The sequence below is a fragment of the Coptis chinensis genome, chromosome 5 (genome assembly GCF_015680905.1).
Source record: "Coptis chinensis isolate HL-2020 chromosome 5, ASM1568090v1, whole genome shotgun sequence".
Classification (NCBI taxonomy): Eukaryota; Viridiplantae; Streptophyta; class Magnoliopsida; order Ranunculales; family Ranunculaceae; genus Coptis; species Coptis chinensis.
In genome coordinates, this window is record NC_141460.1 from 66,968,736 (window position 1) to 67,040,824 (window position 72,089).

The window sequence follows — 72,089 nt, forward strand, 5'->3', positions numbered from 1 at the left end:
TTCTATTCAATTTCTTTAGAGATCTATCAGTGGGGTTCATGAACAAGACGTACTATTGGAATGGAAAAGAGGAAATATTCAAAACCCCATTACATGTCTTAACTTGCTTCTAATGAAAAAGTTGAACGTATGAGACGGCTAATCGACAAAACTCCCAAATTGTAATTGACTAGCAAATTTTTTTTTTTTTTTTTTTTTTTTAAAATAGTAAGCTAGGGTTAGGCAGACCCTCACCTGTATTAAAATCTAGAACAACTTACATAGACATATCCACTGACATCCTCTTTAAGATTGGCTTACAAATTTATATCTAGAGGATGCCCAAACTGGACCAAACAAAAACTATTATCCTGCTTCTAGAAACATGTCCATGAACTAACAATCTACCCAAGCCCAACACCAAAAGACCAAAACTTCATGTGTCTACCGCCCAACCAAAGTCAGGGCCCAAGGAGAGCAAACGGATCTCAGGCGACCCGAACTCCTTCTTCTCAACCCGTGAAAATTCATCAAAGAAATCTATCATATCCACCCATAGAGAACTTGAGTGAAAAGCACACCCGTGAATCGCTATATCCTCCCTAGTTTCTCGCCAAACACTATTCAAGTTCCAAACTTGCGCAAAGTTCTCACACCGATTCAAACTAGTTCACCCTAAAACTCCGTGAACAACCCGCAAGAATGGAGCCATGGTTTCAAAACAAACCAAACTCGAAAGGATTTCTACAGATCAAGAGGGTTCAACAATCTTCTCAACCTATGAACGATGAACAATTGTACACCCTTTCAGATCTTCCGGCTACATCAAGATCCAACATGCTCGACCAAGTTTCGCTATCACCTCCCTAGTTTCTGCCAAACACCTCGTTGATTCAAGTTCCAAACTTCATGAAGTTCTCACTAGTTCATTTTACGTTAATGGAGCCATGGTTTCAAAACAAACCAAACTCGTAAGGATTTCTTTACAATCTTCTCAACCTATGAACGATGAACAATTGTACCGCCTTTTCGATCTGCGCGGCTACATCAAGATCCAACATGCTCACCAAGACTGAAATTTTGACATTTTTGAATCGCTAAACTTTTGGTAGCCTCCAAACACAAATTCACTTCGTGGATTAGATCTCGCAACAATTGCTTATGCTAAGAAAGCAAAAAAACAAAAATCGACTTCCGCTCCTCTTCAAAAACCAACCTCAACAAAAAACTATCGGCAAGAAATAAATTCGATCCCAAATGCCAATCCGCCCATAGAAAAAAATAGGGTTGTTTAAAAAACAGCTCCTACCTTGAACTCCTCGTTTGTTTCCGTCCAAGCACAGAATGAATCAAGTTCCAAACTTTACAAGTTCTCCCACCAGATCCAACCTCTACTCAACTCCAACCTCCAAGGACATCAATGATAATGGACCAATACTTTCACACAACACGAACTCAGTATGTCTTCTACGGATCTTGAGGAATCAGACCTATCTCTCCGACCCATGGCCAAACAACGGAAACCTTGACAAACATAAAAATTTTCCCATTCAGAATCAGTTCCAAAAAGAAGAAAAAGAAAAGAAGAAGAGAAGAAAAGAAGAAGAAGAAGAGTTCAAAGAGGCAACCCAAATGGGGTGGTTGATTGATAAATGGGTTTTGCCTTCAAGAGATAAGAGAGTGGTGTTGCGATAAGAGAGTCTCTAGCAAATATTTATGACTAGCAAAACTAGGTTTCATTTGTGGGTTTACATCAAAATATATTGGTAAGAATATACTATTAAATTGGAATACTGAACTTCAGAATTTTATTGGTTAGGTTGATCTTTTCTACACTACTATTATTTGTATTGAAATTATGCTTTTGTTCTTGATAATCTCTCTGTAATGTGAGAATGATTTTTTCAAGGACAATAATGAAAAAGAGGAAGACAACATAAACAAAATTGGCAAGAGTCAACTATAAGCGAACAAACGTGCACTGATCTTCAGAGCAGAGTGAAAAACTAAACATCGAACATGCGGCAAAAGGAACATATTGAAAGTTGAATCATGTCCTTATTACTAACACCATGACGACACCGAACCGTGTCTTCAAATTGAAAGAAAGCGCAACATTGCCTAAACTTGGCATTTCGTGGTTTTAAAATGAACCAAGATTCCATTAGATTCTTTGCTTACACGTAAGATCTCCTAATTTGATCTTCTGGTTCAACCAAAAATTTGATAAAGGTAAAGAGATGTTAAACAACTTAAATATACTAAAACCGAATAGCGAGTAGATAATATGAGAGACCTATGGGCTCAAATCCCAACTTTGCTTAGCTTTAAATTCATAGCCAATTATGTTTGTACTAGTGTAATATTTGGGTAGTAAGGAGGGTACATTGACCACTGCGTGTGGTAGTAGCAGCTAGTGCTGTCAAAACAACCCTCAAGCCCTCCGCTCGACTCGGCCCATGGGTTAAAAAAGCCCTCAAAACAAGGCCCGCATTAATTTGAGGGTAGGGCCGGCCCGACCCTCAAACATATGAGGGGAGGGTAAGGGCCTAGAGTTCAAACCTTAAGCCCGGCCCACAACCCGACCCTAATTAGGCCCTTATTCAGGCCCACAGTAAGCCCTCATCTATAATTACCTTATTACTATATCAAAGTTTTGTTTTACTTAAAATACCCTTAGGGTTATAGTATCTACCCTTTTAGAAATTGGGTAAAGCCCACAACCATATTTTCATTTCATTTTAATTATATAGATTCGTTCATTTTCCTGATCTTATCAGAAAAAGGATGTCTCAATTTTCATAAGATATATAACAAGTTTATATTGTCTTAGGTCGATCTATAGGTGGTTCAGGTTCTTCGTTATTGATAGAATGGGTTCCCACTGGCCAGTCATGACAGTGGATGGGCCATAAACCACTTGAGACTTAGAATTATGTATTTGTTCCTCATTTTGTATGGTTGGATCCTAAACATCAAACATGTATTTGTAACCAGAAATCAATACTTTATTTTGGGTCTAAGTGTTTGTATTGTAGTATGGGATAAAATTAGTATTTCAATATTGAATGAAGATTGCTAGCCTGCTCAAAAGATTACAATGAGGAAAAAAAGATCTCTAACCCGACCCTCAGCCCTCTATAATGGGCTGAAGGGCGGGCAAGGGCTTAATACATTTTCTATTAGCCCATTTTGGCCCGACCCATTTGACAGCACTAGCAGCAACCTCCCCGTCGAGGATCCTAGATCAGCCCCAGCCAGTGTCTTATATACTGCCAACTCATTGTAATTTTTTAACAAAAATTCCTTTTTCAATTTTCAAGTCGTCTTCCCAACTAGTCAAGGACTGGATTAGTTACTTTAATCAATGCAACATTTTCATGTCGTCTATAACCATCTTTCATGCAACTTTAATCCATTTTTTTCATTTTTCAAGTCGTCTATAACCATTGTAATGGTCAATTTAATTCAGGTTTCCTTTAATCTCAGACCTAACATCTCGGTGAAAAAACAAAAAGAAGACACAATCTCTTATTCTCTTGGAATTCTTGCACAGTCACTCCACGACCATTTTGCACACTTCCTTAATAATATACTTTCGTTCACGCTCCAACTGTTGCACTGCTCTTCTACTATGGTTACTTCATTTTTTTCTTAGCCCTTCCAACTATTAAGTGGTAACATTCTATCAAATTCAGTTCTTTAATTGTTTCGTTGGGTTCTAATATTTGGTTTTTTAATTTGGATATCACTTCCTAAACCTGCAATTAGGCTTCAATTAAGACGTTTTTTAAAATGCATATTTCAGATTGAAGAAAGTTTGAAGCAATTGCCTAAATTTCACGTGTCAAGAACTCCTGGAATAACATTAATGCTTTTGTTTACAACGATATATTGCTTTTGGGTTCTTGGCTAGCTTATTGCAATGTTCAAACTTACGACTAACGATCGAGATACCCAATCACTAATTGGGATTACATTGAATTAATTACATGTTTGAATTGAATTACATTGGAGTAAGTTCCTCAATTTAGATAAGGTTCTCCCATTAGAAGAAAGAAAGGTGTAATATGAAAAAGGAATTAGTTTTGTTGAAGTGTTTGGAGTGACTTGTCAAGAAGACTAGCACTTGCTCTTCTTTTATTGTTTGTTTGTTCCAAAACTTGTAGTGCTCGTATCTAATACCTCTGTATACATCAATGCCTCATGTGATATATTGTTAGTGAGGCGAGGAGGCTAGGACTACTGAGTATTAGTTTCGGAGCAGCAAGGGGAGGGGATGGGGATGGAGGTTTGTATATAATATATATCCACATCATTTAGACCTCATTTTGTTTTACAGTGAAGCCACCTTCATATCCAGACACTTCACATACAAAGGAATTGAAGTCTTTCTCAGTAATTTCTTTTACTTCAAACCAGATATATTATGGTCCTGGATAGCAAGCCAACAACTTATTTTCAAAGGTAGGAGGAAGCGAAGCTTCTCGTTTGTAGGCAGCATGGAGGTTACTGCTTCTAGAATGAATGAGGCAGGCCGAAAATACTACTACAACTACAATACAAGTCATGAGCGATAACACATCCAAGCCTATTGACTAAGGAAGGAAACCAAGCCGATACGATAGGTGGGCGAGGGTGATCTTTTGCTCATCCAACGCTATTGGGTCACTATACATTTTCTAATTGCTATCTATTTTTCTGTTCTCTTAATGCATTTTCCTACTTGATACGTGTAGATTTGAGATCTCTTAACATACTAGAATTTACAAGTGAACCAACCCGTTGTTTGAAATTCTTAGTATGTGTATTTTCTTGATATTCTAAATTTATTTTCTTGTATCGTATTGGAGATTGTTTTTTGATGATTATGTAGTTTATTTGAATGGTGATGGCACCTTGTTTTCAATGCTTGCATGTGTTATTGCCTTTGGCATGAGTGTTAGATTGTGGAATCCCAATCACGCATATTGACACTGAAAGTAATAAGAAATATCAGCGATCGAGGTATATAACCATTGCTTCTAACCTAGTGATGCCAAGGTAAATAAATTGTATGAGTAACATTCTACTATACCTTACCTGATGTGTTATGTTTTGAATGTCCAAATCGAGTTTTGCTTCTAAATGAATGTTTGTAGTCAACAAAGTATTAGACATTAGTATATCCATGTGGTGAACAATGACTACACTCACTAAGAGATATACACCATTGGTAGAAGTGCATCTAAAACCATCAACAGGCAAGGCAATAGATACCTTGGCCCAACCAATCCTTTGGCAGGAACTTGATTGGTGATCATTTATTAGAAGTAACGCCTCAGTTTCTTTGTTATGTATATCATATTGATTATTGAATGAAGTTTAGATGTAGCTTAGGCAAAGTAGTGTGCTGCCTAATTACAAAAATCTGCTCACGTGTCTTTTAAATTTTCAAGTGGGTCAGAATAAGAAGCTTTAAATCTATCAATTTGATATATCTTTAAAGTTGAGCTAGGTGGGTAGGACATATAAACAAATAACATGACAAATGCACTCTTTTTATGTTGTATATATATAATGTTTGTATTTTTTTTAGGCCACAAATGATGTTTTTGCTTTGGGGATCACTCTTGAGCTTCATCAAGTTTTCATGCTACACCTTGAGTTGTTGTGTTTATGACAACCATATGGATTCTCTGATGAATGGTACTTTTGGTTATTTTTTATGATTATACCTTGGACTAGCTTGTCTAAAGTTTTTCTTTTGGTTAGTGAGTTAATGAATTCATTGGATATATTTGTTTGTTTATATTATTTAATTTTTTTCGTTTTGGTTTTTGTAGGGTCTGGAGATTCTATTGGCTTTCGTGGATCTCGAGTTTCCTACTACTGTTTTCTTAGGAAAATGTTATATAAGTAACTTTATAGCTAGTTTCTTACTAGATGTAATTTTTACTTTTACTCATATTCGACTTATAAAATGACTTTTACATATTTAAGTAAAAAAAAGAGTTAACTAGTATTACCCCCCTACTAGATGAGTCAATTAGGATTTTCCCTAACTAGATGGGAAAATTAGGGTCTCCCCCCTGAGTACACACAAAAAAAAACACGGTCAACCCAAGTTGACTCTTTTTTTGTGTGTACTCAGGGGGGAAACCCTAATTTTCCCCATCTAGTTGGGGGAAATCCTAATTGGCTCATCTAGTAGGGTGGTAATACTAGTTAACCCTAAAAAAAATTGTACTCTTGAAATACTTGTGTATGCTATTAGATTTCTTTTGTTAATTAATATTGATTTTTATGGGATACGATGGTGATGCGATTGTTTGGGAGAGATAGTATTTGAATGTTATCATAATTAAATGGAAACAAAATAGGCATATTTTTTTAAATTTTGGGTACAAATAAATATGTCGCCCAATTGCAAAACAGAGATAAGAGATTGGACATGTGACACACTGTTTAAATCATTTTGCCATGGTTTTGTGCAATATTATGTCGGTTTGTTCAATATTATTTTCACTCTTCAATTTTACTCACAACTTCAAGATTTTTATTTATTTATTAAGTTATTATGATCGAATCTCAAGAAGGTTTTAATTTTGTTAATTATTGCTTTAGCAGCTAGTATTTGAAGCAAATCTAAAAATATTGAGGTTAGTTGTCAATATTTCTTTTTCCATATGATGTATGGTACTAGATAGTTTTTGGAGTATACTCGATCATTATGGGTATGAAGTACTTAAAACAAGCATGGAAAAAATAGTTATAATCGATCTATAACAGAAAAATATGTACTAATCTGTAAACGCTAACAACTAGATACTAGCCTGCCTACCAACATAAGGCAAACAAAAATAGTTGGTCAGGTAAAAATAATTATAACTTAAATAACTCCTTCCTAAATTTAGCAAATTCTAAACCAGCGTGTTCTAAGTTGAGTATTGAGGATCAATATAAATTGTTGTGACTTCATGATTGTACCATTTCATATATTCCCTCCAAACTCAATTTGAAGAAAAATGGCCTTGAGCAAGAACCGTGTATATGTAATATGGTTAACATGTTTGCTTGCTTACTCGCTAGCATTCACTTTGGCAAATGCAAGACATAATCCATCTCCTGCCCCAGAAGTTTATTCACCAACTACGGCTCCAGCCCCAAAAGTTGATTCACCAACTGCAACTCCAACTCCTACCGAAGATGGTTTGCTAGGAGCTTTTGACGTTACAAAGTATGGAGCTATGGCAGATGCCAAGACCGATAGTAAATCAGTGAGTTTTATAATATTTGAATAATAAGAGAGAATTTATCAAGGTCTTTTTTAGTAGAACTATATCTACGTTGGATAATAGTGCATTCTCTCAGAAGGTTGATCCTCAAAGTGCGTTCACATATATATTACCGAACTTTACAATTGTGCATGTGCTTGATAAAACGTTAAATTCACGTTTTGGTTTTATTCTTAAGTCCGAGGACCACAGTCCGAAGACCAAAGTCCAAAGTCCAAAGTCCATATAGTCGTCTGTTTAGTCAAGTTACCTTACTCACGTGGGTTAGGTAGGATAGGTCGAGTAAGGGATCGCCCAAACCTTAGGGCTCGGCAAGGTTTACAACTGGATTTACAATTTTTGGTGAGTAGGAATTAAGGTTATTTAGTTGGTTTAAGTAAATTAACGGTAATGCAAGTAATGTAAATAAATAATGGTGATTTCGACGTAAATAAACAAAGATAGAGAAATAGGGAGAGGATTTATCGTACTAATGCAAGAATCATTTTCAACAGTTTATACTACCACATCACTACAGTTCTAATCCGTCTCGAATTCAATGACAAACCCGAGACGACGTCGAGTATTGATCCCTAGCGAAATACACGCATATCTGAGCGCATCTTACTCGCATAAGGAGTTGAACTAATATTTCATCTCTAGAATAACATTTCAGCTTCTAGTTCGATTCAACATCAGCTAGACAAATTGGAGAGCTGTCTGACACCATAAAATCGCACGCGAGACATTTTGGGTCTCTCGTGAGATTGTTCTGGAGCATCAGCACTTCAAACTTGTAGAGTCTCAATCATTTTGGGAACGGATGTATAATCTACACCTAATTCCTAAGTAGTGATTCTAGACCATTAAAGTGTCAATCCGGATTCTCACACGAGCAACATAACCCTCCCCCTGAGGAGGGGGGGGGGGATTAGCTCATGGTCATTGGAGGAATAATTAAACTTGATGTATAAAATAAATAAGTAAATGCAGAATAGGAATTAAACTTGAAAAAAAATGACTTTTATTAAGAAGAAAGACTTACAATACTGAAGCTGCTGGAAGGGAAAATGACGGAATGTAAAGCTATAGACTATAAACTAAAACTAACTAACAAATGAGCTAAAGCTTGAACGTAAAAAATGAAGGAGAAATATTGAAGACCCCCTCACATATATATAGCTTGGTCCCTCTCGTGAAGCCATTTAATTTGGTTTCGTCATTTTCTCAAATTGAGACATTCAAAACTTTGAAATACAAAGTTTTGTCTCGAACTGTATTTTTACAACTTTTGTCTTTACGTAGAGTTAGTCACCCTGGTTGCTCTGGCAATTCACTAGCCAAAGTCGGCATCCAGGTTTGAAAGATGTGAGCTTCGGAAGTTTGCTGCTTCTTTATATGTGGACCCGTTCTGCACTCTTTTTGTTCCTTTGGAAAATTCGACTCTAGTCAGGCTTTGTTGGGCTTCACTGGGGCTGAGTGGGAAGACTTCAAGAATTCTAGTATTCCCGTACTTCAATGCATGTTTTATTATCATATTCATGTTAACTGCGGAAACCTGCAAAAGTACGAAAATATAATTATTACATGATTATTAAACACATAATTAACCAAAATGCTATGTCTCTTGGGGTTTAATATTACAGTTTTGGGTGCTTATCACACCACCCCCAAACAACACTTTGCTTGTCCTCAAGCAAAGAAGAGACATTAAAATGATTAGTGGCCAAAAATGTGTTGTCCTAAGCTAAGTATCATTTCCCAGAGTGCGGTTAGATTGACCATATGCAACAAGGCCTTGAACCACTAGGAATTCCCTAGTGGACGAGTTATAGCCTCATGAGAGTTTTCGAGAGAAGATACTCACAAAATTCATTTATACTACAATGACTCAGTAACAAAGGCCCGTTTCTTTAATTAATCTCAGGTAGATACATCTCACTAGCGGGGGAAACAAGAATTAATCCTTTCGAAATTTAAGTTAATATATATACAATAATCAAAGCATCTACATATGAGCATGCATGCAGTGATCTTTTACAATGAAATGTATGAGCAGGGCCCTTTCTAGATCCTTTGGATAGCGTCCTTAAGTAGGTTCTCACAAGTATACGTCAAAACCCAATTTCTCTCTTATTTTTCCACTCAAGTTTTGCTAACTCCAGTATGCAGTGATCAAGTAAGTAGACGTGTGAACTTCTCTATTCGGAAAAACTACTCCTCTGTGTCATTACTCACATATCACACATTTTGAGGCTTTTTGGTTAGATTCTTACAGGATATGGAAACTAAATTATCTAACCGTGGGTCTTAGAAACTTACTGCTGTGTATATTTAATGATAGTCAATGCATGAATGCTCATGAAAAGATGTAAAAACTATTGCATACGTATTAAATTAAGTTTCTAAGAACAAGTCCTAATTCTGATGCTAGGGTGAGATTTCTAAATATTTTTCATCACAGAAAAGGAAACAAGAATTTGTTACTAAATACGTTTATTTAGACATAAAATACAACTATGAATGTTTAATTTTTGCGAAAGGTTCTCGCCACCCCCAAACAGTTGGACGATGTGTCCTCAAAGTGTTAATAGGAAGAAAGAATATACCTGAGAGGCTTTGAGCAAAAAATATAGCTGACATCTTCCACATAAATTTATTGTAACACACTATATATTATATATCATAAAAGTGAAAGAACATTGTTAGGTTATTTATTTTCCATATCAAAACGTAAAACAAATATGTACATCAACTTATATTGCCCCAATTACGAACTGGGGGATGGTCCATCCTTGCTTTGTCTCTGTAGAAATGCCATTCCTTTGTGTCACGCCAATCTATCATAGCCTTCCAGACTTTGCTCCACTTCCTCTTCCTTGAAGTGTCCAGATGAGCTATCATTTTATCGCCATCAGGGAAGCAACGAACTTTCTTTAGAAACCTTGCAAGGCGCCGCCATACCCAAAATCGCAAAGAATGAATTATCTTGTTTGTTGGACACATAGAGTCTACCTTTACCAAGTCATGAAACATGGCCGCAAACTGTGGGAAGTATGTCCTCATTATCCTATATGCTGTAACTGGCAAAGTGATATAGTGCTGCCGAAAAGACCGAGCCCTCTTAAGGTTCTCAATTACTAGGTCTGTGATGTCGAAGGTGGTATATTGCTGGGCCAGGGCATGGAACGTCTTACAAGCTGATTTTGAGGTAGTGGAAAAATATCAATCCCCCATGATGTTCAGAAGAATAAATAACATGGCAGTTCCAACATTCATAGTCATACTGGCTAGTGGAATAGTGTTGTCCGCCATCGGCCAAATAGCTTCGCGACGCTCAATGACTGGCAAGGCCATCGCCATAACGGGCGGCAAAATTTTCCCAAGAATAGTCATTAAAGTTGTTTTCTATCATGTATTGAATGGGGATGTCTGACTGAAAAGGAGGAAGGTCCAAATCCATAGCAACTGTTGGCTCATAAAAAGGGTGGTGGTTGTTACCAATACAGATTGCAAATCCATTCGACACGAAACCATTAGCAGGTAGATCCTCCATATGATTGTAAAAATAAGTTGCCAAACCTGGAAAGTATGTTTGCTTACAGGGTGTAGTATCAAGGAGTTCCACCCAACTCGGGTGATGAAGTCTCTGAAAAGATGTCTATATGCAGGAGAATTTAGCAACGAATGGAAAGATTGTTCTGAAATAACCTTTGGAGATGCCATCGTAGAAGACGTGTGAAGAAAAATACCACCTGTAGACAAAGATAAACAAAAATGAGAATACGATGGAAATGACTAATTAAAACAAGTTACATTTATTTATCATAGAAAATTTGCACTATATTTAAAAACTAAAAAGAAAATGACAAAGAATATAAAATTGCAAAATTTAAATTATGTCATGGGCCCAAGTAACGACGAGGGTCCTTTTGTGAGAGAAATCCATTTATAAGATTCTCTATGCCGTCAATCCGTGCAACAGCCCATTGCAACATTTTGCTCTGTGTCTGGTAAATCTCGGCGAGGTTCTCCATTATGAGAGTGTGATTTGCTAAGAACTGGTTGTGGCTGTGCAAGAATTGTGCTTGTTCCTCTTCTTGTATTGTCCGCATGTCGTGAAATTCAAGAAGACTGGTGATGATAATGTTCTGATGTTTGTATAATGTCATCAGTCCTTAGTGACTTAAATGAAGGCCTTCCATATGATTAAATACATTGTATAATGCATTTTCAGTGAAGATGTTGTCAGCGGAACAAGCTTCGTCGGTTTCTGCACCGACATGGTTCTTTGCAACGTCGGGATTCCAGAAACCGTTCTTACAAACTGAGTGAATGGTGAGAATTTTAGCTGTTATGAGAGGTGTATTAGGAGCAGTAATAGAAAAACCCCAACACATCATGATAAGTGTCACAATGGTTGGCAAAGGAGCTGCCTTTTTCCTAGCATGTGCAATAGTGTTCCAGAGAAATTTAATAATGCAAAAATCATTACAGTTAGTCTGCAAGACCCAGAGTAGATGGAGGAGGGGTTTTGTTATTTCGGAAGTCTTAGATGTGCCGAGCACATTATGAGCAAGCCATTGGATCACAGATAATGGGTTTCTTTGCAAGGATCGCTGATAAACAATACGGTTTTCCGGTTGTATTCGCCGTGAAGGATAGTTGCAAACATCAGATGCCTGATATTGTCGAATGGTGAATCCTGAAGGTGTACCCCCTGGTTTGTAATGGGAATTTGAAGTACCTCAGAGATTATTTCCATAGTCAATTCACGCTCGCATCCGTTTGCACGGACAAAGAATTGCCCATTTTGGAAATAACCGTGTTTATAGAATAGCAGGACCAATTCTCTGGAATAAAATGCCTGTTTATGATGTAATAGAGGGAACCATCCTCGACGTAAAATTTCTGTGTTAAAAAATGGCTGAAAAAGACCGTTTTGGAAATTTTCCATAAAATTTTGCTCGGGCACGAAAATTCGAGTGAGGGCCATTAAAGATGGATTGGTGAATTGAAGAAAATTTAGTGGAAAGGGGAAGTTGAATTTTTAGAGGTGTATATCCTTGCTATAAATAAGCACCAATCTGAAGATGCAGAAAATACGAATCGAGGTGTCACAAGGTAGTTAGACCACGTGTATCTTCTGAAACATGACGCAAAAGTGGATGGAGTGTGGATGGGAAGAATGGGGTATGTGCCTACAAGGACTGCCTTTTTTTTTTAACGTAAATAGCGTAAGTAGAAGGACAAGGAAGATGTAGATATAATATCACAATAAGATGTAACAACGTACAGAGATGTGAAAACACACCATAATGACACGGGAAATAAAATACAAACTTAAATATTAGATAGGACTATATGCCACATTAACAACATTGCTATAATAAAACAACCGAGCATGAAAACTTGAGTAGCATATTCAATCTGCTGCTACTCAAACTTTTCTAGTGCATCCATGAAGCTTGAAATTTGTAGCGAACTAAAAAACGATTTTTAGAATAAGAAGTGTAGAGGGAAGAAGATGAAAGGAGTGAATGTGAAGGATATGTTAAACATTTTTATAGAAAGAAAATTGAGCCGTTTTCTGACCATTTTTGGATGTGATTTCTTGACTGTTTTCTGACCGTTTCCTAGTGCGTTTTCATGACCGTTTTGCAAAACGTTGGTTGACGGTAAAATTTGCCATTAAGTGTGACTTTAAATATATATATATATATATATATATTATTATTACTAATATTATTATAAATATTTCTACCTATATAATATAATATTAGAGATAACTAATATACTATTTGACAAGGCAGAAATTTTGGAACATGTAGGAAATAACAGACATCCAAGATTGGAAAATAAAAATGCAAACACATAAATAAAATATCCGACATAAATAATATACAAGACCGAAAAAATAAATTGTCTACTGAGAATCCTCGGGGGCTGCAGAAGAAGAACTAGGAGTCCTGCGACGGCGTGTAGGACGAACTCCCATGGAGGCTAACTGCTCCTGGATATCACCTAGAGTATCCATCACCTGAGCTTGAAACTGATGCTGGTTCGCCTTGAGCATTCACTGAAACTGGTTCTGGCGAGTAGTCATATGGTCCTGAAATGCATTCATGGAAGCTCGCATTTCCTGCTGAAAATCGCCCATGCTGTCTGTCAGCGATTCGTGGCGAGTGGTCATATCCATCCTTAACTCACCCAAGGTATGTTTCATCAATACCTGGCGAAGTGTACATGTCTCTCATGCCAATGTTCATAGCACGTAAGGCATCCATAGGATGGCTCATCTTACTCATAGCAATCTCATCAAAGAAGGGTGGGTGAGATGGGCCTACTTTAGCATGCTCAGCTGCCATTGGTGTTGTGGGTTCCCATGGGGCCAGTATGCATTTCTTGAAAACAAGCATATTCTCATATAGTGGCATAGGGAGTAACGGGGTGGCAGACAGGAAACCCAAATTAATCATAACTTGCATTATAAGAACGGCAAGAGGGGCTGACTTGAGAGTGGCATGCGTAATGATATAAAAAAGAAATGCAACTATGCAGAAGTTACCTTTGCGCTCCTGTAGGATCCATAGAGTAGGTGGAGGAATGTCTTGTTGATGTCCAAGGGCTTCGAGGTGCCAATGACATTCTATCCCAGCCATTGAGTCACAACCAGCTGGTTCCGTCGCACTGAGCGCTGATACGCGCATTTCCCATCCATATTGTACTCGCCCTCGATTAGCGTGTTGAGCATTAGGTCGTAAGTCCATGGGTACACGGACTGCTGCTGAGTCATCACGTGGTCAACCAGAGGTATGCCCGTTATCCTGGAGATCAAAGCGGGTGTGACTTCGTGGAGCACACCGTCGACAGTAACCCAAAAATGGTCGCCATTAAAGCTACCATTGTCGTAAAATTTCATCACCAAATCCTTTGAATATAACCCGCCATTGGCATACAACAAGTACTCCCATCCTCTAGAGTGTATTTCCGTATCGAAGAATGGAGCAAACATCCCATTTTCAAATAGTGAACCAAAATATTTCTCCACCGAAATCCGCCTGTTTCCTGCCATTGGTGATCGTATGAAGAGGATGGCTATTGATTTGAGATGAGGGGGAGAATTTGGAGTTGCTGACAGAAGGGAATTGGATTCAGAGCTGTGGTGGTCGCGCGAGACCTGGATATAACGTGGGCCTGTCTCGTGCGAGACTAAATCGAGAGAGAACAAGATTCGGATTTTGGGGAAGAAGAAAAACGAAATTGTGACGCGTGGGATGGGTGTCTAGGGTTTAAATGGGCCGAGAATAACGAGATTTGGTTGGGCCCAAAAATTTTCCCAAGCCCAAATCAAGCCTAAATCCCAATTTAAGTCTAAAAAATCTAAATGCTCACCCACGACTGGTTTGGACTCCGAATTGGATGAATGAGATATCGAAATGATCGGCACGAAAAATGCCATCCAATTATATGAGTCATTCTCAAAAGTCACAACATTTTTTGAAAAGAAGGAGGGTTGTTTTATTTATAAACAGAGTTTTTATTTATAAACAAGGGAGATTAATGTGAACAACACTAGATGTCCAAAAGAGTCACCATCTAAATTCATAGGCAACTGTCATGTCGGCTTTGGAGCAAACCTAATCTAGCCAGACTGTGGCTTTACCTCTATGTATTATGGGGTTAGGGGCAGGATGGTACCATCCTAGATCGTGCACACTACAGTCTAATAATATTGCCATTATTACATACGGCTATCCTCAAACCACCCCAAAGGGAATTCAAAGTAACCAATTCTAGGGGTTGGTCTGGTGGAATCTATTGCCCGTTTGTGTTCCAAGTATGCAATATCCGAGGTTGAACACGAATCTCTATGTGCACAACTCAATGCACAGGAATTTTTAAAAGGCAACAATATATACATATCTACAAGGTGAGTCTTTTAACGTCAAATCTTCAAGACAAATTGAGTCTTTTAACGTCAGATTTTCAAGACGTTTGCGAGTTTTTTAACGTCAGATTCTCAAGACGATTCCCAACCCATGGGAGAAACGACGTGGCGACGAAGATTATCCTGCGCAGCTGGTGTCAGACAAAAGTATACCTTATACTGGCTAGTATCGGATAGGAAGTCAAGACCTGGACAGAAAGGTGTTTGACAATGCATACACCACCCCATCCTTTGCGCACGTTGTTTACGAGCAAAAGTACTACGACCATTACCTATTCGTGATGAGTGAGACTTACACCAAATGATTAACTGAAGGGAAGAGAAGGAAGGAGGGGAAATTTTTGGTACCCATTGTTTACCAGCAGGCCAGGAACGTTTACTCGCATTGCAGAAGATATTTATACTCAGTTCTGAATAGAGTTTTTGTGGACTAAGGTTCCAGCGCTTGGAACCACACACTTCAAAGAACTTTTGAGATCATAAAATAGAAGATGGCCCGGCTACCAAAATGGCATACCCTCTACCGAAACAAGATTGAGTACGCCAAACAAAACATCTAGTCTATGTAAACCGGATCCTAAAGAAGAGTCTGTTCCACATTTGGGGAGCGTAATTCGTGGTAATGTTTGAGGCTTTGTCCATTTAGTTGAAATTCGTTGTTATCTTGTGGATTAAGCAAAGAGATTTCCCCATAATGGGTCACAACTGACACAATGAAAGGACCAGACCATTGTGTTTTCAATTTACCAGGAAAAATGTGTAATATGGAGTTGTACAGTAAAACTTTTTGGCCAATTTTGAAATCTTTTCGCAAAATGTGCTTGTTGTACTCTTTTCATATTAGCTTTGTAGGATTTCAAGAGATCATAAGCATCACTCCGAATCTCCTCAAGCTCATTTAATTGCAGTTTTCGCTTCTCGCCGCTCGCATTGATATTGTAATTGAGGCTTTTGATGGCCCAAAGGGCACGATGCTCAAGTTTAACTGGAAGATGACAAGGTTTTCCAAAAACAATGCGGTAAGGAGACATCCCTATAGGTGTCTTAAATGTCGTTCGGTATGCCCACAAGGCATCCGATAAGCAGAGAGACCAGTCTTTTCTTGATGGATTGACAGTTTTCTCCATAATGGACTTTATCTCTCTATTGGAGACTTCCACTTGGCCACTCATTTGTGGGTGGTATGTGTAGGAACCGTTATTTCAGAACGAATATTTCTACAAACTGCGAGAACCACGCGCAGCGGAATCAATGGGGTTCTCACGATTTTGGATTAGAGAACATACCTTTTAGATCCGGTTTAGATAACTCTGAGAATCCAAGCTTTATCAAATCCAAAATCAACCCCTTGATCTTCTGTTGTATTCCTTTAGAATAGATTGGACGTTGTGTGGACAACGATCTACCAACCCCCTTCTTTCTCTCAAGATCATAAATGAATTCAGATATACTTTTCTTGCCTCTTTTTAAGAACCAGTGAAATAGTAAATTTCGGCCAGAGAGAAAGAGTATTCTATTTATAGGCTACAACAGGGACCATGAGGAGAAATTAGGGTTGGGCCTCCTGACGGGCTTGGGCTTCCCATGTTCGCCCCGAACACACAGCCCAAGTCCGTCAACAAATGGCTTATTCCACTAAAGGCTATTGTTACACTACTGGCCTAATCCCAAATTATGTGTCAGTGTTTATGGGCTCCATATTATATGCTCATTGATCTCCCCGTGTTTAAGATATTGAATGTCCGTTGATTAAGTCAAGTTACAGACAACTACTTTAATCAACTTTTTATGTCCTTGAGTAGTACCACTCAACCTCACTGTCATGTCAGAATAAATCCACCTGCAGGGTTTACATGACAATCTTTTTGAGCTCCTCAAGGGGACATCATCAACCCAACTTCTTGCAAGACATGGATTCCTTCTATAATCAACAACACACTTTACATACAATGTCATTACCCAAACCATCGAGTTTGTTGATTCACAAATGAATCTCACTCATTGATGATTTAAAGCAATGTATAATGCATGTAAGTGCCCGTTATTATATCCAGATTAGGAGGACAAGCATCCATAATAACAGAGGCGTTTGTTCTCTTATACAGTCAGTATAAAGAGAAACACCCTCACTTGGTCCTGTTCAATATACACAGAGTGTACTAGTGTAATCCTATAGTTAAGATAGACTAATACCAGATTATACTACAACCATACCATTGGTTTGTCCAAATCCATCTAGGTTGTGAACGCTTATACTTTATGAGGTATTAATGATATGATCTTATGTGTGTTCACACCATATCATCTACAACATAAAGTATTATACACATGCATATAACTAATAACATATATAATATGCATAACATTTGCCCATATGATTCTCATTCAAAATATAAAGAATTAGAGTTAATTCAAAAGTAATGCTTTTAGTATATAACCCTATCAATATGGAGTAGCAACTTTGTGAGTAACTCCATATTTCTTCATTAAAAACCCAAAAAAATTATTACAAAAATGTGTACCCCCATCACTGATGATAGCTTTGGGGACACCAAAATGAGAGAAAATGTTTTCTTTTACAAATTTCACGACAGTCTTATGGTCATTTGAGCGACATGTGAGTGCCTCAATCCATTTGGACACATAGTCCACAACGACTAGAATGTAGAGAAAACCTTGAGAAATAGGGAAAGGTCCTATAAAATCAATGCCCCAAACATCAAAAATTTCCACAATTAAGATAGGATTTAGGGGCATCATATTAAGTTTGGTAATTCAACCTAGGTGCTGACAACGAATGCAAGCTACGCAATGTTCGTGTGCATCGCGAGAAAGGGTAGGCCAGTAAAACCCACATTGTAACACCTTGGCCACAATTTTTTTCCCACTGAAATTACTGCCACAAGATTGTTCATGACAAAAAGATAATACGTCGGTGTGCTCCCAACCGGAATGCAAATACGAATGAGTTGGTCTAACAATACTTAAAGAGGTAGGGTCATCCTTAAATAATAATATTTTACAGTGGATAAGAACTTTTTACGATCAAGATGTGACCAAGAGGAAGGAACTTCCTCAGTAACTAGGTAGTTAACAATATCCGCGTACCATGGAGAGGAGAAAATGGAGTACAAATATTCATCTGGGAAGGAATCACAAATGACTTCAGAATCACTATCAATGTCACCAACCAGCCTTGATAAATGGTCGGCCACGACATTTTTGGTTCATTTCTTGTCTTTGATTTCCAGGGTGAATTCTTGCAAGAGAAAGATCCAGTAGAACAATCCCTGTTTCGCATCCTTTTTCGCAAGTAAGTACCGTAATGCGGCATGGTCAGTATATACGATGGTGGATGATCCAACTAGGTAAGGGCGAAACTTATGCAAAGCATATACAATAGCTAGAAACTCTTTCTCAGTGGTTGTGTAATTACGTTGAGGGTCATTAAGAGTTTTACTAGCATAGTAAATGACAATGGGTTTGTCATCACGTCGTTGGCCTACAACGGTGCCAATAGCAAAGTCGCTAGCATCACACATCAGTTTGAATGGTTGAGACCAATCAGGGGGTTGAATGATATGAGCGGTAGTCAGAGCGGTTTTTAGAGTATCTAAAGCTTGTTTGCAATTGAAATTGAAGTCGAATACCGCATCCTTAAGTAGGAGATTGGTTAAGGGTCGAGCAACTTTAGAAAAATCTTGAATGAATCGCCTGTAAAACCTAGCGTGGCCTAAAAAGGCACGGATATCACGAACTGTACGTGGAAAAGGTAGCGAAGCAATTTTAATAATTTTAGCTTTATCAACCTCTATCTCGTCTTTCGAAACAATATGACCTAGAACAAGTCCTTTGGTAACCATGAAATGACACTTCTCCCAATTAAGTACCAGATTTTTCTCTTCACAACGCGTTAACACTTTAGAAAGGTTGGATAGGCAGTCGTCAAAAGAATTTCCATAAATGGAAAAGTCATCCATGAAGACTTCCATATAACGTTCCACCATATCTGTCACACCCCGAATTTTGACAGAATTCGGAAAAACAATATTTGTTCTCGACTTTTCGATCTTCGAGATGTGACGCACTCTCAACTCCCAAAAACCCATAAACAGTTTAAATATGCGGATAATTAAAAACCAATAAAAATTTTAACTTAAACAAAAATCCTCTTCATTACAAAAATTTACAAATGAAAATGCAAATAACCTTATCTCAACTGAAAATCTATATCACCTCAAAGGAAAACAAAAGCCTATCTTGAAATGCGACGCTAATGCAAACCACAAGCAACAACCAATCTTCTTCAACACTAAACCTGTCAAGACTTATCAACTATGTTCATTTAATGAACACACCCAATAAGCAAATATGCAAATCAGGTCAGCATTATAAAAATACTGGTGTGAGTAGCCCTAAAATACAACATATATTTATACATATAGATACGCAATCCATAAGGCAGTTAGTTCCTCCACCGAGGTGCCCTAACTTCCAACAATTAATACAACATCCTTAAGTATCCTAATTAAGGTAGGTAGTTCCTCCACTGAGGCGCCTTAGCTTCCCAATAATAATACAAAGGCATTTAGTTCCTTCCACGAGGCGCCTTAGGTTATAACTAAACTAATAACCAGCCAAGCATATTCTATACTTACCGCATTTCATGTTCAATTACAGAGTGGGTCGTTCTCGCACAAGTAATTAGTTTGACCCACACTTCACGCAAAACCATATTCAATCATCTATCTAAAGATACATCATTAACCAACATATTACCAAAACCATATTCAATCATCTATCTAAAAAATATCGGGATACATCATTATATATCCATACATATTTTCACCATAATTATATCTAAAATTAATTATCGGGATTTTGGATATTTATTGATATATCAAATTACATTATTTATATTTATTTGAAATATAATGGTAAATATTAAATAAAATTTCCATATACACAAAATACCAAATATCCCCAAACATCCTCAAATATCACAAATGTACATCCATATCGCCAAAATATCCCGATTTTACATAATATATCTCAAACATATCGATATTTATATATCTTTTCTAAAATCTGGATAGATATCCCCAAATATCGGGATGCCGGATATTTTGTACTATGCCTCCCCTTACATAATGTACCACTCAGTAACCCTCAACCCTCACCACGAAAGCCATTATGTAAGTATGCGCCACTATTCAAATAAAATATCGCTGCGTCGCTCTAATTTTTATGAACGGAATAATCAAGCCACTATTCGGCTACGATTGCCCTACACAAGGGTCAATCAGCATCATATACACCCTACACAAGGGCCAATCATATCACATACGCCCACACAGGGCAAAATCCTCTGAGTTGTGGTAGCTAGGTTCTATGATTTTCGTTACGTAATTTATTCAGGTGTCATACATAACTATCTCATAATCATTCCACTATATCACATGCAGGTCAATTACCTTATTGCACTAAGCCACAATATTTAGAAATATCTCAATTATATCTCATAACCACTTTCATTCTTTCACGTGCCAATATATTACTGCACTACACACACTCCTGTGGGAAATATCCACAAATACTCTACTAGCATCTCAAAGATAAAATAATGGAGTGTTTATACATTTATTTCTCCAAAACTCTTGCATTTAATATATATATCCCAATATATTATATAATGTCACAATATCAACGTCAAATCTTATTTAGATAATGACAACCAAATTTATACAAACTTCCACAGCATTTTAGCATTTGATTTGTCCATACAATTTCTAACATAAAATGTAGCACAATTAAACAATCCACAATCCACAATCAAATCCCAAAAATCTAAAGTCCATGAATCTAAGTCCGTATGTAGTTTAATACTCATAAAAACATATATATCAAATTCTTATTATCAGAATTTCCCTATAATTACGTGCCAATATTTATATGCTTTACACACTACTTACATCAAATCTTAATTAGATAATGACAAACAAGGTTATATAATGTTTGACAATATTTTATTACTACATTTGTCCGTATTCTTAAACATGTGACAAAAAACTGGAAAAAGTCAACATTCCACAGTCAACGGTCAAAGTCAAAGTCAAAGTCAACACATCATGGTCAAAGTCAATAATCAATGGTCAAAGTCAACACATCATGGTCGAAGTCAAACTGTCATTTCCATGTTCAACAGGTTCAGAGTCATAGCCATGGTTCATGGCTAAGGGCAAAGGTGCATGGCTCAAGGGCTCATGACTAAGGAAATGGTTCGGACCCAACCGGCCAAGCCCAAACCTTCAAACCCGGCCCCAAAAGTTAAAACATTTAAAGACCCAATTAGATATATTTTAAGTTATATGTCCATCCCAAAAACCAAAATTAGAAACTAGCTCAAAACACCAATGGGTTCGGCCCGGAGAATTTAACTGAAACCGGCCCAACACTTAAACTAAAACTGGTCCACAATTTAAACTAAACTGGTCCGAAACAAAGGATTAATCCGGCCCAATAACTAACTAGTGTTTAGGCCCAAAAACTTCAACTGAACTGGCCCGAAACACAAATGGGTTCGGCCTAAAAAATTGAACTAAAACCGGCCCAAGGCCCAACCGAATTAGAGTTAGGATAGGTGCGACTGGGAGCACCGGATCTAAACCTCGATCATCCCCTCCACCAGACCAGCCACCACCGGGTTCTCCTCCTCCTCCCACTTCATCACATCGGTTTGACTCCCCCTCCTAAACCAACCAACTTTAACAAAGGTAACAACCTCAAAATGCTTGAATCTAGATTTCACCAAAACTAGATCTGGAAAGAATTTCGGACCGCCATTAATGGCTTGCTCCAAGCTTTCAACAGCCCCCACCAAATCCAACCTTTAATCTGACATCACTACCCAACCTCAAACCAACAAAGAACAACAACACAACCATAAGGGTTCAAAATTAAAACGCGCAGGCGACACCATTGATGCACCGTCAGAGCTTGAACAGCTCCTCACAACCGATTCTAAACCCACCTCATCAAATCAACCCATCTACAATCAAATACCATATGCCCAACACTTCATAACAATAAGAGTTTAAAAACCACAACCAAACAAAACGCTAAAACTATACAGCACGATTTCTGCGGGGCTTACGCCATTAACGACTTCCGTGAGGCTTCCAACAGCCACCCTATCCCACCGACTAACATCCCATATCAAACACTTAACCCCCCGACCTCAACCAACAAATAACTCAAATAACAGTTCCAAAACAATATAGCCACCACCACATAGTATCACAGTTCGACGGTTCAAACACAATTTTCGATATTTAACGAAGTTTAATAATATGACATGCACGACGTAGAATAAAACAAGATAATAAGCAATATCACTAGGCAGAAATCTTAGACAGTATACACCAATACACGAAAAACCATAAATTCGGTGAGATAGCAAAAATAGCTACTCACACCAGATTAATTACTCGACGAAGTTCCTCCTAGTCCGAATCGTCATTTCCCAACGCCGAAAGCAAACAAGTTTCTATTTCTGCCTCCATTTTTATTATATTTTATTCTCTTCCCAAACCCTATTCTCTAGAACAATATGATTATATACTTGGGTTTGAAACCCAAGCCCAATACAGACTCGGGCCCAAAAACCAGGCCCACGTATCCCAAACCAATCCGATCCAATTTTAAATAAATAAATAAATAAATAATTAATTAATTAATTAAAATATGTATTTTAAATACGGACGTTACAATATCACTAAAAATGTGAAGCATGCAGCGTTGGAAGGTGCCTGTGGCATTGCAAAGACCAAAAGGCATTCATATGTATGCAAAGGTTCCAAAAGGACATGTGAAAGTTATCTTTTCTTGGTCGGCGGGATCGATGACAATTTGGAAGTAGCTGGAATAGCCATCAAGAAAACAGTAGTAAGCATGACCGGCTAATTGTTCTAGCATCTAATCAATGAATGGGAAAGGGAAATAATCTTTACGTGTTATAGCATTAAGTTTACGATAGTCAATGCAAATTCTCCATTTTAATGGAATGCGAGTGGAAATGCATTCACCATTTTTATTTTGTACAACTTGAATGCCGGACTTTTTGGGAACAATGTGGACAGGACAACCCAATCACTATCATAGATAAGGTATATGATACCCACATCTAGTAAACGTAACACTTCCTCCCTCACCACTTTTTTCATGGCGGGGTTAAGGCGACGTTGCGGTTCTCACGATGTCTTTGAGCCGTCATCCAGATATATGCGATGCGTGCATACACTAGGATCTATTCCTTTGATATCATCTAGGGACCATCTGATAGCAGAGCGGTGTTCACGAATGACACGAATCAAATGTGCTTCTTCGTCGGTAGTCAAGGGAGAAGAAATTATTATAGGGTGACTACCATCGGATCGATATGCACGTACTTCAAATTAGAGGGTAGAGGTTTTAAATCTGGAGTCGGAGGAGTGGGGATCAAGGATTCGTGAGGGGCCGTCTCTTCAACGGAAAAGAGCGAGTCCGGTTCTTCTGAATCAGATGGCAACGCAGTAGTAGGGTCAAATAGTGGTACTGACTCTAATAATGCGTGGACATCCTTAATGTACGAGTCATCGTCAAACTCAGGATTATCAAAAGAAAGAAATTGGTGTACCTCATCTTCGGGAAAAGAATTTGTGAAATAATCCTGTCCCAGACTATCAACCAAGCTAATCTCACCCTCCATTATAGGATCGGAAAATTGTTTCATTAATTTGAACACGTTGACTTCGATAGAAAGGTTCCCGAAAAACAATGTCATTGAACCGTCCTGACAATTTATGAGAGCTTTAGCAGTTGCAAGAAATGGACGTCCCAAAATAATAGGAATGGAGTCACAGACTACTTCGGTATCTAGAATGACAAAATCAACTGGGTAGTAAAAATTTTGGACCTTGCCTATGACGTTTTCTACTATGCCCTTTGGGTACTTGATGGAGCGATCCGCGAGTTACAGAGTCATATTGGTAGATTTTAATTCATGAAGACCTAACTGCTTTAATAAGTAGTAGGGAAGTAGGTTAACACTGGCGCCTAGGTCTAAAAGTGCGGTAGCGGTATACTTGTTGCCCAATGTGCATGGTATAGTTGGTCGACCTGGATCTTTGTATTTAACCACACCATTAGTAGTACCAATCGAGGGAAACTGCTCAGTGAGGAATGCTTGCTAAGGAACATTCGTACGTCGTTTGGTGGTGCACATGTCCTTCAAAAACTTGGCATGCTTGGGCAAATGCTTAAGCGCATCTAGAAAAGGTAGGTTTATGGTCAAATTTTTAAAGGTTTCAAGGATCTCATCGAAATGTTCATCCGGTTTGTTCTTTGCCAAACGGGCAGAGAATGGAGCTTTTGGGCGGAATCGCGCATATGGATCAGACGCGTCTTTCCCTAGGGACGTGGATGTAGATTTGGAAGGAACAACTTCGTCCGCTATAGGTTGCGAGGTAGGAGTTGGAAGGATGTCAGTCGTGGCTTCCGTCGATTCGATGTCTGGCATACGTATGTGATTGTCGATGGTTCGGCCAGAACGAATAGTGGTGATGGCATTTACCTCACCCTGGCTGGGATTACTAGATCCTGGTGAATTGTTGAGTTCAAAGGCAGTTTGGTGGGCTTAGGGTTTGAACCGCTTAGCCCTAAACACGCCACTTTGACTTTTATCCCGGCTAACAAAACCGAAGAGACTGTTGGATAGATGCTAAGATTTGATTCTGTTGATTCATGTAAGCTAGAAAAGTTTCAGCTATTTTATCAGCAGTGGATTGTACTAGTGGAGCAGCAGGAACAAGTTCACGATTATTGTTTACGGGTTGATTTTGGTAGCCATATCCTTGATTAGCGGGAACAAGGCTGCGGTTGTTTTGGTACCCTATATTTGCATTGTTGGGAAAATGACTTTGCCCTTGCTGGAATTGCGGTGGATTTCCTTGATGGTAGGAATTGTAGTTCATGGGTGGTCGTACAGGAGCGTTGTTGACACTCGGAGTAGCTTGTTGTTAGGTAGGGGCCCCATGCCAAATTAGGATGTTGTCGCCAAGGGGCATTCGGGATGTTGAAAGCAAAAGCCTCTTCATATAGTTGGGGAGGGCACTCATATGCCAAAAGATAATAAGAATCGGCGTGGCTCAGGACTTAAGCAAATAGGACATGGGGAAGCGTTGGCAGCCATGACTTCTTTAGGTTTTTTATCATTTACTTGAACCGAAAGAGCATCGACCTTTTTGTTTAGGGACTCGATCAGAGTTTTTAATTCCAGATCGGGTTTGACCTCAAACATAGACGTAACTTTGGTAGGAGTGTCTTTAGAAGATCTGGAAGAATCAGTGTTACCCCAATGGGTGCTTCGTGAAGCTTGTTTCTCAAGAAAAGTGTATGCTTCAAGAAATTTTGTCCATGAAACAACCGCCGTTCATGATATCTAATGTTTCCTTTTGATGGTCAGAGAGACCATTAAAAAATGAATGGACTAAGACAGCAGTGTCAAGTTGATGATGAGGACATTCGAGAGGCAGATCAGTAAATCTGCTCCATGCTTCCGAAAAGGTTTCCTGGGGGTGCTAGCGAAAGAATTGAATCTTCTGAAACATTTCTGTAGTTTTCTTTTGAATATAGAACTTTATCATGAATTCTTGTACGAGTTTGGCCCATGTGTCAATGGATTGAGGCGCTTCGCCTGCAAGCCAAACTGAAGCTTTATCAGCTAAGGTGAAAGGAAACAACCTAAGCAAGACTTGTTCGTTGGTAACGGTCGGATGGCGGAAAGTGGTAACTACTTGTTGCATCCGACGAAGGTGATTGTACGGTTTTTCATGGTCTAGACCATGGTAAACAGGTAACAAACCAAAATGTTTGGCGGAATGCGAAAATCTCCTGCAATCTCATCGAGTTTAATGCAGGAAGCATGTCCTTCTTGTAAGGCAGTATAGAAATCCAAAAGGGGTTTCTCGACTGTGGGATTTTCCTGAGCCATAACTAAGGGAGATAATGGCAACGGAGATACTTGATGAGGTTGGGTTATAGAGGATGAACTATGTCTAGGAGATAACTTAAGCAGTTGTTTATTATATTTTCGACGACGATATGTAAGTTCTAATTCCTTATTAGTACCAGACCGTAGTCTCATACAAACACAAGTTTTAATTCTAGGCTCATAAGGAACAAATTATGACAGGAGGATTTAGAATTAAGGAAGGAGGGAGGTGAACACGTCTTCCTAAGCTATTGCTAACTCGAGCAGGTAAGCTAGGATAATGTGTGAATATTCCAGCAGCCAGGTCACTTGAGAGAATTGAGGGAGGTTGTTCGTGCTAGCGCGTTCCTTAATTAGGCAACCTTAATTTTTCAAGTTTCCTAGACACTGATGGAATAGGATGATAATTTATAATGGTGTATTATGCGGGGTATTATTAAGATGATTATGATGAAATTTTAATTACTAGGATTTTTTTTATTTTTTTTTTAATTTTAAATTTAAATTTTAAAATTTTTTATTAATTTTTTTATTTTATTTTTTTTTAGTTTACGTAATCAATGTATTATGGAGACGTGATTACGAAACATGCAATTAAAAACGATAGATGTCAAAATAGGAAACTAAACATACAATTAACACATGCTAGTTTTACACAGGAAGTCTACACATGCAACTCTATATTACTTATACGTGAATATACTTATGTCCTATGCATGCAATAATCTATAGCTACCGATACATGCAACTATATATGAGCTAGGGGAATGTCGAGAATGAACTCATGCAAATGAATACCACGCGTACGTGGATTGATGTAACATACACGTACAAAAATATCCTAAGCAAGTGGTTTGAAATTACGCATACATCTAAATATATTCGAATCATATTAATCGTATTAACGTGAATATGCAATGACAAACCACATTTACATGCAAAGAGTTCTCATGCCAATACACAAATATGCGGGGTAAAATAGGTTATAACAAACAACCAAATAATATCCTCGACAAGTTTTGAGGAGTTTAAGAATTCAAAACCTGGCGTCCCGTGATTCCTCGTACAACGATCGAATTAACTCCTGAGCTCGTGAACTTACTGGATGGTGGATAAACAGGACTAGAGAGTCCAAAATAGTACTGAGAAAAAAAGTGGCCTGTACCTAAAAACCGGAGTGTTGATACTCCAGGTTAGTCTTGCGCGCTACTATTTTAGTCTCGTCCGAGACTCTTTTATCAGTTCAGTACTTCAACTTCCTATGGAATACTTAGACTGTGCTAATAAAAATAAACAAGATATGGTTCACAGATATCTGTTAGTAGAAAAAGTTGGGGCAAACAGGTACGTAACACGTTAGTATTGCAAAATAAATGGAAATCAAAAAAGATGAGGGGGTAGGGGAGGGGGTTTTTGTTTGATGTATTCCAGTTATTACGTTAAATGTCCAGAGTCCTTCGGCGTGCAGCGGCACCATTTGATAAAATGTTAAATTTATGTTTTGGTTTTATATTTAAGTCCGAGGTCCACAGTCCGAAGTCTGAAGACCAAAGTCCAAAGTCCGTATAGTCGTCCGTTTAGTCAAGTTACCTTACTCACGTGGGTTAGGTAAGATAGGTCGAGTAAGGGATCGTCCAAACCTTATCGCTCGGCAAGGTTTACAACTGGATTTACAACTTTTGGTGAGTAGGATTTTAGGTTATTTAGTTGGTTTAAGTAAATTAACGGCAATGCAAGTAATATAAATAAATAACGGTGATTTCGACGTAAATAAACAAAGATAGAGAAACAGGGAGAGGATTTATCGTACTCATGCAAAAATCATTTTCAACAATTTATACTACCATATCACTACAGCTTTAATCCGTCTCAAATTCATAGACAAACCCGAGACGATGTCGAGTATTGATCCCTAGCGAAATACACGCATCTCTGAGCGCATCTTACTAGCATAAGGAGTTGAACTAATATTTTATCTCTGGAATATCATTTTAGCTCTTGGTTCGATTCTACATCAACTGCACAAATTGGAGAGCTGTCTGACACCATAGAGTCGCGCGCAAGACATTTTAGGTCTCTCGCGAGACTCATCTGGAGCATCAGCACTCCAAACTTGTACATTCTCAATCATTTTGGAAACGGATGTATCATCTACACCTAATTCCTAAGTAGTCATTTTAGACCATTAAAGTTTCAATTTGGATTCTCACACAAGCAACATAACCCTCTCCCTGAGGGAGGGGGGGGGATTAGCTCATGGTCATTGGAGGAATAATTAAACTTGCTGTATAAAATAAATAAGTAAATGTAGAACAAAATTAAACTACTTGAAAAGAAATGACTTTTATTAAGAAGAAAGACTTACAGTACTGAAGCTGCTGGAAGGGAAAATGACGGAATGTAAAGCTACAGACTATAAACTAAAACTAACTAACTAATGAGCTAAAGCTTGAGCATAAAAGCAGAAGAAGAAATATTGAAGACCCCATCACATATATATAGCTTGGTCCCTCTCGTGAAGCCATTTAATTTGGTTTCGTCCTTTTCTCAAATTGAGACATTCAAAACTTTGAAATACAAAGTTTTGTCTCAAACTATTTTAATTTTGTTTTTGTCTTCTTGTCCCATATCAATTCAGACATTGAGTTTTGTTTTGTCTTTTTGCCTAATTCAATTCAAACATTGAATTGGTACGTGTCTTTTCCTTTTGTAAGGTGGCACAAAATTGTGACCATCATTTGCCACCTGCCTATGCTGACTCGTCATGCCTTTTAGGACCACAAAGTGGGTCCACGTGGTGTGTCTAGTGGATGTGCCGATTTTGGTGTTTTCACAACTTTCTGTCTTTGCGTAAAGTTCGTTGCCCTGGTTGCTATGGCAATTCACTAGCCGAAGTCGGCATCCAGGTTTGAAAGATGTGAGCTTCGAAACTTTGCTGCTTCTTTATATGTGGACCCATTCTGCACTGTTTTTGTTCCTTTGGAAACTTCAGCTCTAGTCAGGCTTTGTTGGGCTTCACTAGGGTTGAGTGGGAAGACTTCCAAAATTCCAGTATTCCCGTACTTCAATGCATGTTTTATTATCATATTCACGTTAATTGTGGAAACCTGTAAAAGTACGAAAATATAATTATTACATGATTATTAAACACATAATTGACCAAAATCCTATGTCTCTTGGGATTTAATATTACAGTTTTGGGTGCTTATAAGTGCTTAAAAATCCAAATACCAAATTAAAATTAATCTACCTTAATATTGAGCACATTTAACAAAAAGAAAGATACTTCAATACTTCACCACTAAAATTAAACACAAGTTTTTTCAATTTCTTTGTAGGCATTTCAAGCTGCCTAGACTGATGCCTGCAAGCACGCTGGGGATTCAACCTTCATTGTTCCTAGATGAGAATTCTTAGTAGGCCCAGTGTCTTTTTGTGGGCCTTGCAATAAGTCCCCAAATGTTGAAATAAGGGGAACATTGAAGGCTCCTCCAGATATGAGTGCCTTTGAGGATTCAGCCTGGCTTGAATTTAGGGACTTGTCTTCTATTAATATCATTGGAGTTAGTACTGGAATGTTGGATGGCCAAGGAGAAGCATCCTACGGACGCTCTGGTTGTCATAATGCAGGAGGAAAATGCAAAAATTACCCTATTGTAAGTAAAGTTTGTATCTCTAATCATTACACCGAAACATCAAGGTGGTTGGAACACCCATTCCAAATACCTTGCCACACTCAATGGCCGATTTACATCTAGGGGTAAATCATGGTAAACTGACAAACTGTTGTTATTTTGCTATAAAATGACACAAAAGAAATAAAGTAAATACAAAAACACCAAAAGATCGCATAACAAAGAAGTGGTACTCCCCGAAACACTACGCCACACACCACTTCTATTAATATATTTATGCTACTCTCATCTTTATATACTAATTCTGGACTGATCCTAAGAAAGATTGCTTATCAACTACATGTGATTTGCAGACTCTGAAAATTGCCAAATTTTCAGGTGGTACGATTAACAATATTGCATTGGTAAATAGTAAAGGCTTCCACATGAACTTCTTAATGATCAACGACATCCTTGTCCAAGATTTGAACATCATAGCCCCAAACAAAAGCCCAAATACTGATGGCATTCACATAAGTCAGTCTACAAATATCAATATAACGTCTTCTACAATTAGTGTTGGTGATGATTGCATCTCCATTGGACCAGGCAGCAACAATATCTTTATCTCGAAAATAATTTGTGGGCCAGGCCATCGTATCAGGTAGGGTTCACATACTCACACACGTTTTATTTAGAATAAACCTGAGTATTGCTTTTGCTAAAATATTGTGAAGCTTTTGAATAAAAAGTATTTATATTTGGTATAATTGCAGCGTAGGAAGTTTGGGCAAGTATCCAAATGAGTAGGATGTAATAGGGGTGCATGTTCAAAATTGTTCATTAATAGGCACTGATAATGGGGTTAAAGTCAAGAGTTGGCCAGGATCACCCCCCAGCAAAGCTAATAATCTCACGTTTGAAGACATCATAATGACCAACGTCAAAAACCCTATTATCATTGATCAAGAGTATTGCCTAGGGAGGGGTTGTGAAACTAATAAGGTAGAGCATTTCATTAATCTGCATATATGTAATCTTTTCTAGTATATATTTATGACTAAAAGAGCTGAAATTGCCATATAACTTACTCTTTTTTTTTTATCCTTTACAACCCTCACAAGTGAAGATTAGTGATGTTCTTTTTAAGAATAACAGAGGCACCATAACTACTAAGTTTGAAGTTACTTTGGTGTGTAGTTCAAGTATGGCGTGTGAGAATGTTGTACTTGCCAACATCGATCTTAAATATATTTTGCCAGATGGACCAGCAACTTCAACTTGCACCAACGTGAAAGGAATCTCTATTGCTGGCATGGAAAATCCACAACCTTGCTCATAAAGCCCTTCACGTTATGAATACACCATCAATATATCAAGAGTGTGGCCCTTCTTTTTTCTGGGCACCTCTAAGAAAGACAATCGTTGGAAAAGAACACCTTTGGTCCAACTCGATTAGGAAGAAAAAGTTTTGTTCCGTTGATCGTTTTTTAATACGAAATTACAAATACATATAAATAGTGGTATTAAATGGTGGTCATGAGAGTAATTAGCCACATGTATTCAAGTAGAATATATAAAGGAATATAAAGTTTATGTTTCATTTCAATTTCCATAATTTTATCCTTCAACTTCTAGCTCATTGATTGAACATTTGAACTGCACAAGTACTGCAACCTCAATTTAGAGGGAGATAAATTGCAAAACTAGTGGATTGCTATATTTATATGAAGTATTCTATTCAATTTCTTTAGAGATCTATCAGTGGAGTTCATGAACAAGATGTACTACTGGAATGGAAAAGAGGAAATATTCAAAACCCCATTACATGTCTTAACTAGTTTCTAATGAAAAAGTTGAACGTATGAAACGGCTAATCAACAAAAATCCCAAATTGTAATTGACTAGCAAATATTTATGACTAGCAAAACTAGGTTTCATTTGTGGGTTTACATCAAAATATATTGGTAAGAATATACTGTTAAATTGGAAGACTGAACTTCAAAATTTTAGTGGTTAGGTTGATCTTTTCTACACTACTATTATTTGTATTGAAATTATGCTTTTGTTCTTGATAATCTCTCTGTAATGTGAGAATGATTTTTTCAAGGACAATAAAGAAAAAGAGGAAGACAACATAAACAAAATTGGCAAGAGTCAACTATAAACGAACAAACGTGCACTGATCTTCTGAGCATAGTGAAAAACTAAACATCGAACATGTGGCAAAAGGAACATATTGAAAGTTGAATCATGTCCTTATTACTAACACCATGAAGACACCGAACCGTGTCTTCAGAATTGAAACAAAGCGCAACATTGCCTGAACTTGGCGTTTCGTGGTTTTAAAACGGACCAAGATTCCATCAGATTCTTTGCTTACACGTAAGATCTCCTAATTTGATCTTCTAGTTCAACCAAAAATTTGACAAAGGTAAAGAGATGATAAACAACTATTATATACTAAAATCGAATAGCGAGTAGATAATATGAGAGAGCTATGGGCTCAAATCCCAACTTTGCTTAGCTTAAAATTCATAGCCAATTATGTTTATACTAGTCTAATATTTGGGTAGTGAGGAGGGTATGTTGGCCAGTGCATGTGGTAGCAGCAGCCTCCCCATCGAGAATCCTAGATCAGCCCCAGCCAGTGTCTTGTATATTGCCAACTCATTGTAATTTTTTAACAAAAATTCCTTTTTCAATTTTCAAGTCATCTTCCCAATTGGTTAAGGACTAGATTAGTTACTTTAATCCATGCAACATTTTCATGTCGTCTATAACCATTGTAATGGTCGATTTAATTCGGGTTTCCTTAAATCTCGGACCTGATATCTTGGTGAAAAAACATAAAGAAGACACAATCTCTTATTCTCTTGGAATTCTTGCACACTCACTCCACGACCATTTTGTACACTTCCTGAATAATATACTTTCGTTCACGCTCCAACTGTTGCACTGCTATTCTACTCTAGTTACTTCATTTTCTTCTTAGCCCTTCCAACTATTGAGTGGTAACATTCTATCAAATTCAGTTCTTTAATTGTTTCGTTGGGTTCTAATATTTGGTTTTTTAATTTAGATATCACTTCCTAAACCTGCTATTAGCCTTCAATTAAGACGTTTTTGAAAATGCATATTTCAGATTGAAGAAAGTTTGAAGCAATTGCCTAAATTTCATGAGTCAAGAACTCCTGGAATAACGTTAATGCTTTTGTTTACAGCGATATATTGCTTTTTGGTTCTTGGCTAGCTTATTGCAATGTTCAAACTTAAGACTAACAATCAAGATACCCAGTCACTAATTGGGATTACATTGAATTAATTACATGTTTGCATTGAATTACACTAGAGTAAGTTCCTCAATTTAGATAAGGTTCCCCCATTAGAAGAAAAAAAGGTGTAATATGAAAAAGGAATTAGTTTAGTTGAAGTGTTTGGAGTGACTTGTCAAAAAGACTAGCTCTTGCTCTTCTTTTATTGTTTGTTTGTTCCAAAACTTGTATTGCTCGTATCTAATACCTTTGTATACATCAATGCCTCATGTGATATTTTGTTAGTGAGGCGAGGAGGCTAGGACTACTGAGTATTAGTTTCGGAGCAACAAGGGGGAGGGAGAGGGGGGTTTGTATATAATATATATCCACATCATTTAGACCTCATTTTGTTTTACAGTGAAGCCACCTTCATATCTAGACACTTCACATACAGAGGAATTGAAGTCTTTCTCAGTAATTTCTTTTACTTTAAACCAGGAATATTATGGTCCTGGTTAGCAGGCCAGCAACTTATTTTCAAAGGTAGGAGGAAGCGAAGCTTCTCGTCTGTAGGCAGCATGGAGGCTACTGCTTCTCGAATGAATGAGGCAGGCCGAAAAGACTACTGCAACTACAATACAAGTCATGAGCGATAACAAAGCCAAGCCTATTGATTAAGGAAGGAAACCAAGCCGATACGATAGATGGCGAGGGTGATCTTGTGCTCATCCAACGCTATTGGGTCACTATACATTTTCTAATTACTATCTATTTTTCTGTTCTCTTAATGTATTTTTCTACTTGATACGTGTAGATTCGAGATCTCTGAACAGACTAGAATTTACAAGTGAACCAACCCGTTGTTTGAAATTCTTAGTATGTGCATTTTCTTGACATTCTAAATTTATTTTCTTATATTCTTTCGTATCGTATTGGAGATTGTTTTTTGATGATTATGTAGTTTATTTGAATGGTGATGGCACCTTGTTTTCAATGCTTGCATGTGTTATTGCCTTTGGCATGATTGTTAGATTGTGGAATCTTAATCACACATATTGACACTGAAAGTAATAAGAAATATCAGCGATCAAGGTATATAACCATTGCTTCTAACCTAGTCTCATCCAAATGATGCCAAGGTAAATAAATTGTATGAGTAACATTCTACGATACCTTACCTGATGTGTTATGTTCTGAATGTCCAAATCGAGTTTTGCTTCTAAATGAATGTTGGTAGTCAACAAAGTATTAGACATGGGTATATCCATGTGGTGAACAATGACTACACTCACTAAAAGATATACACCATTGGTAGAAGTGCATCTAAAACCATCAACAGCCAAAGCAATATATACCTTGGCCCAGCCAATCTTTTGGCAGGAACTTGATTAGTGATCATTTATTAGAAGTAACGCCTCCGTTTCTTTGTTATGTATATCGTATTGATTATTTGAACGAAGTTTAGATGTAGCTTAGGCAAAGTAGTGTGCTGCCTAATTGCAAAAATCTGCTCGCGTGTCTTTTAAATTTTCAAGTGGGTCAGAATAAAAAGCTTTAAATCTATCAGTTTGATATATCTTTAAAGTTGAGCTAGCTGGGTGATAAGAGCCCAAAACTGTAGTTTTAATCCCTTAGTAATATTATATTTAGACCAATCATGTGTATAATAAATAAGAGTTAGTATTGTTTACATGTTTTTTGTGTATTTCAGGTATTGGAGTCAAATATGTGAAGAAATATGTCACTTTTGCAATATAAAGAAGCAAAGGTTGGTTGCTAAGAAGTTTTTTGTTTAAAGCCCAAGTTTTAAAGAGAAAAACCTTTTTAAAGCCCAGTTAAAGCTGAAAAGTCAAAGTCAACGCTGGCAAAAATAGAACAAAAAGGTCAACGGAACTTCCGCAAGCCGTATCATTGGACTCATACCTTGGAATTGGGCCTACTATATGTCAAAATGACTAGCTCGGAAAGAGATTTCTAATGGTCCAAGCTTTGATCCAATCGGAGGAGTAAAAGTAGACGAAAAGGCTGTTGCAGTAATTTCCAGCAGAGAAATCCTTTTTGGACTTAAGTAATTAGGTTTTAGGTTTGATTTAAGAAAAAATATTGATTTGGGTACTGAACTATAGTGGATTTTACAAAATGGGTATTGTATTATTTTTTTTGCAAAATAGAGTACCGTAGATTTGAAATATTGCTAAATAGGGTGCCGCCTATATACACTGTAAAGTATGTATACATATTTGATGATTTAGCATACTTATTTGATTATTTGGCATGATTTGGCAGAGATAATGCGTAACGTGAGCACAAAAACCCTAAAAGTTTGGCCCAGTTAGTGAATGCCCCCTGCCAACTAAGTCACTAGCCCATGCCCACGTTTCCCCTCTGGAAAATTCTTAACCGAAGAAGGAAACGCGACAAAAACCATATCACAAAAAAAAGAAAGAACCCAATTCGCAATCCCCAGGTTTAGAATTCTGTTCTTGAATAACCATTTTTACACCTTTAAGAAACTTACCACTAAGACAAACTGGAGCAGAAACATAACCACCAGTATCAAGTACAACATGGGGTTCAAAATCGCGCAATTTTTCCCAACTATAAATCATTGATTTAATAAGATAGAAAGGAAACAAAAGATTTTGAGGAGAGTATAAGGGACGAATTAATGGAAATGCTTGAATGGTATCGAAATCGTAACCCGAAGAAGGAATTCCAGTGCTTTCCCTATCTTGAGTACCAAGAAAGAGAATTTGAGTGCTGGGGTCTATGTTCTTGAGCTCATCAGCAATGGCAACAACAGGGTAGATATGACCACCGTCCCCCACCAAAATATATGATCCGTAGACTATTGGTTTGGTTGGTGGGGATAGAGCTATTTTTATTTGTTTGATCTAGGGGGGATGATAAACAACATAAGATCTTCAAATGCCGGCTTGGAGTGATATTGATGCGGAGAGAAGGGTGTTTCTGTAATTTGGAGAAGTTGAGAATGAGTGAGAAATGAGGAGTGCTTAGTTAGTTGGGCTTTGCTAACTGGGCCGAACATTTAATGTTTTAACTTTTAAGCAAAAAAAAACATAAAAACATGGGCTTGGGCTAGTAACTTAGTCGGCAGTGGGCATTTACTAACTGGGCCGAATTTTTAGTGTTTTGGGCTAAATCATCAAATGCGTATGCCAAATCATCAAATATGTATATATACTTTACAATATATATAGAAGGTACCCTATTTAGCAATATTTCAAATCTACAGTACCTTATTTTGCATAAAATAATACAGTATCCATTTTGTAAAATCCACTATAGTTCAGTACCCAAATCAATAATTTTTTCTTGATTCCCAAAACATAGCTCCAAAGCCCATGCACGAAATTATAAATCTAACCCTCTTCTATATAAAGAGGGTTAAGGCTAAACAAAACTTAGCTACTACCCTATTTATTAAGTCTCTCTCTCTCTCTCTCTCTCTCTCTCTCTCTCTCTCTCTCTCTCTCTCTCTCTCTCTCTCTCTCTCTCTCTCTCTCTCTCTCTCATTAGTTAATTAATTTAGTCTAAACCTAGTTTTATGTTTTATTAGCCTAGACACCATTAATTCAATTTAAGTTATTCTTAATAAAATAGTTCTTCATTATGTCTTATTCTTATTCTTTTAATTATGATAGTCTAATGAATCTTAGCTAAACTTTCATTAGATGGGTTTTATTAAAACTTTGATGAAGACTTGATGTGTTAGTATAGAATAGTTATAGTAATCTATTCCACTCTAGAATGTAGTTAATTTACCATGAGAATGAGTTTCAATTGCCTCACATGTTAATTATTAGTTGGTAGAGATTGCCATGAATAATTAGGGATTAAAAAGACCTAACCTTTATGTGAAAACATAAAGATTAAGATTACAACAAACTCCATACTAGTATATTAAGAATTAATCAGGTGGATTTTAAATCTCCCTAATTCCTTCTCTATTCTTCTCCATATTTTTTCAAGTCATATTCAATTGCTTAGTTAAATTATTATAAGTTAAATTCATCTATTCAGTTTCGTAGTATAAATTCATATCCATAAATATTACTTTCACCATTGTTTCCTTGTATTTGATTAGTTGAATTCGTTTAAATCTAGAGAGTTAAGAGTAGAACGATTCCGTACTCTATATATTACATAAATGTACATGTGAGAGTACGAAATAAATAATTGGTAACGTAAGAATAAGTTAGAGAAATCTAATAGTGTTTTTAGATTTATCAAATGGCGTCGCTGCTATCTTAAACTCATTCAGGACAAGAATTCAATTGGTTGAATCCAAGGGGCAATCCCCCATTCTCTACCCACCCACCCTTTTAATTTTTCATTCTTGTTTATCATATTTTCATTACTGTTCAAGCTTGAAATTCACTTTTTTAAACTAAGAGCGCGCCCTCCCTCCTTTTAGCCTTGCACAAAGCGTGCCCGCGCTCCCTTAAGATTGCGGACTCACAATGAAGAATACTGTGGTAAAGGTATTTCTAAATTTCTGAAATTTCTGATATTGTTTAGGCATAATCTTTGTGGTGTTGTTGATTTACTGGAATTGTTTCAAATTTTTCCTAGTTGTTTTACCTAGTGAACTATTACCATCTTTACACTGCTGTATTTCAGCTTTCACACCATAAGTTTTGGGAAAATCTGACAAGTAAGGTTACTTAGGAAATTCCAAAAATTCTAAGATTTTTACAGGAGTATCTATCATAAGTCAGGAGTTTATCATAAACATTTGAAGAGTTTTTGATTTTTTTTTACCAACTAACTAGTGGATTGTTTCCAGTGTGTTTCTGCAGTTTTGCAACACTTAATTTCTATAATAACAGCCGATAAGAAAGGTTTGTAGAACTCTAATTGCTCTAAATGTTTTACATGAACACACATGATCTGTCAGGAGTCTCCAGTAAAATTGTGGCAATTTTTGGCTCTGTTTTGATTGGTTAACCATTCGGTTGTTTGTATTGTGTTCAAAAACTGTTTCACAACATTTGCAAGGCAGTAGAAGGACTTTCATAATTCCGATTGTTCTAAAATTTTACAAGCAACTTACTGGATGTCTTAGAAAACTACAATAAAAATTTTATATTTTTTAGAGCGCGCCCACGCTCTTGCTATTGTTCAAAAAAAAAAAACTTGTTATTGTTCATAAAAAAAATAAAATCGAACAGTACTTTGAGCGCACTCGCACCCTTGTGTACTCTATCCTTGAGCGCGCCCGCGCCCCTTCCGAAGAAAGCCTAATTCACAGGTTAGTTACATGCTCTCTTTGTGTTCAAGTTATTTTTTACTATTCAATGTTCCGAACTTCTTTAATATACTAAGATCGCGTATCAAAGGCGCTATTCATATGCATAGCAATGAGGCATTCAGGTACTCCTGCTTTCACTCCTCGTCTCTTCTGTCAGAGGAGTTGTAATTCTAGTATATCAGGTTGTTGTTTGACTGCTGCTAGTGGTTTTTTCATATTGGCCTTAGCCTTGCTTGAGATTAAGGTCCGCTAAGAGTAAACCATCTAACGTTATCTATCGCAAACATCAACGCACACGCCTATCTAGATATTTATAGTTAGAGTTTTGTTTGCATATTAATTGTCTTAGAATATATTTTTAAAACCAATATGGCATATCAATATGTAGACCACCAATCATGTGGTTATTATGCAAACCCTTCACCATGTTCATGTTGTGGTAGTCCTTACCATTGGGATCCTCAGTGCCCATTATACCAAGAGTTTGGACCTACTATAGGATATAATAATAATTATGAGCCTCAATTTTCAAATTCTCATAGTAACCAATACAATCAAGAGTTTTCTAGTTATCCAATTTATACATGGAGTCAACTAGTGTCGTCTACTTCTAGTTCCATGATGAGTGTGTACAATGAACCAAACACTTTTCCGTGCACAATTTGTTCAGATCCAAATCACACCGCCTATTCATGTCCCATATTTATTCAGCCTCAACCTAACCCATCATAGTACGAAATCAACCAGAGTCACTCAAACTCCAATAACTATGACTATCAAACACCATACCAACCAGACCCACACCACCAAGTTTCCCCTCCACTAACAACATTTGATGAAATAATGACCCAAAACAAAATAATACTTCAGAACCTAGAATGGACAAGATTAGTGCTAAGCTCACCTACGCCAGACATTTCCACCATACCAAAAATTACCCACCCATCTAGTTCACCACCCTTCCCAGACCGAATTTTCCAACTATGCTTCAGAACATAGCCCAGATGATTTCCATGATCCCCTCACCTAACACAGAACTTTCAACTTTGCCAGAAATCAACACACAAGTAGAACAACCTATTCCCATTAACCATTCTGTTGACTCCACACCCCACCTGGATGAGGAAATTCTTGAAGACGACTCTTTAGGACTTGTTTTGGATAACCACTCAAATTTGAGAGATGCCTCCGAGGAACCTCCCACTTATCCATCTGAAGATGAATATAATGATGACACATTAGAAGATATTTATAAAGATGTGATGGAGGAAGAATTTGATAACTATTGACATTCCCTTAATATGGACCTTCATGTTGCGCATGTCCAGGCTTTTGTGACCGCACTTGGCCGGAGGATTCCTCGACACATTTGAATGATACCATTGAGGATACTTATAGTGTTTTAGAGGATGAGAGCGAGGAAATAGAAATCAATAATTCTAATCTAAGACTTGAACAAGGTCATGTGCAGGAATTAAAGGAAGTAACTTCTTTATTACAATGTGAATCTCAATTTAGTTTGGCAGCTGAGGAAATAACAATGGAAGAAATAAATGAATTTCTTAAAGATAAAGCCACGAACCACAACTTTATGGATTCAACTAAGCTAGATGAAGACTTCTATGATTTCTTAAGAGCATATGAGGAACCACCAACCAACCACCATCCACCTGAGTTACCACCTCCTAAAATCCAACCATCTACCACAACTAAGCCATCCATTCACCCACCATTTCAAAAGAACCTCAAATTTGCACTTGAGCCAATTGCCTTAAAGACCCTCTATAATTTTTTCAACCCTCACGGTGAAGAGTGTTTACCTAGCACACAATCCCATAAGTACACCATTCCTGTAGTTGAGAGCCAAGCTTTGACTAAGTGTAGTGGGAAACCTAGTTTGTCTTATTTTTCCTTATCTGAGCCTCATGAAAGACATCAGGGTCCATACTTCATTCTTTTCTCACCTAAAGTATCATGAATTCATCTTTTGGGTCATTCTAACTTTTTAAAACTAGGGCTGGCAATGGGTTGGATCGGTCTGGATATATGCAAATCCAAAACTGACTCGCTTTTCAACAATATAGACCTAGAACCGGACCTGACCCGAATGGATATTTGAGTTAGAGAACCAGAACCGAACCAAAAACATTTTTTTGATTCGGATCCGATCCGTTCCGAACCAATAAGCTCAATTTCAACCCGGTGAACCGAGTTTTTTATAATTGGATCCTAATTTTCGTTATATAAATATTAAATAATTTTTTTTTTGCTAAACACAAAAACAAGATACACAAATCCAAAATGCATAATGAATGATTTTAAATCCAAATTTGTAAGGGAGGATTTTCCTTTAGATAGAAACCATCTTTTTATTATGTAAAAAACATATTGTAATATTACATATGTATTTTGCATATCTTATTTTGGAACTTTAAATATTGCAATGTTGCGGTAATAGAAATATATGGTGGAGAAAAATTAGGAAGAATAAGACTAAATTTTTTAATCGGATCAGGCCTATAACGGTTCGGTACATACTTAATCTAGAACTAATCCAATAAGAGTCTGGTTATGATTTTCAAGACCCAAAACCAATCCAATATGCTAACTACCTATCCCAGACCCGCTTTTATTGGTTCAGACCGGATCTGGTATTGGTTCTTATCCGACCCATTTCCAGCTCTATTTAAAACAGCTACAACATGATGGTTTGCATATGTTCTTTGATGGGTTGCATAAGTTTTCATTTATTCTTCTACATGATTGCTTCCAATTATACAACTTCATTCTGTCTGGGGGTGCATTTAGTATCATGTTTTTATGGCTAGACCCCCAACTCTTTCAACTATTAGTTTATAATTGACCACGCATCATTCATTTTGTGCCACCCCAGTTTCTTGCTTGTTTGGGGGTGTGCATAGTCTAGGGGAATCTGACTTAAAACGACCCCACATTAAGTCTAAGGGAATCTGACTTTAAAAGACCCATATAATTTTTTGTAAAATACCACCTTAATGGAGTATAGGCCATAAAATTTTTCAAACTTATAAATAGTTTTCAAAATTTGTTTGGAGGTGGCGTATTTTGGTATTTCATTTCAAATCTTTTTGTCACTCTTTGCATGTCATGTTTATTCCAGTAGAAATTGTGTTAGTTAGTACACAATAGTTTAATTGTGCTTCATGTTATCATATTATCTTTATAATATTTCTGTTACAGGTACTGTCAATTTTTACCACGTTTCTATGGTAAATTCTTTCCTTATCTCTTTACACTTTGAAGACAAAGTGTTCGATTGTTGGGGGTGGGATAGAAACATTTGCAAAAATTAGGCACCGAGTAGGATATATATGTATAATATGCACTTTACTTTTTAGTAAAAAAATAAAAATAAATATAATAAAAATAAATATTTATACTATGCACTTAGGAATTTTGGTATTGTTTCTTTTTCTGTGATGATAGTAGTTTAGAAGTTTCACATTAGCTTTTAAATTAGAATAGTTTTTAGAAATTTTGGTTAATATGTAGGTAATAGTCATTGCATCTTTCCATAAATATATTGCATGAGCATCTATGTTTGTATTGGCAGTAAGTTTATGAAATCTAGGCTAGTATACTTATTCTACAAATCCTATGAGAATATAGCCTAAAATCTTTATGAGTGAAATATTTGAGTAATGACACAAGGGAGAAGTAAATTCCAAATAGAGAAATCACACGTCCACTTGCTTGATCACTATACCATATCCTAAGCGAGAATTTAGGCCCTTTTTGGATCGATATAGCCAGAAATTCAAACCTATATGAAATTATTTTTCACTAATCGTCCCTCTGAGCCTTTGTTTAGCCTTTTCATAAACCACAAACCCTTAACCCTTTTATAAAAACAAAATAAAAATAAAATCAGCCTACCCATTTTTGAATGAGTGTGAGAGTAGAGATGAAATGAAGAAAAGAAAAGAGAAATATATGTGGAAAACCAAGAATTTGTTAGTTGCTTCAAATAAGAAAATAAAAGTAAAGTTTCCATCCAAAGAAAAGAAATAAATAAATAAATCAAGTAAAAAGTTAGAACTCCAAAAACAGAATCAAAGGAGTCAAAAGCCAAAAGAAAAAGAAAAAAATTGTTAAGGATGGAAACAAAATGTAGAAGCAAAGTAAGAACAAAGTTTTCTCTATTTACATATTTTGAAGACTCTATTATTTTAGACTTGTCTTTTTTGAATATCTATTTTCTTCCTTCTTAAATCATCACTTAATCCCCGCAACACCTAATAAAGACTTCTAGCTCAATTAGAAATAAGTTAGTGTGATAGTAAGTGGCAGATGTGTTTGATTGACTTCGGCTTCCTTATACGTCATTGAGATTGTGGGTAAAAGTGTGCAAAGCCTAACGCATTTTTGGAGTGAGCTTAAACTTGAGTGGAAAAATCAGAGTGTTTTTGTCTTGACATATATGTGAGGACCTACTTAAGGACGCTATTCCAAAGTTTTAGAAACAGATCTGTTATTGCATTTCAAAGCATAATTCATTATATATATGTTTATCCGTAGATGATTGATTATTATGCATATATTAACTTAGGTTTCGAATTGATTATTCTGTATCCATTGCTAGTGACCCAAAGATGTACGTCAGTGTTCTAGCTCTCTGAGTTATATTGTTGCATCTGGAATCCCTGAAATTGTAAGTTGTTAGATTTTGTGCGTTATGCTTTCAATCTGAAACCTCTAATAACCGTAGTATTGAAAGTTCATAGTTTCTGCTTGGTGTGCTTATATATCAGAGATACAGAGCTTATATTTGAGCAATGCTCAATATAGCTCGATTATATTTGACTAGAACTGCCAAATTATCTATACAAGTTGGTTTGCAATGAGATGGTAGAAAAAGTTCATTTTTCTTCTCAGTTGGTTCAATTTCTTGGTAAATATATTGGTACATTTAAAAGCATTTTATAGTTTCTTTGTCATCTTGAAATTAAATTTCAACTGAATATATTTGGAGCTCAATTAAGTAGCTGCTCCATCTTTTGTACTTGTGATCTTTACACTCTTTATGTTTCTCAAATTTCCTTTCACAATGCTCACAATGCCACAAATTTAGAGCGGAAGAATTGGCCAAATGTACTGACATTCAAGTGGACATATTACATAGAAAAAGAAGGGATAATAGTTAAGGAAATTTGGTTGCTATACATAGAACTACTACATGAAAGAGATCCCACTTAGAAGTACGACTCGGTCCTTCCCTTGAATCCAATCTGCCCAAAAGTAAGGCAAAGGAATAGTCCAAAATGCCAAGTAACCAACCACAACCTGTACAGAAACAAAAAACAATTCTTGGTGAGATACTTGTAGAAGCATGAGGTGGGACGTCAGATCCAATTTCAGGAACAAAACATAACATTCAAAATGCATGGGATTTAGGATTGAGAGATGGTCTAGTGAACATTAAGTGGGGAAGAAAAACAGACGTGAAAGCGCCGTATCCACCTTGGAGTGTTTGTGGACATTGCTTTGAGTGTTCTCTACTTAAACGGATTCACTATCCATGGACCATGGTGAACTCTGCACCTTCATAATCTTTTTATTCGTACTTTAATATCTTTGAGGTTTGTGATTCGCTAATCGCTAGATATTGAGATATGGATACCTTTGACTGTCCCAAATTCACTTATTCCAACTTCATATGGATCATGCTTCTTCTACTCAACCATAAGGCAAACTTATAACATTTGGTCAGAGATACTGTTTTTCCCTCTGAGACATATCGAGTCGAAAGTTCAGATCTATGCTTGGTACCTTAAATTTGTAAAATGATTATGAGATGATGTAGACTTAATTAATTTAGTTTAGTAGAGTACTCACCAAAACTGGGAACCAATAGCTGGGGGTGTAGGGAAGTGAGACAGCTCTTCTCCAATGCTCCCGAAGAAAAGACCCGTCAAACTGTTACCATTAATTAGGGGTATGCTCGATGGTGCCAACCATCCGATCAACCCAAATCCGATAACACTGAGGTCCTTACGAAGCCAGTCTCTTTCAAAGCTTTAAAAACCAAATTGAACAAAACAACCATAAACAATCTTAAACTAATCATAAACTTATTAGCTAAAGAAATCTAATGCAGCTTAATTAAACCAATTTCAACAAGAACTTGTTATAAGGTGTGAAAGTAAGTTACCATGTAAACCTTCCACCTGAAGCATTTGATTGCTTCAGTGGATTTCTTGCTGCAACTCTAGACTTGATAAAACCTGCACTATAAAAAAACGTATAATTTAAAGAAAAAAAATGAGGATTTAAAGAGGCTACTCAATTTGAAAACGATGTAAATGCACTATATATCAAATGGTAATACACCCTCGCGCGTTTTTTAAGTAGTAAATTTTGTGTTCCTAAGAAGCGTGAATGCGTGATAACAACGAAATGTAGTAATACACACTAGCGAAAAGAGTGGAAGAGAGAGGGGTGCCTGAAGTGAGATTAGTTCTTTTGGGTGAAGAGAGGGAAGAAGTGGCCAAGCCTGCAACAGTTGTGGTAATGGCTGCTGTTGCCATGGTTGCTGCCATTGATTTTTTTGTTTCACTGATCGCAAGTGGTGTACGAACTTTTTTCTAAAGGTTGAGGTTTCTTTTTTTGAAGTTTTGTGATGGAGGTTTTCTTGTGATTATTAAGATTGCATGGCTGGATTTTCGGATATATTTAAGCAATAAGGCTTTGCCATGTGGAGATATATGGATAAGTGTATAGAAGTGATGGTTCAGCAATGGCGAGATCTTCACATCCGCATTGCTTGATTGCTAGTGGTGAGGGCATCTTGTTGGATGGGCCAAACGCCCAAACATCAACATCCATGGAGCAGCCCGGTATGTGTTAGGGTGACTTCAAATTGGATCGGATCGAGAGTTTTTCGAAAAAATTTCTAATTTTTTTTTTCAGAACTCTTTTCTTTGTAACAATTTCGATCGAATTACTTTCGGATCTACAAATATTTTTTCGAATTCGAAAATTCAGAAAATAATTGAAATTTTAGAATTGGAAATAGTTCGACCAAAAAAGTAATTCATTTTCGCAACCACTTTGTATATGTTAGCATAGTACAAAATATCTCGATATATCGCGATATTTAGGGATATCTATCTAGATTTTAGAGAAAGATATATAAATATCACAATATGTTCAGAGATATATACGACCATAGTACAAAATATCAGGATATGGATATTTATCGATATTCAATTTCTAGATATGTATCGTGGATATATCCCCCTCTTTGGGGATATTTGACATTGTTTCACATGCAAATATCGTGAATATATCTAAAATATCGACAAATATCATAGATATTGTAGATATTTTTTGATATATCATGATACATTATTTATATTTATTTGAAATATAATGGTAAATATTAAATAAAATTGTTATATACACAAAATATCACAAATATCACAAATATCGTTGAAATATCACCGATATTTGCAATCGTATATATCTCTGAACATATCGTGATATTTATATATCTTTCTCTAGAATCTGGATAGATATCCCAAACTATCGCGATATATCGGGATATTTTGTACTATGTATACCATAGTACAAAATATCAGGATATGAGTATTTATCGATATTCAATTTCTGGATATGTATCGTGGATATATCCCTCTTTGGGGATATTTGATATTGTTTCACATGCAAATATCGTGGATATATCCAAAATATCGATAAATATCGTGAATATTGTGGATATTTTTTGATATATCATGATACATTATTTATATTTATTTGAAATATAATAGTAAATATTAAATAAAATTGTTATATATACAAAATATCGCCAAATATCACAAAATATCCCCAAATATCACAAATATCGCAAATATCATTGAAATATCATTGATATTTGCAGTCGTATATATCTCTGAACATATCATGATATTTATATATATTTTTCTGGAATCTGGATAGATATCCCCAAATATCGCGATATATCGGATATTTTGTACTATGATATATACGACTACAAATATCGGCGATATTTTACGATATTTTGTATATATAACAATTTTATTTAATATTTACCATTATATTTCAAATAAATCTCTACTAGTAGTATAGCCTATAATGATCATGGCCTCTTAAATTCATCCGGGTTTTTTTTTGACGCGTAATACCCTTGATGAATAATAAAATCAGATGCCTAGATATTTATTAATGAGGACTACTTTGTCTTTTTATGCCTTTATAAATTTTCAGTACCGATATTGTCCTTAAATAAAAATATTGTTTAACACCTTTAAATGGGAGCAATCAATCATTTCTTGTGGTGATAAATTAAATTTCCAAATCCACGCCACATTTGAATTGTACGCACACCATAAATACAATTTAATTACCATAAATAGATAGCATTTAATTAGACGTAATTAGACGTGTAGAAATTGAAAAGACTAAAGAGAGAGAGTACAAAGGGTTCTCAACAACAAAAACAACTTACCCCTTGCTTTTCTCGCCTGCTTCTCAACAACCAAAAAAAATTCCAATTCTTCAAGACAATCTCAATTCTTCGTCAAGAACAAACAAAAAAAAAACCAATTTTATTATATAGAAATCCCAAATCAAAGTACCTGATGTCTCGATGCTTCTTTCATTTTGTTTTTTTTTTTTTTTTTTTTTTCAATATGTTGAGTTTTAGATTGCTTAAGATCCTTTTGTTTTATATTGTTTTGTAGGCTTTTAGTTTTTAATATTTGACTATTGAAGGTTTGTTTTGGTATGGACAAACAGGAACAGGAAAGACCTTCACAATGGAGGGTATTGAGCGAAATCGAGGAGTCAATTATAGGACTCTAGAGGAATTGTTCAAGATTGCCAAAGAAAGGAATGAGACTTTTGCCTACAACATATCCGTCAGCGTGCTTGAAGTCTATAATGAACATATTAGGGACTTGCTTGCAAACTCGCCAACATAAAAAAAAGTAAATATAACATCATTACCTTTAGTGTAAAGTTAAAATTTATCCATTTCACTGGTTCAACACTTAGCAGGCTTAGAATCTGCTGCTAAGTTACAAATTACTCTTTAAGTTATCAATAATATCAGTATTGAATTTCTGCCAATAACAGCTGGATTTGGATGTAGGTTGGAGATAAGGCAAGTTTATGAAGGGGTTCATCATGTTCCAGGAATTGTTGAAGCAAAAGTGGAGAACATAAAGGAGGTATGGGATGTACTGCAAGCTGGAAGCAATGCAAGGGCTGTTGGATATAATAATGTTAATGATCATGAGCATAGTAGCCGATCTCACTGGTCTATGGACACTCGGAACTTTTATTCTTTTTCTTTTATTTTTTCCTTACAACACATTTCTCTGTTACTTTAGAAGAAAATAAACTGATTTTCTACCTTTTCCAACATACTCTGTAATTATCTGGGAGTTGTTATAGGTATAGGTATTTTGGTGCTGCGAAGAAGTTACCCGGTGTTAGAGAGTTGTTTGAGAAACCGCCTGAGTTAAGGAAGAGGAGGTCTAGGTATGATATTTTTAAAAGGATTGACGCGAGTTATTATGGGTATCGTGATGACGAGGATGGGATTCTTGGGAAACTTGAAGGACCTGCTGAAGCTGAGATGCATGCTGCGGCTGTGAAGGAATGGTAGAGGATGGAAAATATCAAGCTAGAGGCTAAGAGAGCGGTTAAGAGTGGGGAAGTTGTTAATGCTGCGATTATATTGTTTGAAGAAGAGGAAGATGTTGTGGAGGAGGAGAGGAAGGCGAAAGAGGAAGAGAATCAGAAAGAGCAAGAGTTGGCTTGTAGAGATGGTTAAGTCAAAGAACTTGATAAATGGGGAGTGCACCAATAGCAAGCTTTGGCTTGTAGATTTGGCTGGCAGCGAGAGGCTTGCAAAGACTAATGTGCAAGAGGAACGACTCAAGGAAGCTCAAAACATCAATAGATCACTTTAAGCTCTGGGTGATGTCATATCTTCTCCAGCAAACAAAAGCAGCCACATTCCATATAGGTCGCTCTTGCGTAACTTGCTTATTCCGTTGGACTTTATCCGGGCATACTTTATTCTTCCTCCACCACACACCATGGGGATGTTGCGAGAATTCAAAGTGACACATCTACTTCAAGATTCATTAGGTAAGGCAAACTATCATACTTATTTGATTGCCTATCCTGCCGCGTCGAGACGCTAGGAGTCTTCAATTTTTTTTTTATAATTTCTGGGTTGGATGGAGATTGTCGTTTGTGTGCTCAGCTTATGGAGGCTTATTTGTGTAATGGTAAATATGAAGGTATGTAGTCAATCTTTCATTCATTTTTGTATTTGATGTTTATTCTTTGAATGGTATACATACTATTTGCGTTGGTTGCAAAGAAATTGTATTGCCAAGTATTGGTTTGTTTTTGAGAGTTTTAGCAGACGGAGGTACATGTCTTAATATTGTCAAAATGTTACTTCTCAAATTTCAGAAACTTATAGTCGTATAAAGAAGAGAGAGGCAGATAGTGGGTTTTAGCCTTTTAGGGACAAGTTGATAATGGGTTATACTCCTAAATGGACTGATTTTAAAGGTATGAAACAAATTCCAATTAACTTTACAATGATCAAATCAACTACTTGTTGCTTTTGTGTGAGTTTGTCATAACATGCCTAAAAGCTATGCATTTTCATGTTTAGTGCGTCTCATTGCCTTTAATTTTGTATTGTGAATATGTATTTACAAGAATCGATGGGTTCTTTTTTTGTAAGTCTAAATACCATAAAATGAATAATTTTGAGTGCTCAACAGGTATTCCGCTTATGGCCATATCTAATTCCTATGGTTATGTGTTTTGAATTAGCATATATGTTTTGTTGCTAACTAAAAAGATTTGGGCTTTCTAAATGCCTCACAAACATCTAATCCGAGAATCCCTACTGTGGATGCAGGTTTCAATTCTGGAAGGGGAAACCAAGACACAACTCTACATTTCATAAACCTTACAAACATGGTAAGAACCTTCATACATGTATCGTGAGCAATACATTATTGAATTTTAAACTTTTTTACTTTAAAATGACATGTTCAATACTTCAATGTGATACAGTAATATTGTTTTCTTAATTACAAATAGTATCTTCGTAGTAATACACTTTTAGTTATTGCAAACTATATTTTTGTCTTCCAAAATGTGTTTTCCCATTCACTCATAAAATGGCAGACGTCGAAGCAACCAGAGCAGTAGGAATTATTTTTATAAACTCTTTCTTTCGACAAATAAATTTAGTCAAACAAACTAACCCATTCAAGTTCAAGCATTTGTGGAGATTCCAGGCCGTATGATAGAAGCTACTGGCAAGTTGAAACATGTATTACTCTAAAAATGAATTAGTGTACTCAAATTGTATTCATTTATATTATATTATATTTTAATTTACACTAAATGTATTTTTCAGGTGGTGGCTCAAATGCGAAACAAAGAGACGGAGAAAAAACGTGCTTTTTTACTAACACTGGAAGAATTACGACCATTGCCCGAGGATACAAATACTTACAAATCTGTTGGTATGATTCAAATATTAGTTCTTGTGATATAAGTAACATTTTTTTCTTTTATGGTTGTGCTTTTACTAAACTAGGATTTGGTTATATGGTTGAGTGTTTTAAGGTTATTTGGAAATATTAGTTAAGAACTAAGGGGTTGATAGACATATAGTAATTATTTAGGTAATAACTAAAACATATTTGCTGGAGTACAAACACACAAACACACAACATACAGACACAGCACACAGAGACACATATAACAATATTGGCCAAGCATATTTGAGAAGGTAGACTGGATGTACCTTTGCATGTTTGTCTCTAATGAAAGTCCTAACATATGGTTGCAAACTTTACTATTCACTCAAATTTTGTTTGGAAAAAGATTTGCTTGTATTCTCAAATACAAAAGCCCCTTTGAAGAATTGTTTTGTTGGGTGAGCTAAATTGATTTTAATAGTCCTTGGGTACTCTATGACTCTGATATATTTTGGAATTTTTTTTAAAGAAGGAAATTACGTATCTTCGATGGTTTTCAGATCCTTGAAGCAAGCAGCTCTTTGCATGTACCTTGGCTTGGCTCTGTTGCTCTTGGTTCCCTAATTGTACCATTTGTCAAATTCCTATGATCTCCACTCGACTCAATTCGCCGTAGGTTGAAAGGTGCTAATAGGATAGGGAAGCTGGCATCTGGTTCTTCTCGGTGCTGTCTTGGTTGTGTTGGTTGGACAGGAAAATCAGCAAATCACAATGCTTATATAATGGTAATCTTATGCAACAATTCTTTAGCTATAGATATTAAGTAACAAAAATAATTAATAACTATTTTTGGATCAAGTATCTGACCTATGTTGGGTAAGGATGGCAGGATAGAAAATGATACCCTCTCTGTCTCTGCTTTGTGCACAGCTCATAGACTGTCATAGTAGCAATCCACCATTTGATAGGTCACATGCTAATTTACTACAAATGTTCCACTAGCTATTAGTTGTAACTTTCAAATTTTGAGAATATTCTGGTCGTTTTGATTAATCTCTTTAGTCAGGAGAGAAAAGAAATGGAAACTGGAAAATAACTACTCCAGCTTTTTATTAAATACAAAATCATAAATTCAATCGGCAGTCTTCATACAAAAGTTTGGATGAAAACCACCATTTGGTCGCTGTCTTATAGTATGTAGAAACATCATGGGCTGTAGTGTTGATTTTTTCACATCCGCCCAACCTAATTTAGAGTAACTTTTGAAGTCCCTATGTTTCTTGGTTGATCACTAACTACGTTACTAAATTTTCATCATTTTACTTGCAAATAGCCATTACATGTAAAAGCTTCTTTAGTGCTTCCACACTTGCAACAACATTGATCATAAATAACATTATTCAAATAGGGAAGGTAAATGTAATTGGAGATGTTATTCTCTTTCTCGGGAAATTATGCATCAACCTTTTCAATGTTGTGTTTGCATTCCTAATGTTGGATACTCATAAATACAATTCCATTATGTACAACCATCAATCAGCTACATAATCCTTAGAACAACTTCTTGAATATTTCACCCTAATAGCTCTGGCAAGTGCAGGATCACCTGTCTTTGTACCCTATAAGGAAAGGCCATAACGCACACAAGTCTGATCCTTCTCCTCCCATGCACTCCTGTCCCCTCCCCTTTTCTCCTGTCCCCTCCCATTCATCCCATGTTGTTGTGTGAATGAATATGGAAGATACTGCTTTGCATGGGGATTTGCGGACTTGAACCCGCTAACTGATATGTTGATCACAATAACTGCTATACACACGAGGATTTTGTCTGCAAATTAAACATGAAGCGAGGACTTATGAGATGTATATAATGACACATTCTTATTGTTTTCAAACTTTCAAAGGCAGTTTTCCCGTTTCCTTTTCGTGTGTCAGAATGCCTTCTTTAGCTTGCTGACATTTTCCCTTTTTTACCTCATTATTGCTTGAGACAAAGCAAGGGCAGTCGTTTGGAGTCAAAGCATTGAGGAGCACACTCCTGTTGTACCAAACTAAGTATATAGTAACGATGAAGTCAATGGGATAAGTAGTTTTTGATGAAAAGGTGTGTCCTACCAGTCAGTCCATTATTGTTTTTGTAGTTATTTTGTATATATAATTGCTTGCATTATTGATTACTTTTAGGAATATTGATTTATTAAAAAAAAATATGTTTCGTTCATAACAACGACACTGTTTGATTATGTGATTCAATTCTAACTCTATCAAAGTCGTAGGCTATTTTGTGACAACAATGAAACAAGCGAAGTTCACACACTTTAACGGCTGGAAAGTGAATTATTGTCAGCTGTGATGAGATATGAGAATACACTTTCATAGCACTTTTAACTTTGGAGAAAACTTGACGAATTGAAGAAGAAAGCGTATAAACCCCTAGGGCTGTTATTTCTACTTGGTCGGAATATAGGAGCGCCTACTATTATATATTAAATCTTTATTGCTATTTTGGTTAATTATTGGTGTTCATTGGATACATCTAGAACAAGTTAGAATATATATATTGTTTGTGTAGGTTCAACACTCTGCCCAAATGTTGGTGAGGTACTGAACTTCCTCGAGTTGGCGAGAACCACCTCTCTGAGATCATGGGTTTTGATTTTTGAACCTTATGTTTTTATTCACTGTGTGGAAGTGTTATTTATACATTTACAAAATATTTAACATATCATTTTTAGTCGTCTTTTGTTTTTCTCTTTGAGATTGTTCTTCATGATCTCTCTTTTAAAAACTATCTGCATTTTTTTCCCACAATAAATGACATTTGGAGTTAAAAACCATTGAAAACAATAGTTGGAGGAGAGAACCATTAATTAGAGAAAGAAGTATAGATAGTTTGCTTGGGGAGTCTAGAAGATTTGACCATAGTTGGCTTAGGGAGTCCTGAAGTTACAATTTAAATATAACAAATTGTTTTTGAATTTTTTTTTGTAATTTTGGTTTTAATCCTTTGGTGTTTGGTGTATGTAGAAATATGTCATAACACCAATACGTATCTTCCTCGAAGTCTATCATAACACTGTCATCAGATATGATTTATTAATCAATAGAATTTAGTGATTTACACATTCTCACAACTGACTTTGATGAGTTGTTTTAAACACTAATTTTTACCATATATATTTGAGGCAATTGTTTGCTTGGGAAGTTCTTAAGTTACGATCTATTTATATTAAATATGTTGTGTAGAGCTATGTGCGTGCTTACACATACGAACAACAAGACAACTTGCTGGGAAGGTTTTCCAGCCAAAATGTCTGAGGAACCTTCATACTACTGGTGAGTGATTACCATTCTCTATGTATTATTACACCTATTGAATATCATGATCATCTTCAAGTAACACATTTTCTTCACAATTGGTTATGTGCTAGATTGACTCAATCATTGCTCTCTTATAAGTGGATTTCACTGGTAGTGGTGAGCTTGCAGAGCGCCAGGTTAGCTCATAAACCACTATTGCTTGCATAATTTCTTATTTCTGGCATATGATATTTATGATTTCCATTTAGACAAAGAAAAGATAAATACAGTTATGTGGTTTTTCCCATGTCGTTAGTATTTGTGAGATCTCGAAGTATTCTTAGGTTCGAGGCTTTTAATTTTTTTCTCTGTAGGTAATGAATCATTTTGAGTTAATCATATGTCATTGGATAACATATTGTTCTCTTAATTTGAGACACACGTGTTTATTTTATCTGCAGTGGAGAAGCCTTGAAGGGCAAGGAGAAAGATTTTGCTTGGTTCAGAAACAAAAGAGTCCAAAAACGGTGATGTTGGTCACAAAGGCCACTCAACAAACGACAACCATGATTATGTTTCTTTCTTAGAACAAAAAATAATGGGTATTGCAGTTCTAGGAATGTTCATTCTATGTTGTGGTTTGCTTTGTCCATGCTTTTGTTCGAAAAGGAAAGAAGCTTCCCGAGTTGTTCTCGAACCAAGTTCAAGTGAGTCAAAACTGTTATCACTATAGGCATTCAATTTTTAGGTCCATGTACTTCTAAATCCCTCAAACATTTGCGAATGATGAAAAAATGGTGAACAACATACCGTTGTGGCTTTGTATAATGGTCCTCTCTGTTGTTATGCTACAAACTTGTTAGTGCTTTTGATTCAAATGGTCTTTGATTGATACTTGATACTAGGTATCATCAATGTATAAAGAAACTAACTCAATTAAGGCATACATTATCGGTTATTGGTACGTGAATGATGTATTTAATTTCCATTAATAGGACCCATTAGAAGAGGCTGATATGTGACAGGTAACTGAGTGGTGATTCCATCAGGGATCCCTTTCCCATTATCCGTGCACATTTTATTGTGATGTTTTAGGATATCTTTTTTTTTTTTTTTTTTTTTTTTTTTTTTTAAATAGTGTTCATACGTTTTATGTTAACATTAGACTAACTAATGTTGACTCTTATTGGATTAACTTGGGAGAGCATCTTTATTTGCTAATGAACTATCAAATGTTGCAGTGGATTCTGTTCCCTCTGCGGAATTGAACTCTGCTCCTGAAAATATTCCTGACAGGCTTGACACCCCACTCCGAGGGCCTAGAAGTCCACTTCGGATGCCAGCAGCTCCACTCCGAGTCCCCCCAAGCCCTTCTCGATTCACAATGTCCCCGCAAATGAAAAGAATTGGATTTGTACATCTTAATTTAAATCAAGTTATGAAATCAACGGAAAACTTTCTCACCTTTACTACAAATAGGTGAAGGGGGTTTTGGAACCGTCTACAGGGCTCAGTTGCAAGATGGTCAGGTTGTCGCCATAAAATGTGCATATTACATGGAGTTCAATGTTGCAGTCTACATGACTAAACAAGGTAAAATTATCGATATGAAACTTGGATGTCTATTGATATTATGTGCGAATAATTTAAACTAATGCCTGTAACTCAATCACATAATGTTAGAAATTACATATTTGAATGGTCACAGTCATTGTTGACCAATGTAGTGGTATGTTCATATATGATCCAAAGAAACTAGAAAAGGGTGTGTCCTACCTCATGTTGCCATAGTTAAGTTAATGTTTCTTAGAAAGGGCAAAGGTGAACAATGTGATGCAAAGTGTTCGACTCTCAAAATCTGCCCGAATCTAAAGCTATATCCTCATACTTGCATTATTTATCCTAAAATTTATAAGCTTACCATCATGACCGGAGCAATAGGAACACCAAATGCAACTATTAATTGAAATCATTGTGCTTAGAGGGGGTGGCCTTGGTGATCTAATTATGCTAATCAAGAGTTATATTACATATTTATCTTCAATAACTTTCCCATATACTAACTCCCAACCCTCTAATTGTATCAATATACTACTTTTTTAGCTAATTTCCTTATTGCCTTAAACCTTATTGCCTTAGCAAGATCCTCATAGGAGTCAATTATGGGATTTATGCAGTGTAACCTATCCAATTGTAGTTTATGTTAAATGTGAATTGTTAAACTCATTCCAATGTGAATTAATCTTGGTTCTGTCCCATGAGGCCATTACATTAATATTGATCTCTTCCTTGTGAGGTGGTGATGTAGAATCTGATTATGTGATAACCCAATTTGCTAACATAAAATTGACCAAGGCCTATTATCACTTAAACGGTTGAAGCACCAAGTTAAAGACCCATAACCCAAGTACCCAACCAATATGGTTAAGTTCACCACGAATAAATTAGACGGTTCCAAAAGTAAATTTGTTTTGTGACTAAATTAAGTTTTCGTTGTCTATGTTCTATAGGACATGTCATCATGCCAACCGACATTGCGAAATACCAGACCCAATGTCCTCGGTTAAATATAAGCAATTAGTCAAGACTACCTTTCCAGTTCAGGCTCCTCAAGCGTGCCCAATTTACCTAAGGGTTGGATACTATTACATAGATGCTTTTGATGCACTAACCTTTTATCTTTGTTGTTTGCAACGTGCACTTACTAGAATGAGAGGCTCAAAGTACATGTTATTTGGAGCTATACTTAAAAGTTTATTTCTTAGTTATGTATGGAAATCAAATAGGAATAAAGCTTCATTAAATTCAAAATTTAAACGGCTGTCAATGTGTCTGCTAGGACATAATGTCAATTGTAAGTGTGCTCACCCAAATTATGCTTACATTTTTCGGCAAGTTTTGTTTAACATCGTGTGCATAGCACGTGCATCTTGCTAGTATAAATAATGTATCATGATATATCAAGAAATATCTACAATATCCACGATACATGTCGATATTTTGGATATATCCACGATATTTGCATGTGAAACAATATCAAATATCCCCAAAGAGGGGGATATATCCACGATACATATCCAGAAATTGAATATCGATAAATACCCATATCCTGATATTTTGTACTATGCATGTTAGTGTAATTCACTCATCAACCATTTTGAATGTGTTAACATGTGGCGACAGGCTAGCCAAAATAGACTTCACTTTTAACTAGGGGCATTGTAGTGGTGAGGTCCGCGACATCAAGGGTCAAAGGTCAAGGGGGGCCGATGCAAGCCGCAGTAGTAGGAATCAGGGAGTAGTAGATCCCTTTGAAGGGAGGGCCTGAAGTGAGATAATCAGAAGACGCGGGAGCCGAGTAGCATACCGCGGAATGTAAAGGTACAGTGAAAACCCTACACGTGGGAAGTGGAGAAGCGATGGATGGGAGAGCAGGTGGACGACTGTAATATGAGAACGGGAGTATAAAAAGAACAGTGATAGAGAGAGAAAGGGAGGTCTTTCATTCCAAAGGGGTGAGACTTAGTGTGAGAGGAGGGAGATTGTATGTAATAGTGTCTGAGCTCCAACATTTGGCGCCGTTTGTGGGGACCGAGATCTAAGCAGTAGTAGATATGACAATAGGAGTAAAGAGAGGGGTAGGAAGACCAAGGAAGGTGGTGCTTGTAGAGGAGGAGGTGGAATCGGTGGGGAATGATGGGGGAGAACAAGAAGGAGAAGAGACGGTCGCGTCGACATTAGAGGAAACAAGACAGTTAAAGGAGGAAGTAGCAAGGTTGAGGGAAGAGAATGATGGACTGCAGAGGGAGAGGGAGACTATAGAGGAATCGGAGAGAGAGGCGGCAGAGATGGAGATAGAGGAGGAAGGGAGGCCCAACTTGGGGGAGAATGTGGTGCCGGGACTCACGAGGGAGCAGGTGAAGGAGATGATCGCCAGTGATTTGAAAGCAAGCTTGGAACAAGTGAAGGGCTTAAGTGGAACGACGAACCAAGTAGTGGCGGGGTTGAACCGTAACCCATTGGCGGATGCAATTTGGAGGGCGGAGGTCCCAAAAGCGGTTCAACCAGCCCAGATTTGAGAGATATGATGGGACAGGAGACCCGGCGGACCACATCCACCACTTCCGACAGCAGATGCCGCTGTGGCAGGAACCCAAATACGACGAACTGCGGTGCATGATGTTCCCCGCAAGCTTGAAGGGGGAGCCTCGGATTGGTACTATCGGTTGCCTTCGAAAAGTATAAACAACTTCCAAGAGTTAGAGCAAGCTTTCGTGGACCATTTCACACACGGAAAAAGGCATGATATCATCCCCCAACGTAGAGACGGAGGACTACGAGTCGGATGAGAAAATTTTTATGCACTGGAAAAATTTGGACGAAAAGGACTACAAATGATTGGTATTTGATTGCCTTCCGGTAGAATGAGATCGCGAAACAAGATTTAATCAAAAAATATCCAAAGGTATGAGGATACCAGAGAGATGAAGGCTGGAAGACCATTAACCCTCGATTATGCCTCTTGTTTAGCCATCTTAGTGGACTAATAGTGTTTATAAGTTGTGTTTTAAGATTCTACGGTGAAAAGAGTTTTGTAGAATATTAGAAAATGGGGTAAAAGCGAAGCAATTCGGGCATTAAGGATCACATGGGAGGCCCGTGGACAATCATGGAGAAGGCGAGGAATTGGAGATGCTAAAGATGCGACTTGGACCTATTTTAAAGTCTATTTGGAAGCCCAAGAATTTTGTTTGGACCAAAGCCCGCAAAAGAGGATAGAAGGATAGAAGCGAGATTCAGCTTAAGGGGGCGATGTATTCACGCATGAATAATGCGTCGAGGCATGAATCGACTGTAGCTAATTCCTTCCGGTTTTGAAGACGAAGTCGGACTCTGGAAGAAGTCTATTTGTATTAGGAAACAAATGACGGTTTGGAATCTTCTAGAGGAAAATAGAAGACCTAAGTGCCTCATGTAATTGGGCTTTATTCACTTATAATTTGAAAAGAGAGAGATTAATAATAAAAGGACGGTTTTAACTAGTGATAAATTAGTCTTTCTAGTCTTATGTTCTTCAACTCTTCTTCTTCTTGTTCTTCCTTCTTTATGGAAGGCTAATCTTCTCCTTCAAGGGAGGAGATAAAGCCGCTAAAGGTTTAATGATTCTTACGGTTCATGGTGTTCTTGACATTAGTTCTTTATGTTTGTAGTTATTAGTTCCATTTATATCCGGAGGGAATGGAAAATATAATATCATGTATGTTCTTTACCTTCTAGTAGTGTAATTCTTTAGAGTTAGAGATTCTTTGTGTTGCCTTAGAGGGGTAGCGGGGAAGGCTACCTAGGAGAAGTGTTTTGCCTTAAGTTTTCATTGAATGGTCGCTGCCCTAGGAAGTACCGGAGATGTTGCTCTTTTGAATGGCTGCCCGAGCTTACATAAAAAGAAAGAAGGGAATAACCTTAAAGAAATTGAAGTCCGGATGGAAAATAGAATTGTAGTCTACTTGCCTTATCGAGAAAAAGTGGAGCCGCTCTTGAATTCCCTCTCTTATAAATTCTCAACTTTAGTTAGTTTAGCTTAGTTTAGCATTAGAATTCAATCTACAATATTAGTTTTAATCCTCAAACCCCCTTTTCCAGTCATCCTTCCGTAAAGCAAACCGCATAATAATCCTTTACTTATTGGGGATAATTAGTATTGATGCATATCACCGATCATCATCTATCTACATCAATACCATGAGAAGAGTGTCGAACGAATCTTACTCTCCTTTGGAAAATGGCTAGTACAAAGGATGATAGGGAAGGGTTCTTGAAGGAGTTTACCAAAGGGGTTCTTGACCAAAAAACACAAAAAGGGAAAGAGGAGCGGGCGGATGTAAACCAAGGGAGAATACTGGGTACCATAAATGTCATATTCAGTGGGGAGATTTTGAGCCACAATGCCCATAGAGATAGGATAAGGTGGACGGCTAGTATATAGTAGGTTAACGAAGAGTCAGGTTACTCGCAACCCGCACCATGGTCCGCGATGGGGAAAGGAAGCATAGTGTTTACTAACGCGGACTTGAAAACGGTCGACTCCCCGCACGAGGATGCATTGGTAATCACAGTGGCAATGGGGAATTACATGGTGAAAAGTGTGTTAATCGATTATGGCAGTGTAGTGGATTTGTTGTTCATAGGGACGATGGAAGAGATGAAGATAGGCGAGGAGAGCGGTTGAGGCCTTAAGTGGACAAATTTATGCGGGTTCACCGTGAAGCATGACCGAGCCTCTAGGGGAGCTCCTGCTGCTAGTGACCACGGGACTAGTGACAGTGTTCTCTTGATTCAAGGTGGTGGACGCAAGTTCACAGTTTAATGCCATCCTTGGGAGGCTGTGGATTCACGAGATGAAGGCGATACCATCTACGTATTACCAGGTGATCAAATTTCCCACCCCGACGGGGATGCATGAAGTTCGCGGTGATCAAGTGACAGTGAGGAATAGTCATTAGGGAACAGTGAAGAGGTTGATCAGAGGGGACGAAGGGGAAGCCTCAAAACCTAGAAAGAGGTAGGCATAGCAATTACAGTGTGCCTCTGCGGAAGTAGAGGCAGAGATGTCGGTGGTACCAAAAACATTGGATGAGATTGAGACAATAAATGTGGGGACATGGGAGGAGGAGAAGTTTACCTCAGTGGGATCTAATTTGCTGGAAGAGTGGAAGAACAAATTGATATAGTTCCTCTCAGAGAATAAGGATGTCTTTGCTTGGACAATTGAGGAGATCATGAGGTTGGATCCAGAGTTCGCATGTCACCGGTTGCACATGAGGGAAGACGCTAAACCAATGAGACAGAAAATGCGCGGCGTCAGGCCAAAGTATGCAGAGGGAATCCGTGAGGAGGTTGCAAGGTTAAAAGGAGCGGGCATAATATGAGAAGTAGAGTTCATGGACTGGTTGTCCAACATCATCGCGGTACCTAAAAAGAATGGAAAAGTGCGTATGTGCGTCGACTTTACGGATGTCAATTCCGAGTGTCCTAAAGACAACTATCCAATGCCGCGGGTGGACGAGTTAGTGGATCGAACGGCGGCATTCAAGATTTTCTCTTTCATGAACGCGTCGATGGGATATAACCAGGTCGCGATGTATGGACCGGATCAGGAAAAGACATCTTTCATAGTGGGGTGGTACCTATTGTTACACTAGAATGCCATTCGGTTTGAAGAACGATGGGGCCACGTTCTAGTGACTGGGGGAGAAAAAGTTTGAGAGCAAAATCCGGAAGGGAATTGAGATATATATCGATGATATGGTGGAAAATAGCATATCAGAAGAGGAGCATTTGGAGGGACTGAGGGAAACGTTCAGCATATTGCGGCGCATAATTTGAAGTTGAACCCAGAGAAATGCACGTTCGGGGTGACCACAGGGAAATTTCTGGGTTACATTGTGACTCATTTGGGAATAGAAGCCAATCCCGAGCAGATAAGAGAACTAGTAGAGATGTCGTCTCCTCAGAATGTTAAAGAAGTATAGAGGCTAGCAGGAAGGGTCACGACATTAAATCATTTCATATCTAAGTCATCTGACAAGTGTAGGCCATTGTATCGGCTATTGAGAAGGATGCCAGACTTTGTGTGGACGGCGGAATGTGAGGAAACTTTTCAAGAATTAAAGAGCTATTTGGGTAAGGTGCCTTTGCTATCGCGACCTGAACAGGGGGAGAGGCTGTACTTATATTTGGGAGTTACAGAGTACGTTGTAAGTTCGGTTCTCGTCCGGGTGGTGGACAAGGTTGGAAAACCGGTTTATTTCCATAACAAAACCTTAATGGACACGGAGACCCGATACAGTAAAGTGGAGAAATATGCCCTGACACCAATATTCTCGGCATTAAAGTTGAAGCCTTACTTTGAGGCACATTCATTCAGTAGTGGTGGTGACAAACCTACCCCTCAAGCAAGCGCTGAAGATGGAAAAGTCTGGGAGAATGCTCAAATGGGCGGTGATGCTAAGTTCCTATGAAGTGCAATATCATATAAGAACCACGGAAAAGGCACAGGCAGTAGTGGAGTTGTTGGTAGAGTTCCAGCGGAGGACCCCACATGGAGCGAGGAGATAGTCATGGAGCCTGATCATGAGGGGGAGCCAGACAGGATGGATCCCTGGGATAAAAGGAATGGGTGGAGAGTGTTCATGGATGGCTCAGCAACAAACGCGTGCATCGGAGTAGGCATTATGGTGGTTACTCCAGATAATGACCGGATTGAGTTGTCCATGAAGCTCGGGGTTTGTGGCCACAAATAATGAGACAGAGTATGAAGCTGTGATAGCGGGATTGGGAATGGCAGAGGATTTGGGGGTGGATGAGTTAACGGTGTATTAAGATTCTAACTTAGTGGTATGTCAGGCAAACAGAGGATTCGTCGCTAGATGTGCTCGAATGGCCAAATACTTGGAGATTGTGCACCGCAAAGCAGCCAAGTTCAAAAAAGTCAGATTCATACATTTGGTCCGCGGGGAGAACTGGCATGCAGATGCTTTGGCATATGTCGCGGCCGTAATGCCGGGGTCAGAGGAAAGAACCATAAGAGTAAGGAGGTTGGAGAAATCAAGCATCGAGAGGGTGGACGAAGTATGTCAGGCTGCAGAGGGGGTAGGAGGATGGATGGACCCTATTAAACACTTCTTATTAGGAGGGGAGATGATGGACCATAAAGAAAGAAGGAGGTTGGAACAAACTTCATGAAGATACATTCTGATAGAAAGAGAGATGTACCATAAGAACTTTGATGGATTGCTGTTGAGGTGTTTGGGGCCGAGCCTGGCACAAGAAGTATAAGCAGAACTGCACGCAGGAGACAACTATGGAAGTCATTCAGCAGGAAGAACAACTGCACACCAACTGTTGATGCAAGATTATTTCGGCCTCACATGAAAAGGGACACGGTGGAGTTTGCCAAGAGGTGTGGGAAATGCCAGAGGTTTGCTCAGCTAATATTTGCACCAGCAGAGCCGCTGCACAATGTATCCAGTCTGTGGCCGTTCGCCATGTGGGCCATGGATATTGTGGGTCCGCTGCCGATGGCCAGCGGTACGAGAATATTCATGCTGGTCGCTACTGATTATTTCACCAAGTGGATAGAGGTCGTAGCTCTACAGCAGGTAAAGGAGGAACATGTGATTAAGTTTTTGTGGGAGAACATTATCTGCAGGTTTGGACTACTGCATTCCATTATCACGGACAATAGAACATAATTCACGAGGTCGAAAGTGAGAGAGTTCTTGCAGACCTATAACATGAAACAGGGATTTTCGGCTCCTTACAACCCAAAGGGTAATGGGCAGGCCGAATCATCTAGCAAAACTATCATGAACAATCTCAAGAGAAAATTAGAGGATCGGAAAGGAGCGTGGGCCGATGAGCTGAGTCATATGTTATGGGCTTATCGTACTACACCGCAGACCTCCACTAAAGAGACTCCTTTTTCATTGGCATACGGTATAGAGGCAGTGATCCCTTCGAAGATGGTGGTATCCACGATGCGCACGAAAGCGCTCGAAAGGGTTTTGAACTGGGGCATACTGGCTAGAGATTTGAACTTGGCTGAGGAAAAGAGGGACACCGCGTGTATCAGGCTAGGAGAATATCACAGACACTTGCAAAGGTAGTATAACAAGTGGTTGAGGCCGCGGCAGTATCAAGTGGGAGATTTCGTGTTCCGAAGAGTGACTCCAAGCACCAAGAAAGTAAAGGATGGAAAGTTGGGGCCAAATTAGGAAGGGCCCTACCAGGTGGAGGAAGTTGGAGGGGCTGGCAACGGACCATGGAGGGAAAACTGATAGATAGACTATGGAATGTAAGGATGTTGAAAAAGTTTTATGTTTGAATGTACTACCAGTCCGAGACAAGGGACTTGGCCTGTTTGCACATACATAATACAACGACACTTTTGGGAAATGAGCATACTGAATTAACACAGACAAATCCAACTTAGGGGCAAAGGGTTGCCAATGGCAGGCTCGGCGGCCTCACAGAGATAGCAGGGGGGGGGGGGGGGTTGAGCCCTTCAGCGGACAACATGTCCGAATCAAACTCAGGGGCAAAGAGACTTGCCCCTAGCAAGCTCATCAGCCTCAGAAAGATAGCGGGGGGGATGAGGCCTTCACGGACAGTATGTCCAAATCAAACATAGGGGAAAAGAGACTTGCCCCTAGCAGGCTCATTAGCCTCAGAGAGACAGTGGGGGGGGGGGGATGAGCCCTTCAGCGGATAGCATGTCCGAATCAAACTTAGGGGCAAAGAGATTTTCCCCTACAGGCTCGTTGGCCTCAGAAAGACATCGAGGGGGAGGAGCCCTTCACGGACATCATGTCCGAATCAAACTCAGGGGCAAGACAAGTTGCCCCCATCAGATTTTGGGATCAGGAGGTTCGGCCTACATGATATTCGAGGCCAGAAAAGACTAATGGGGAAGCAAGAGAGAAAGGCAAAGGAAAACATCATCCACAGTTGATGAGGAAGAACAAGAGCAGAGAGGATAAAAGACATAACTTAAGCATAAAAAGGGAAGAAAACATCCATAGTATCAAGTTCACTTACAAAGATCACATATACAACACATCAAAAACTTCTTCAGTAAAGATAAATGCTAGAGTTTAAACATCATAAAGAGACAAATCATTTCAAGGCGGAAGGCCAAAACATATTCAAAGGATGTCGGAGGGTGTTCCTAGAGAAGGGTCATTAACAACAGGGGTGTCCGCAGTTGTGAGTATGGCTTCAGTACTAGTAGCCGCCGCAGCCTCTTTAGGGTGCTCCTCCATTTCATTCAGCCCCTCGTTTCCCAAAGCATCTTCAGCTTGATCCGCAGCCAGAGTGGGTGGGTTTTCCGGAAGGAGGTGTCCTTCCTTGAGAAGCCGAGCGTGCTCCGCCTATATCTTTTTAGCCACCCGCTTATCTACTAAAGCCTTGTAATGGGTTTGAAAGGCGGCCATGTCCGCCGCATGTTGAGATGCGATAGCGGCGAGAGCTTTCCTGATGTTGTTGGAGGAGTGTGGCGCGCTGTTGACTTAGGCGGTCGTTGACGGTGTTCATATATTTCCCATGGTTGGCTTCCGCAGTCCTCAGCTCGTCTTGAGCCCGAAGTTTGGCTATATTCGTTGCCTCGAGCTCCAACTGAAGGCGGGTGCAGGTCGCTTTTAGGCCATCGCGGCCGTGCCATTCCTTATCCAGAGCCTCCACCTTGTTCCGGGCACCGAAGAGACTGCGAATCATATACGAGATATGAAAAAGACTCACCTGAAGGGAAAAGAGACAGCGAATCAGAAGGGAAATGCGGGAGAAAAAGAATATGGGGCATAGTAAAGTACCTTCTCCCAGTTCATATATAAGGAGGTTCGGTGCTACTCAAAGGTCCCTCCTTCCGCATAGGCCATGTCTTTTGGCAGGTAGGAGCCATAGAAGATAGAGGAAGCTACTGCGGATTCTCAAGGGCAGAGTCCGCGATAGTGACTTTGCGACTGCGCACATTAAAGGTCGGGGCGAACACGACAAGGGTGACATCGCGGTCAGAGGAGGAGGTTCGTCTCTTTGCCTGGCTGACGGGTAGACATAGCAAAAGCCTCCTATTCAGCGGCCCGGACAATAGGAGCCAGTTCGTCGGACGCAGTGGTTCTTGACCGCTTGCTTGGCAGCCCATCAGTGGGTGCAGCCACCATAGAGGGAGAGACCTCTATTACTTCATCTTCATCATCACTTTCAAACAACTTCATCTTGGAGAGATCCATGTCTGCGGAGGGAGAGAGCGGAGGAATGTATTGATCTTCCCAGGTGGCAATGGATTTGTAAGAGGGGAGAGGTTCTCGGTCGGCTGGAAGGAGAAGGTCGCTGTGTACCGGTCACGATAGAGGTAGAGGAGTCTCCCCGAGGCGGTGCCGAAGAAGTGGGCGGGAATGCTTTTTGGGAGGAGGTGATGCCCTAGGTTTCCGTTCTTTAGGAGGGGGTGGACGATAAAAGGGCGCAGCATAATCAGAGATATTGTGAAGCAGCGGAGACTCTAGCAGAGGGGTGCCAGTGGTAGGGTGAATGTTCAGACGATCAGCTTGTGCAGGACCAAGATTGCGAAGCCTATCGAAAATAGGACAGATAGTGCCGGCATGTATCCTCGATTTAGAATCGGGTCGCCAACCTGCAAGGAAATACAACCGGGAGAATGTTAGTTTGCGGAGTCAAGGTCAAAAGAGACAGAGTCAGCAACGGCACTCACCACTAGATTGGAAAATGAGATGATTAAGTGTCAGCCCAGTGGGGAGGTCCGCGGGCAAGAAATTCCCGGAAACATACAGCAGATAGTGGTGCCACTGTTTATCAGACGTGGTGATGCGGAGTAAGAAGGATTTCTTTTAGGGATGGACACAAAAGGATTGGTACCCCACGCCAACATCTTTGGTACTCTTCTTTATGAAATATTGGGAAACAATGTCGCGGCTTGTTAGTTTGGGATCACCAGTTCTGTTATAGTAGTTCGGGGCATACATTACTCTCCAGAAATTGTCGATGCCTTGGCAGGGAGGGATATTGAAGTGATTGCATACCTCCACATCCAATAAAGTGATGGGGAGCCGCAGTCCGGCAACAATCTAACCTACTGACAGTACTAGGAACCCGGGCCGCGGTGAAACTAAGTGGGGGTAATGGGTGACCGAGGGCACGTGCTCTATCAGAATGTCAGCTGGAATTCCGTAGGCAACCCTAATTGCACTCAAATTAGGTCTATGATATCTAGATGGCGGCGGTAATGGGAGGATGAATTGGCAAGAGGTGGACGGGGCCGCCGTAGTAGCCACGGGAGGTGGAAAGGCCATCTCGGTAGACCGAGAGGAGGAAGAGTCGGCGGAAGGAGAGGGGGAAGGGTTCTCGGAGGCCGTCGCCGATATCGAGGGAAAGATGAACAGATTTGAAGAAAAGAAGAAGATACTAACAGTTGCAATGTAAAGAGAGGGAAGAAGATAATGCAATCAATAAGATAAGGAGAACAAGGACAAAGAGAAATGAACCTAAACTGGAGCCCAAAGGTGACGAAATCGGACCGGAGCAAATGCCAAGGGTGGAGGATTCAAGTGAGTGAAGAGTGAAAAGGTTTTGGAGATGGAGAGAGGTATAGTGGGAGAGGAACTGAATGGAGAAAATGAGGGAGAAGAGAGGAGCGGGAGTTTAAATAGTGCGGGGCAAAACCATAATTACCCAGGTGCGGAAACCAAAGGGACGGCAGAGGAACCGACAGGAGATCAACACGTGGAGGTTCAGAACCCGAGGGGGTGCAAAATGGGCCGCGTGATGAGTGTCTTGCAGTGCACACAAATACCGATGAAGGGTCAAAAGATATATCCAGGTAAAAAAGGAAAGCAGGTTCTCAACCTCGGGCCTATTAGTAAAGGCAATGGAATCGAGAAGGGGCATCTGTAGTGGTGGGGTCCGTGACATCAAGGGTCAAAGGTCAAGGGGGGACGATGCAAGCTGCAGTAGAAGGAATCAGGGAGTAGTAGATCCCTTTGAAGGGAGGACCCGAAGCGAGATAATCAAAAAACGCGAGAGCAGAGTAGCATACTGCAGAATGTAAAGGTACAGTGGAAACCCTACACGTGGGAAGTGGAGAAGCGATGGATGGGAGAGCAGGTGGACGACTGTGATATGAGAAAGGGAGTATAAAAAGAACAGTGATAGAGAGAGAAAGGGAGGTCTTTCATTCCAAAGGGGGTGAGACTTAGAGTGAGAGGAGGGAGATTGTATGTAACAGTGTTTGAGCTCCAACATGCGCGGTATTGGCACCCCCATAAATGGGACTAGCACCCCTTTGACAAAAAGTAAAACAATAATGGTTATTTCTTCTATGCCCTTTTACACCCCACATGCCCATAGTTCTATGGCAGGCAGTTTCCGCGAGATCTCATATCCCACGGCAGGCAGTTGCTGCGAGATCGCACAATCTATAGCATCAGGTTGCCATGAGATCCCATATCCCACGGCAGGCAGTTGCCGCAGCATATTTTTTTTTTGTGTTTTTTGTTTTTTTTCACTTCATATTTTGCATATTGAACACACACAACATATGGATACTAATTTTCTTCTTTAAAGTTTCTTTATACACTCCAAGAACAACACCAAAACCATGACAAAAAAAATATACAATTGAGCCATAATTTTGCTATCTTGCGGCAAATATTTTCATATGATATAAAGAAATTTTGTGATCAAATTAATGAAGAAGAGTTTTGATAATTAACACAAACAAAGACTCCATTTTAGTAAACAAAATCATCTTGGCGGCAACTAACTTTTTTTACGGTGGCTATTAATTTTTTTTTTTTTTTTTAAAATGACCCACGGCAACCACCTTCAGTGGGATATGGGATCTCACGGCAACCCGATGTCGTGGATTGTGCGATCCCTGCGACAGCTGCTTGATGTTAATGTTTTTTGTGTATTTAATGGAGGGGTGCTAGTACTTTTGAATTGGTCAAAGGGGTGTTAGTCCCACTTATGGGGGTGTCAATACCGCGGCCCTTTAACTAAGGGTAGTGGCACCCTTTTGGCAAAAAGTAAAACAATAATGGTTATTTCTTATATGTCATTTTACACCCCACATACCCATAGTTCTACGACATCGGGTTGTTGCGAGATCCCATATCTTATAGCAGGCAGTTGTCGTGAGATTGCACAATCTACGGCATCGGGTTGCCACGAGATCCCGTAGGGATGTCCATCTTGCCTGAAACTTGAAACCCGCCCAAAACTCAAACAAAATACTCGCACTGAACCCTGCCCGAACCCAACAAAACCCGAACCCGAACCCAAATCGACATACATAGGGTAGGGTTTGGTTACACTCTCTAAACCCAGACCGACCCGAGCCCAACCCGATAATTTATCCCTAAACCCGTTAAAAGGGCTAAAAACCCAAATCGAACCCCAAATCCGGTTTCAATTGCATACTACTAATCTCATATAAAAGAATGAGTTAGATAAATATTTGGATTGTGATCTCATTCATGTTTACAATGATGAGTTATTTAATATATTGGATTATGAAAAAAAATTTATGTCGGATTTCCAATTTTTTCAGTAATTGCATGTGATCATGTGTCTATAGTTCATTCCGAGTCCATCTATTTTTAAATCATATCAAATAATTATGTCCGAGTATAGGTGATAATTACTTCCAAGTTCATTAGAAGTTTTATTTTGTTTGAAGGATTGGTGGATAGCCGAAGAAGGAAAAAAATGTATATATATATTTAAAATAAAGTCTCTTATTGTCTTCTTTCTTCATTTATATCGGGCTATCCGAAACCCGAACCTGAGCCCAATGGGTACCCGAAATATAGGGTTAGGGTAGGGTTTGGTCACACTTCTCGACAAAATACCCGACTCCAAACCCAACCCGCCGAAAACTGATCCGGGTTTAGGTAACCCGATACCCGTTCAAAACCTAAAAAGTCGAGTTCGGGTCGGGTCAGGTACCCGTTTGGACATCCCGACATATCCCACAGCAGGCAGTTGCCGCGGAACATTTTTTTTTGTGTTTTTTGTTTTTTTTTCAATTTAAATTTTACGTATTGAACATACACGATATATGAATACCTCATTTTATTCTTTATACACTCCAAGAACAACACCAAAACCATGACAAAATGTACAATCGAGACATAATTTTGCTATCTCGCGGCAAATATTTTCATATGCTATAAAAAAAACTTGTGATCAAATTAATGAAGAAGAGTTTTGATAATTAACACAAGCAAATACCTCATTTTAGTGAACACAACCATCTCGCCGCAACTAACTTTTTTTACGGTGCCTATTAAAAAAAATTAAAAGAAAAAAGGACCCACGACAATCACCTTCCGTGGGATATGGGATCTCGCAGCAACTCGATGTCGTGGATTGTGCGATCTCGCAACAACTTCTTGCTGAAAGTATTTTTTATATGATTAATGGAGGGGTGCTAGTAACTTTGAATTGGTCAAAGGGGTGCCAATTCCATAAAGTAGGGTGTCATTACCGCGACCCTTAACTAATACCATGGATTTTTATTTGGTTGTAAACTAATTGTGGTTAGAGCATCTCTAGGTGGTGGTAGTATACTCTTCAAATTTGAAGAAAAGTTTTGGAGAATTTGGTCGCAAATTTCGACCAACTCTAGGTGGTTGTAAATATCGACCGCAAAATTGATAGTAGGCCCCACCACGCGTGCCATTAGTAATGTCGCATGCCAATACCACTGTCGCGCGCTAATACTAATGTCGCGTGTTATGCATGTTTAAATGTCGCGCGACAGTCGGACTTTTGTCATTCCACACCTTTTTTCTTAATCTAGTTTCTCTAGTTCTAACAAAAAAATGGATTTCGATGATGAATACGTCTATAATAACCAAACAAGATGGAGTGGTGACGGTGAGGAAGATGAAAACAGTGGTAATAGTGCACTGGTTTGGAGCAATCCCATGTGTAAGGGAAATTCCAAGTATCCCATGATCTTCCTCTGTGCCTTGTGATATGGAATCCTTTGCTGAATAGAGAAGGGATGAGATGATGATGAGTTCAGGGTTAAACCATCTGACGGCTGCCTACGTATCTCCTTTGTTCTATTAGAGAATCAAACCCTATTTTGCATAGTTCCTAAGAGCAAATCCCTATGGTTTATATAGTAAGGGCGATGAGAGTCCTAGGGTTAGGGTTGTCCTCACCGCTTGTAGGTTCCCTTCCATCTTTGGACTCTACCTTCCTATTAGGAATCCTCTTCTTATGGAAGTCTGAATCTAGACCATATCTTATGAGAGGTAAGTTTCATTGTCGATCATAATGTCCCATCGTGTAAGGGAAGATTATATCTAAAAGGTAACTCCTAAGATATGTCATCATGATTCCTTCATTATTATCAAAGATCGCCATATTCAGTTTCCTTCTGTTCAGGAACTATCTATATCAGCTCTTAATGACTGGGATAACTGTTATGTTTGAAGGCACTCAGTCATGTGCCTGGCACATGTCCACTAAACACTCGTGCTAAGCACGAGATCACTTATTCACAGAACTAATTCGATGGTCCTCGACTCATTCTGGACATCTATAGTCTTAGGTTATTTCCCATACACGTGTCATCTGTTCAATGACGGGAAATTCCCCTACAGATGCCCCCTCTCGTGCCATCTAGCACGTGGGCGCTTGAAGCAACGCTGCTTTTGGCGCGAGAATCCTTTTCCAAAACTGTTGTTGGAACTGTTGACATATCCAACTAATTAAAGGCTCTAAAAAGACGATTCGAACATACACGCTGTTTCCTAAAAAAGGTAATGATGGCTGTTCCATCCCGAAAAAGCTTGGGCTCATCCTAACCGTTCATCTTATCTATATATAAGGGATCTGGTGAGAGAGCTTTCATTATCTCTTCTGCTATGTTTTTTTGTATACTGAAACTTTTGATCTCCCGTTAGGGTTTAACTAAAGCTTGAAACTTTTCCTCTTTCTCGATCATGAATCCCAACTAATCATTTGTAAACTTCAGAGATCTTTCCTCCCTAGAAATGATCAGTGAGAAATTTCACATCCCTGAAGATATCGGCCTAGAGTGGGGGAGGTTATCTAATGACTTGGCCTTATAAGGAGGTGGTGCTCATCACTATTGGTCAGTTTAGGGCCGGACTCACTCTTTGCCTCCACCCATTACTACGAAAGTGTCTAATTCACTTTAATCTTGCTCTTGGTTAGGTAGCACCCCTGTTTTACATAACTGTTATGTACTCTGCCCTTCTTGCCAAGAGACATGGATTTGCTCTAAACCATTAGGTGTTCGGTTACTTTTATGAGGTCCGACGTATTCGAGACCAATCGTACTATTACTTCATGACCAGAGACAAGAATTCTTCAATCGTCTTTTTTAAGGGATAGCAGAGTGACGAAGGCTGGGCTGATAATCACTTTTGTGTGTTAGGTGATGCGTGGGACATTCACCCCTCTTATGCTGATGGTGAACCATGGGGAATTCTTATTCCCAGAAAACATACCCATGCTCCAACTAGTAAGTCTTCCTACTCAGGTACATTATAACTTGATATAAGAGTCTTTTGCCTAAATATCTTTGTTACTATTCCTTAGATGACTCTTCCCCCTGGAATCAACTAACTGCAACTGATGCTGCTACGATGGACTTCATCAAGAAGATCCCCAAGGAATAGAGGATACCTTGGGTGATAGTTCCTGATCTCACCCGTCTTTTTGAATATTTCAACATGTCTACTGAAGAATTTCTGCAACTTGCCCCTGGTTTTTCCCCTTTTGGGATAAGTACTGTGAGTTCTGGGCGCACAACACTTCCTCCTCCTGTGGATCAGGATGTGGGACTTCTTCCTCCTCCAGTTCAGGGCGAATCCTCTTTGACTACTAGAAGGAGAGGAAATCGTAAGGAGAAGAGTTCTGTGGCCGCCTCTAACGATGCTGTGACATCGGGCCTAGTTTAGGAGCCTACTGTCAGTGATGATTGTGTGATCATTGGTGGGAGGGGCGGCCCTGAACTACCTCATGAACTGCTAGCGGCTAGTAATTTTAAAAGGGAAGCGTGTGCGTCCAACCATCATAAACTGAAGAGAACTAATACTTCTTCTACTTTTGATGTTGCCCCCTCAGGTAAGAAAACAAAGTTTCGCTTTCTCTCTATTAGTGAAGACACACCTTTAAAGATTCTTGCTAGTATTCCCCCACCTGTTAAGCCATGTAAGAATGTAGTTGTACCCCATCGGTTCGGATCCTTCTACAGGGTTAAGAACAAACCGAGTGATAATGTCCTTCGATTTGACCCCGCTTCCTCCCTCGATAATCGCAAGGGGAAGGGTATTGTTGAAACCACTGCTG

The 72,089-nt window shown here is 38.3% G+C and overlaps 1 protein-coding gene, 1 long non-coding RNA gene and 1 pseudogene across 3 annotated transcripts; 2 read left to right on the top strand and 1 right to left on the bottom strand.

Annotated features, from left to right (window-relative positions):
- Nucleotides 1-6,986: 6,986 nt before the first annotated feature.
- On the top strand, nt 6,987-31,171 carry LOC147498465 (exopolygalacturonase-like; annotated as a pseudogene).
- A 12,310-nt stretch (nt 31,172-43,481) lies between these two features.
- On the bottom strand, nt 43,482-45,184 carry PSAO (photosystem I subunit O). The gene is made up of 4 exons (XM_086560428.1): nt 44,843-45,184; nt 44,552-44,624; nt 44,236-44,415; nt 43,482-43,683 (listed from the first exon to the last, which is right to left on the bottom strand). Exons 1-4 carry the CDS (start codon nt 44,937-44,939, stop codon nt 43,593-43,595), a joined length of 441 nt encoding a protein of 146 aa, XP_086416554.1. The 5' UTR covers nt 44,940-45,184; the 3' UTR covers nt 43,482-43,592.
- Nucleotides 45,185-50,488: 5,304 nt separating this feature from the next.
- Nucleotides 50,489-54,852, top strand: LOC147498467 (uncharacterized). Of its 2 annotated transcripts, XR_015194305.1 has the most exons (5): nt 50,489-50,671; nt 51,877-51,990; nt 53,133-53,222; nt 53,318-53,893; nt 54,428-54,852. It is a non-coding gene; the product is annotated as an uncharacterized LOC147498467 (long non-coding RNA). The 2 variants fall into 2 exon arrangements; XR_015194304.1 differs by lacking the exon at nt 54,428-54,852 and having other exon boundaries at nt 53,318-54,038.
- The last annotated feature ends 17,237 nt before the right edge of the window (nt 54,853-72,089 follow it).

Bases quoted from the DNA above. Each gene is read 5' to 3' on its own strand.
- PSAO (XM_086560428.1), bottom strand. From the start codon at position 44,939: ATGGCAGCAACCATGGCAACAGCAGCCATTACCACAACTGTTGCAGGC. The intron at 44,625-44,842 runs GCACCCCTCTCT...TTTATAGTGCAG, and splicing joins AAGAACTAATCTCACTTCAG to GTTTTATCAAGTCTAGAGTT. The intron at 43,684-44,235 runs GTGAGTACTCTA...GTTTCTGTACAG, and splicing joins GCTATTGGTTCCCAGTTTTG to GTTGTGGTTGGTTACTTGGC.